This window comes from Carettochelys insculpta, chromosome 26, assembly GCF_033958435.1.
Source record: "Carettochelys insculpta isolate YL-2023 chromosome 26, ASM3395843v1, whole genome shotgun sequence".
NCBI classification, from domain to species: domain Eukaryota; kingdom Metazoa; phylum Chordata; order Testudines; family Carettochelyidae; genus Carettochelys; species Carettochelys insculpta.
Genome location: NC_134162.1, coordinates 4,900,393 through 4,969,716, shown reverse-complemented (window position 1 = coordinate 4,969,716; position 69,324 = coordinate 4,900,393). Strand labels below are relative to the sequence as shown.

Sequence of the window (69,324 nt, the reverse complement as noted above, 5' to 3'; positions counted from 1 at the left end):
GTCAGGCCAAAGGTCCAGCCAGCCCAGTATCCCGTCTGCCGACAGTGGCCAATGCCAGGTGCCCCAGAGAAGGAGAACAGAAGACAATGATCAAGTGATTTATCTCCTGCCATCCATCTCCTGCCCTTGTACTGAAGGCCAGGGCACCATACTTTATCCCTGGCTAATAGCCATTTATGGACCTAACCTGCAAAAATTTATCGAGCTCTTTTTTAAACCCTAATAGAGTCCTGGCCTTCACAGCCTCCTCCGGCAAGGAGTTCCACAGGTTGACTGTGCGCTGTGTGAAGAAAAATTTCCTTTTATTAGTTTTGAACCTACTACCCATCAATTTCATTTGGTGTCCCCTAGTTCTTGTATTATGGGAAAAGGTAAATAATTTTTCTATATTCACTTTCTCCACACCATTCATGATTTTATATACCTCTATCATATCGCCCCTCAATCGCCTCTTTTCCAGACTGAAAAGTCCCAGTCTCTCTAGCCTCTCCCCATATGGGACCCGTTCCAAACCCCTAATCATCTTAGTTGCCCTTTTCTGAACCTTTTCTAATGCCAATATATCTTTTTTGAGGTGAGGAGACCACATCTGCACGCAGTACTCAAGATGTGGGCGTACCATAGTTTTATATAGGGGAAGTATGATATCTTTTGTCTTATTATCTATCCCTTTTTTAATAATTCCTAACATCCTATTTGCTTTACTAACTGCCACTGGGGCATTCTATCCCATCCAGTCCCCAAACGAATTTGCCTCAGGTCTGGGTTCTGCTGGGTGCACCAAAGAGAGGAGCAGCTGTGCCCAGAAGGCACAAAAGCCAGCTATCCTATTAGCAGTTATATAGCTGTGTGCAAACAGTGATATGTTTCCAACCCCAATCATTCAAAAATGTCACGTCAGGCTGCAGCAAGTCAAGAGACTGGCTTAAAAATCATGGGGTTTTAAAAATGACAAGAAATACCAGAACAAACCAGCAGTCATGTAGCACTTTAAAGACTAACCAAATAGTTTATTAGATGATGAGCTTCTGTGGGACAGACCCACTTCAGGTCTCAGCTCATCACCTAATGAATTGTTTTGTTAGTCTTTAAAGTGCTACATGACTGCTGGTTTGTTTTGTTAGAATACAGACTAACACAGCTAACCCTCTGTTACTATGAGAAACACCAGGTATTTTTCTTCGCCTTTTATTTGTTGAGCCTTTAGAGTTTTCTTGGGTCACACGTTTCAATTTTTCTTCCCAAACACTTACTTTTCTTTAGTGAAAGTTGAGATTCTCATATAATCACTTATGTCTAGGGGCTCGTGCTATAAGCAAAATAGGAAATGCTCTAATAAAATCACTACCAGAAAAATGCTCACCTTGGAAAGCAAGGTTAAAACTTGTAGCCACTCACCATGCATTTTTTGAATTTGCTCAGGCAAAGCCAATTCAGCTGTTAAAAGTTTGAATATTTCTCAATGTTATGACATATTTTTCAGTGCAAACATATCTATCTACCAATCTGTCTTCAGTGTAGAATTTTATGCTGGTGCAGCCACATCTCTTGGGGTGGGAAAAATCTAGCCAGTGGTACAGGGAGTGCTAGATTGATAAAGGAATTCTTCCATGACCTAGTTACTGCCTCTCAGGGAAGGGGATTACCTATGGCGGGAGTGGGGAACCTATGGTCTGTGGGCCAAGTGTGGGCTGCAGCTTTCCCGGATCTAGTCTGCGAGGCTCAGGGCTTTCCTCTGCTCCATGGATCCTCTCACGCGGCTGGAGCACCAACACCAGCTCCTTACTGCTGGGAGGGAGACCGGCAGGTTCTGCCTAGTGTGGGGAGGAAGCAGCCCTGTGTCCTGTTGTTCCCCCTACACCCAGATGGCAGAACAGCAGCACAGGGAAGCAGCAGCTTGGAGGTTTTTCCCACATAATGCCGGCCAATGGGAGCAATGGAGGGCAACGACTGGGAGTTGGGGCAGTGGGGCACTGAGCCACATGTGCCCCCACAACAGGGATCTGCAACCAAAATAGCAAGACGAGCCATTTTTTTCAATCCAGCAAAAAACTCAAGAAAAAAATTCAAGAGCCGCAATGCATGTGAACACGAGACGGTCCTTAACAAATAATGTCAAACCAATTTTTGTAACCTGTATTTTAAGAGCAGCACACACGCAGTGCGATACGTTTACTGCAGGATATTCACAGACTTTTTACATATTCTATTTCCTCACACTTTACATGTGTGTTTGTACCACTGTCATCCTGATTTTCACTCCTGAACCTTCTCTCTCTCTCTCTCTCTGGAGGATAGTAGGGGGAGTTATTCAATGTTTTGGGATCGCATTGTTTGTTATTTTGAGATGAGTTGTTCACTTTTGAGCTTTTAGTTGTTCACTGTTTATCAAAAATAATCAGGAGGATTTTTTATTTTTTTTTATTTGCAATTATAGCATCGGGAACTACAAAGAAGTCCTTAAAGAGCCACATGTGGCTCTGGAGCTGCAGGCTGAAGACCCCTGGCCGAGGAGCTACGCCAGGTAGGTGCTGCCCCATCACCCTCATCCATCCATCCTCTCCCTCCCAGATTACCCCCTCCCCAGCCTGCTTCTGCACTCTTTCTCCTGCCCAGCCCCCTACTCCACCGGGCCAGCTCCTGCACGCACATCCCCAACTTGCTCCTGAGCCCTCCCTCCCAGACCCCACATTTCCAATCCCAGACCCCTCCTGCACCCTACCTCCTGCCCAGACCCCACATCTCCATCCCTATCCTGCTCCCCTCCTGCACACTAAACCCCTAATTTTAGCCCCACACCTAGAGGCTTTGGGCCTCCAGAGGGAGCCAACAAATTCTGCAAGCCCTGCACCCCCAGAAGAATTGATCTGGTCTGGGGGAAAACTGGAACCTTTGTCCTCCCTTCCTGCTACCTCCGTGGGGCTGGAGCATGAGGGGGAGTGAAGTGTCTCTGTTGGGGGCCACATCAATAAGGGCTGGGGGGGATTTGCTTCTCACTTTTATGTGACCCCCGTCTTTTATGTGTGCCCTCTCTCACCTTTGTAACTAGAACAAGTTAGGCAAGGATCAGTTAGGAAGTGCTGCTTCATTTATGAAGTTATGAAGTGCATCTGGCTTTGTGGGGAAGGAACAAGTTCTGAGCTATCTAGAAAAACTAGATGTACACAAATCCATGGGTCTGGATTTAATGCACCCGAGGGTACTGAGGGAATTGGCAGATGTCATTGCTGAACCTTTGGCTATTATCTTTGAAGACTCTTGGAGATCGGGGGAGATACCGGATGACTGGAAAAAGACAAACGTAGTGCCCTCTTTAAAAAAGGAAAGGAGAACAATCCAAGGAACTATAGACCCGTCAGCCTTACCTCAATCCCTGGGGAAATAATGGAGGGGATCCTCAAGGAATCAATTTTGGAGCACTTCTGTGATGAGGAAACAGGCTCTGTGGATGTGATATACCTTGACTTCAGCAAAGCTTTAGATACGGTCTCCCACAACATCCTTGTCCATAAATTAAGAAAATATGGATTGGATCCTTGGACTATAAGATGGCTAGAAAGCTGGCTTGACAGTCAGGCTCAACGGGTAGTGGTCAGTGGTTCAATATCTGGATGGTGGTCGGTTTCAAGTGGAGTGCCACAAGTCTCAGTTCTCTGGTGTTGTTCAACATCTTTATTAATGACCTGGTTGAGGGACTGGATTGCACCCTCAGCAAGTTTGCAGATGACACAAAACTAGGGCGAGAGGTAGATATGTTGGAGGGTAGAGAGAGAATCCAGAGGGACCTGGATAAATTAGAGGATTGGGCCAAAAGAAATCTGATGCGGTTCAACAAGGAGAAGTGTAGTGTCCTGCAGCTGGGGCGAAAGAATCCCAAGCATTGTTATTGGACACAATATTCCAGATGTGGCATATTGTGGGGACTGACTGGCTCAGCAGCAGTACGATGGAAAGGGACCTAGGGGTTACGGTGGATGAAAGGCTGGATATGAGTAAACAGTGCTCCCTTGTAGGCAAGAAGGCTAATGGCATACTAGGGTGCATTAGGAGGGGCATTTTGAGCAGACCTAGAGAAGTGGTTGTTCCCCTGTATTCGGCACTGGTGAGGCCACATCTGGAATATTGTGTCCAGTCTGGGAAAATGGGTGAGCCTTGTGGTTTGCCATCAAAGTTGCTCTCTCCAGGCTCGACACCTCAGGCTGCATGTGCATTATGAACCTTACAGTGTGTTTTTTCACACCCCTGACTGACAAAAATTATGCCCACAAAAGTGCTAGTGTAGATATAGACTGAGGGAGATTTACCAAAAGATGAGACTCGCTTGCAGTTAGGATACTAGCTTGGGAGGCAGGAAACCCTGTTTCAATTCCATATGTCAGCCTTCCTGAGCTCGCTTTTTCTGTGCCTCAGTTCCCCCTCTGTAAGAAGGGGAAGAGAGCTCTGCCCTACCTCCTGAGGGGGGAGCTGTGGCGGCTAAGATTCCTGGGTTCCTTTCCAATTTGTCCCCACCTGAACGTGACCCTGTGACTGTTTTCATCTGACTGGACACCCAGCATAGTGCTGCTTTCTTGGCAAATTTCCACTGCATTCCCCTGGATAGGATAGTATTTCCAGCAACCCGAGTCCCCAGCCCCCATAGATCCTGGCACTAGCAGAGTGTGAAGGAAGCAAGGTGTTGAGGCACTCCCTAGCTTGAATGGTTTCCACCGTATTGTTCAGGGTTTACAGTTCCAACAGCTCAGCATGCCCACAATACAAATTGTTCTAGCATCCCTGCCACTCCTTGCAGTTTGGTCATTCGCCTGCTTCAAAGCTTGGTGTAGCAGAGCAGTGGTTCTCAAACGGCGGTCCAGCTGCAAGCAGGGGGCCCAGGCAGAAACGCAGAGTCTTGTTGTTGAAGCCTGGGGCCAAAACCCCACCACCCAGGGCTGGGGCTGAAGCTGAAGCCTGAACAATGTAGGTTTTCAGGGGGACCCTGTGGTGCAGAACTCAGGCAATTGCCCTGCTTGGTACCCTCAACACTGACCCTGGCTTTTATATACAGAAAACTAGTTGCTGTGGCACCCATGGGCTGTGGAGTTTTTATAGCATGTTGACCGGGGGGAGCAGAAAGAAAAAGGTTGAGAACTCCTGTACCAGAAAAGAGATATAATAGAGGTCTGTCTGTTTAAGAAGGAAAATTAAAAGCAAAATTCAACAAAAATAATGGAACTAAAGACATTGCAAATCATCAAACTGCTCATTCTGCTTGTGTGCCTCCTCACAGCTCCTCATCTGCTTTGTCTTTTCCCATTGTAAGCCCCACTGGGAAAGGATCATGTCTGTCTTTGTCTTTGTCACTGATCCTGCAAATGCTTTTGCACATGCTTAACTTTGCTATCCTGAGTTGCCCCATGAGCATGATTTCTAATTATTATTATCCAGGTATTATAGCAGATCTTCTGGCACAGGGGAGTCCCAGTCTGGACAGGGGTCCCTAAATGCTATCCCAATTTAAATAACGACAACTGCTGCTGCTATGACTGCTGCCAATCATCATCATAATTAATAATTCATGACAATAAATGGAAAAGGCCCATTAGCTCAGCCAGCCTGTCTCGCTGCAGAGGAAGGATTGTCCCTTCTAGCGCCTATTCAAGTGTTTTGCCCAGTGTAGTTTTAACAGTACCAAACATTGGTAGTTCCACGACTGCCCTTGGGGATGCATAAAGAACAGGTTGAGACCCTGGGACAACACACTCACAAGGGCCTTCCCCCCAGTTTATTAAAATATTAATGTAACGTCATTTATTTACGTTTTAAAATCTATTTGTGTTTATTAATCATGATGCATAATAAAATGACACTTCAATTAATTTTAAAATAAGACAAACCAATAGTCATGTAGCACCTTAAAGCGTAACAAAATAATTTATCAGGTGATGTATTTTGTTAGTCTTTAAGGTTCTACGCTACTGCTTGTTTGTTTTGTTAGAATACAGACTGAGACGGCTACCTCTCTGTTACTATTTAAAATAAGAATGCCATGACACATTTGTTTTGTTCCATGAAAGTGAATTGTTTAAACAAAATGGAGTTATGGAGCCTGGGGGCCCTCACGTCCGGGGGCCCTGGGGCAACTTTTTGCCCTGATGTTAATCCACCACTGCTTTCCCTAAGAAGACTATTTGCCTCTTCTCTCTTTTTCATGTTAGTCCCTTCCTGCACTGGCCTCCCCCTTTTGCTGGGCCTCCATCCCTTTTCTTTGCCTTCTCTATTGTGTTCTGTGGCTCCCTATTTATTTCCTCACACCACCTGGCTCCGGGAGGAGGAGGCGCGCACAGGGGTGGAAAGGGATTGCAACACAAAACAAGTCGCTGGCATGGGAAAACTTGATTCGGTTGGCTGTACGCACAAGTTATTGTTGTTTAAGGGCCTCATCCTATTGGTCTTTTGAAACTTTGCAATTAATTTCAGTGGGAGGGAGAACAGACCCTAAACCAGAGGCGACTTTAGGGTATATTCCAAAGTCAATGGACACCCTCTTGTTGACTTCAGTGCACTTTAAAGAAGGCCATAGCATAGCAGAGTCCCAACTCTTTGCTTCCTAAGCTAATTATTGTCTGACTTGGAATGAGATTTTCTGGTCTACACTAGAAAAGGTTTGCCAGCACAGATATATTGATGTAACTCTAATGGCAAATCCTCTTAGTCTATGTCTACACTAGAGCCATCTGTTGACAGATGTTCCTGTCGGAAGATATCTTCTGTCAACAAACTGCAGCCACACATGAAACTGATGTAAACAGATAGAAAAAGTGATCCATTCTCTCTCGACAGAACGGCCAACCAGAAGCACAGTACACAGGGCTGCCCGGTGACTTGGAAGCCCTGTCTGTTGAGAGAAGGCCCCACGAAGCATCCAGACGGCTTTTTTGTTGACAGATTCTGCCGAGAAAGGCGTTCTGCCTTGTAGGGGAGAGGCAGACTGTCGAAAAAGTGCTGTGTTCTGGTCATTTACTGTCAACAACACATTTTAGAGTAGACGCGCCACGACTGACAAAACTCTCTAGTGTAGATGTACACTAGTGTAGATGTTGCTCCTTACACTGGCAGAAGAGTTCTTTTTCTGCTATAGTTTACATCAGTTTCCCCAACAAAACAAGCTATACTTATAAAAGGGATATACATGTATTTTGCTGGTGTAACTGTGTCTGCACTGAAGTTTTTGCTGGCATGCCTATGCTGTTTAGGAGAAGGTTTTTGTTTTGTTTTGTTTTTCCCCCACACTTCTAACTGACATAGCTATGTCCATGAAACTTTTAGGTATAGACTAGGCTGGACTTCCAACTCCAGATGAATTAATTTGTCTTCAGATGCCTAAATAGCTATGCTACTTTCTAGCTGTGTGTCCATGAGCAAGTCACTTAATTTCTGTGCATCTCAGTTTCCCAGTCTGTAACGGAGAACTAAGAATATTGCCTGCTGGTTGTGTCTGGTATTTGATCCATTTAAACTAATAACCTATCTTCTCACAGTGGTCAATGCCAGGTGCTTCAGGGGGATGAACAGGATAGGCCATCAGTGAATAATTGTCCACACCCAGCTTCTGCCATCAGGGACTAAAGACACACAGAGCCATGGTGTACTCCTCCAGGAACCTAACTAGTTCTTTTTGGAACTCTTTTTCTAGTTTTAGCCTTTACAACATCCTCTGGCAACAAGTTCCTGTGTCTGTGCATTGTGTGAAGTACTTCCTTGTGTTTGTTTTAAATGTGCTGTCTGTTAACTGAGTGGCTCCTGTTTCACATGTTAGGTGAAGGATTAAATAAAACTTCCTCATTCACTTTCACCACACCTCTATCATAGCCTTTAATCATCTTTTCTTCCAAGCTAAACAGTCCCTAATCCTAATTCTCTCCTGTTATGGAACAGAAGCTGTTCTATATCCCTAATAATTTGTACCTGTTCCAATGAAATGTATCTTTTCTGAGATGAAGTGATCAGAACTGGCACTGAAGGCTTAAAATTGTAGGTTTTGTTGCAAGTACTGGGCCACTCCAGTGCATGTGTGTGAGAGGGGCAGGACAATCAGGCCCCAAATATTGTTTAATGCTTGGACTGAGCCATCAATTGATGGATCTCATCTTCTGTGATGCCATCAGTGAGTTACTAGAGCTGATTACAGATGTCACATGAAAACCTGCCAAGTGCAGATATTTTATGTTTTATTTGTATCCTATGCTTTTCCTGTAGTGCCCAGATACACTGACTCTCAAAGCAGTTCAGAGCCTGGTTTGCCACCAGGACAATCTGTCCTGAACTACAGTTTCTACAACACTGGGAGGTATGCCGTGTGACTTCGCGTTGGCCTTTACGATGTCTTCATAGCACTTATAGGGACCACTGATAGAGTGCTTTCCATGAGCAAGCTGGCCACAGAAGACCATATTTGGTATCCGTGTATCATCCATCCTCATAACACGACCAATCCAGCGAAACTGTTTACTCATAAGCATTGCTTCCATGCCAATGACACCACACAGCTTAAGAACCTCCGTGTTAGGAATTCTGTCCCACCAATTCACACGGGTAATCTTCCTCAAACGGCACATACGGAACTGATCAAATTTCAAACTATGGCGGCGATATGTTGTTCATGACTCTGAGCCACCCAGGAGAATATTCAGGACAACTGCCTGATAAACTGCTACCTTGGTATAGAGTTTAATACCGTGGTCACTCCTTAGGTTTTTGGTCATTTGGCTTTGGCTAATCAAGCAGATATGTCATGATCCATGTTTATACTGGAGGATAATACACTTCCGAGGTAGCAGAACTCGTCAACAGCCTTAAAGACTGTACCAGCAGCAGTGATCACTGGAGTGATGGGCTCTTTCCAAAGAGGCCGAGGCATAAGTTCTGTCTTCTTGAAGCTGCAACCTAAAAGGACCTTTTGTGCCCCCTTTCCTCTCAGTTCTTAAGTGGAAAAATCTATCCAGGGAGACTGAGTAGTCAAGGCAATGCACTTTGGCCAAGACAGAATGCTTCAAGTGCTCATTCTATAGCTATGTTTCAATTTCGCTGAGCTGCCTGCAGTTGCTCAGACAAATATAACTCGTGTTCTTTTGATGAAGATGTCAGTAATTGCACTCAGTGAATGCCCATTAACTAAAGGAGATGATAGAAGTTCAAGGAAGAATTAGACCAGATATTTTGGACTTGACTTTTGCTAATGCTTATTAGTCTTTGAAGATGTAACTAGGCAGTTCTGCCTCCTTGGAGAAACAATTCAGTGTAACTTTAGGCTACCCTGGAAACTAAAGAGAGAAGTGGGCTTCTATTTTAGCAGCATTTTAAAACTAATTTTTAATTGGTGACAGGCTTTGTCTCTTAAATTAGCAACCCTTGCACCATCAGGTAGAACTCACGTAACGAAGACCAGGAATTCTAATTTGATTTGAAACATCCTGGCTTGAAGTAAATCGACCTGAGGACAATACTAAATTCAATTTGATTTTAATAGCAGCTCTTCGTAGAGACTGAATGACTGCGTGGGCTGGTTATACTGCATCTGCTTTTGTCATTAAGCCACTCTTTGAATCCAGCCAGGGTTGATTTTACTAGACATGTATGGTGCTTTGGTGACCTATGTGAAATACATTGGTGGTCTCCGTTCCCACTGAGCTGGTGTCTTTTTCTTCAAGATTTTGAGGGAATGGATCTCCCAACAGGACAAATACTTTTAAATTCAGAAAATAAGAATTGCTTCTCTAGAATAGACCAGTGACTCCTCGGGACACCTGATGAACATTGCACGCTGCAAGAAGACAGCACCAAAGCTGGGACATATAGCTCCATCTTGTTGGCCCTCTGTGCAGAGAGATCAAGGCCCCAACTCCCCTCTTCCCTCTCACTGTAGTTGGTACAAAGACCTTATCCAAAACTCACTGATGTCAATGAGGAACTTTACTTTCACATCAGTTAGGTGCCAGGTCAGGCATGGGACCCACTGGCAATAGGTACAGTAAGGTGCTGTGCCCATTTCTCGGGCGAACAGAGGATTTCAGTGTCGAATCCAATCAATTCAGCACGATTCACCAGCTTTAAAGATACCAGCGTAAGTAAGTAACTAAAAAGGAGCAGAACTTCAGCCAAGATTTGTGTATTAAGAAGAACTCTAGTCCTCTTCAATCCTAAACTACTTCTGGATGAGCAGTTGGGTTCTCTTTGTTCAATTCATTTAACATCTCTGGCCCTGATCTCGCTGTGAGGTGCACCCAGGCATAGACCTATCCAGAGACCATTAACTTGAGAGACACTCCAGGTGAGTCAAGGATTATGCACTAAGACCTCCAAGATTTTCAGCTGCCCCAGAGCCCTGCTTTAAGACAATGTTTAGCTCCCCTGATATGCCAAGCTGCCAGGGGCTGCTCAACCTCAGCCTCAGGGCTGCTCTGTATTATATCTGGCTCCTCATGGCACTATTCTGCATCTGGGGATCACCACAGCTCACCTCATCCCTTCTCCCCAACACATTTTGGCTACAGTTGGTGAACTGAGGCAGTGGAAGGGTGCATGTGTATAGCATCTTGCCATGGGAATCCCCAGCTGGCTGCTCAGGCCATCTTTTCTGTATCTTTTCCACACTAGAGTGGTGTCAATGAGCAGACACCATGATCCAATTCTGGCCTACAGTGTTAGGTAAAATCTCACAGAGACCCACATTTTTCTGGGAGCTGAACATATAAAGCCATGTTTTCTATCGTGGCCACTGATTTTGGGTGCCTCCGTTATTGGCTTGCCATTGTTGGGCTTCTTGGCCCTGATTTGCAGATGGGCTGAGCAGTAATAACGGCCAGTGTAGAAGAATGGTCCAGCAGGTAGGGAAGTACTTCTAGGGTGGGGCAGCGTGGTTCAGTCCTGCAGACCTCTTGTGGGACCCTAACCTCAGTAAGTCACGTCCTGTGCCTCAGTTTCCTGTATTTAAAAACAGGGCTATAATACTTCCTAGTTTCAAGGGGTGTTGTGAAGATAAATATGGCAAATTTTGAGAGGTGCTCAGACACTATGGTGCTTGGGGCCACATAAATCTCAAAGGAATATTTACTTCTCAGTACAGGCAGAACTGCCATCCTTTTTTATTTTTTTCCGTGGCTGTTCAGCTTCAGACAAAATTTAACCTGGGTACGGTTCCAGTGATATCTGCCAACATTCATACCACATTCTCTTCTTTAGTTTTCACCATTGGCTGGAAGACACATCATAATTTGGCCTCCTATATTATCTAATGCAGCATCAGTTTAATATCTAATATAGGCTTTGTCTGGGGAGTTAAAACATTCCTTGTGGTAGTACGAATTCAGTGATCTCTTAGGTCTTTTCCGTATCTACTTAGTTTATAGGATCCAAAATAAACAACTTGTGTTTCACTGAAAAAACCAGGCAAAATTCTTCTTATTGAACATTAAAGTCCAGTGACATCCTTCTTTACAAATATCTGAGATAAATTTTCCATGAATACCTGTCCCTTTTTAGCAGCTTTGTCATATTCATCAGCATATCCTTCTACATTAGTGTTAATCCTGATGCCTATTTCATAAATTTAGAGCACTACTGATCAGTTGAGGAGAATAGCAAAGTGATGAAACATTGACATAGTGTACGTCTTTACCTGAATCACCAAAGGGACAGCAGACTTTACCATCCAAGAGGTATTGTTTTTGGAAACACAAAGCCCACTGATTTCATCCATAGGAGAGGAAAGGTCTTAGTCACAGAAGGAACTGTACAGCTCATATCAATTGTATGTGTGGTTTCTGAGCAGGTATAAAAGAACTGGAAGTCAAGACACGACACACACACTGTCATTGCAAGCGGAACTTCACTAGAAGACTAGCTGTGAGACAGATCGGGGCTGATCAGGATTTGACTGTGCACTCTTTAAGAACAACAGTAAGTAAACCGTAAGTTCATGTTGTACTTTGTGTCTTATAAATGCTTCTCGTTGATTCACAGGTTCTTGTAGATCACTATATAAAGCTACAGCATGTTTATTATATGCAATCAGACCAGTTATATGTTGAAAAGTCCACAGTATCGTATGATAGATGAGATATGATACATACTTGAAAAAATCAGAATGGGTAGCCATTTTCTCTCCAATGTCTTTTTTCACAACTTTCATGGAGATCAGCCTAAAAAAGGTCATATATTTGTCAAGAGTGAGGTAAAATTTTACTGTCCCCCTATATGATATAGTTTCTTTAGGTGTAAGAAAAACAGAACACGCTTATGAACAAAATCTTTTGCATCTAAAAAAAAACCTACATAAACCTAATTTATATAGAAAAATTGTAATGTTTCTTATGTGTGAGTTTTTATGCTGCCTTTTTCATCTGTTTGGTTTGCCTTAATTAATATACACTAGGTTTTCCTTATAACAGTTAATCTGGAGAGCAGTTAGTAAGATAGTAAGATTGATCCATCTTTTAAGGCCATACATCATAAAGTGAACAACTCTGATATTGTGATGATAAAGTAGGTAGACAGATAGATAATCAGTGTAGATTTGATTATAACAATAATTTAAATTAAAAATAATAATTGGACATAAAGTTAAATTGAACTAATTCTTACTTTTCTAATTCACAAACCCAGTAAATGTCAGCAAAATCTACAACAGTTTCATCCTGCTTCTCCACAAAGACTTAATAGCAGAGTTGCACGGTCTTCTATTGTTGGCAAACACTGTGCACCAGGTTTGGATCTCAGTAACTGCAGTCGAGGCTGGATTTACAACAGTGCGTATGGCAGAAGAATCTGGCCCACAATATATTTACTGCTCTGAGATGGTCCATTAAGAAAAAAATAACAAGTCCCAGAGTTCTTTCTTTGTCTGCTACTCAGTTCTTAGGGTCCAATCCTGCTCCCACCAATACAGCAGTGTTTGCAGAAATTTAAATATGTCCCCTTTTGGGACATATTTAGCTGTCTTCCCCCTCTACCTGGCCCTTGGAGGAACTCAGTGTCCCTCACCAGCAGGAGCTTGCTGCTCCCATGACCCTTGCGGGAGCCCACTTTTTGCTGCCTCTGGGGCAGGAGAAGTTCTGTGCGCTCCATCAGTATGGGGACCCTGTGCCCCTCATTGCCTTCCTGCCACTGTGCATACTCCTGGACAGAAGCCAATGGGAAATATTAAGACAAGTCCTGAACTCTTTATTCCAGTCGCTCCTTACTAAGCAAACCCCTTGGTGGTTTAAATTAGTGTGATCTACTGTGCTTGTACGTGCACAAGAGCAGTTATTAATGTGCCTCCAGTGGCAAATGCACCGGGCGGAATGAAAGGTACAATTGAAAGAAAGAGTGGCTTGGTACAGTAAACTCTTTCATATCCGGCAGCCCCAGGACCAAGAGGTTGCCGGATACTCAGATATTCTGGATAATAGAGAAGAATGCCTAGCAATGCATAATACTAAAGAAAAACAAGATTAGATATTACGAAACAACCAAAACGTATGCAGAGAACTTCATTTACCAATAGCAGTATTGTACAGTGTAAACTTACTGTATTTGCTGTATTTATTTGTGTTTACTTTCACTATGCTGTAGTTATGGAAAACGTAATAACATTTACGTATGGCTAAAATGATGGTTATCTGAGAGTTCCAGATGATAGAATGCCAGATATGAGACAGTCTACTGTATCATTGTCACTCTTTTACTGTTTTGCAGAGCAGATACAAAGAAGTCAGAAGATGCCGCCATTCCAAAGATCTCTACAGATAGTTACATTCCTGGTCATCTTTTTTCTTGCTTCTTTGGCAACATCTGAAGACACTGAAAAGTAAGAAAAAAATCCTGTTTTTGGCTAATGCTGTCAGTAAGTTACTTGCATTTAATTTATTGGCCTGCATTTTCCATGACCTTTCATGCATTGTAGCCCTTTCCTCTTGTATAAAGATGATAACAACATGATTAAGTAGCATTTTACATCCACTTTGCACAGTAGATATATATTAATATCATGATTTGTATTTTGCTAATACCAGTTATAGTTATATTAGACAATTAATGTCTATTCCAAAGACATTCCAGATCTGCATCCTATTTCAATGCCAAATTCACAGCTTGAACCTGTTACTATCCTGGACCAAATCTAAACTTGCTGAAATCTGAGAGCATCTGCATGTGTAAAAATAAGATTTTCAGTCCTGCCATTCAGGAGTGGCTTCGATCAACAGTTTTGGTCAGGCTCATTGTAGGTTGATAATGATTGATTCTCAGGAGTCACTTAAACCACTGACTTTAACTGAATTATTTCTGGTTTACACCTGTGCAAGCAACATAAAATTCACGCTCATAAAGATGAGGTCTGGTTTGGGGAATTTGGGGTCTATGTAAGGACCAGTGAGAGAGCACAAGTTTGGGCATCTGGACAGCTGGGTTGTGTGTGTAGTTCTGCCCAACTCACTCTGTGACCTTGGGAGAGTTGCATCTCCTTGCCTTGTGCCTCAGTTTCTCCATTTCTAAAAGGCAGGGAATGAGACATACTTAGCCTTGAAAAGTGCTCGGGAATCTCGGGATGAAAACCAGCCCCGCTGGACATGTGAGCTCGGCCCTGAACATTTGCTGCTTCCTAACTACTTTCCTTTCACTTTGCAGTAAAAGAGCAGTATCTGAACACCAGTTCATGCATGATAAAGGAAGAGCTCTGCAAGGCCTGAAGCGGCTGATGTGGCTCCACAATGCCATAGGTGGTGTGCACACAGCCACTGCCAGAGACGCCTCCCAGCCCAATTCCTTGTGGGACTCACAGAAGAATCAAGACCTCCCTGACCTCTCTGACAGCACCAGCAGGGAGGAGGCGCCAAACCTGGTGAAGCAGCTGCTGCTGGGACTGGCAGAAAAGAGGCAAACTTTCCCTGTGCTAAAGAAAACAGATTTCAGGCAATATCTACAAAATCCAAAGGGTAGCTGGGGCCTGCAAGATCTGTCTGACCTATTTCAAGTCAAAGACCCTGGTAGCAAGAGAAATCCTACCACTCAGACAAAGAGCTCTTCCTTCTAGACTGACTCCATGAGACACGTGTGATATCTGGAGTGTAAGCTCTGGCTAAGCAAAAGGTGAATTACAAAAGAGAAAAATGTTTGTACCATTTACTACTCCTTGAATTTGCATGGACAGCCTCTTAAAGGGTCACAGCCTCTCCTCATCCCACAGGCTGAGTAGCAGGATTGTGTGCCAGGGAGGTCTGCAGGGGCCAGAATTTTCCCTTGCCAAAAATGCTACAGCTGCCTCCGAATTGTGGTAGTCCCTGCAGCTTTGGCACACACCCGCATCACCTTCCTCTTCACTGCCCTGTTCTGCATGGCCGTAGAACCACATGGTCCCATGATTCTGAAAGCTGCATTTGCAGGTTTGTAATGCAGTTAGGATGGGAACCTCTTGCTTAAGTTTGCCACATCCTAATCCCACTGTGCAGAAATCCTGCACCTGTTCCACTGTGTTCATGGCCTTTCACAACCCTTAGCCAGGCTGCAGGATTTATTTTTCTGGTTGTTTTTCTTTACATCAGAGATAGCAGCTCCACACCTCTCACTTTTTCCTGGACACTACTGGAAAATATTTGGCGGGCATGGTAGCAGGAGGTTTGAAGTTGATGAGCATTTGTCCCAGCCAAAGGGTTTGTGTACCTGGGGAAACTGATCAGCATCGCTAAGGCAGATTAATCATACTGAAGTAAGTATACCAGAATAAAGTCACTTTATTCAGGAATAGAGTTTTCATATGGCAAATTATACCAGCATAATTATCATGGTATAATTATTCTGCTATCACTATGCTGCTCAGTTTCCTGAGCTAGACACAGCATTACTACCCTGCACCTTTGGAAAAACAGATGAGATGCAGTTTAGCTTCCAAAGTCCATATTTGAGATCATGTTTCAGATCCACATAAAGCTTTCCAAAGTCTTCCAGGAAAAAAGTAGAGGATGTGAGCGAAATAAAGGTTTTCTTGGGGAAAAACAACTTTTTGAGAGCCTCTCCCCATCTCCAAAAGGAGCAGTAAAGGGCACAAACACTTTTTTATTTTGCCAGTCACCTTTAATGCCAAATTTGCCAGCTGCATCTAAACAAAGCAACATCCTGTTCAGTTGCAAAACCAATATTTCACATACTATATTTTGACATGTTTGTAATAATGTATCAACATATCCATCCACTGGGGATTCCACCTGATACCTGAATTCATTGAAAATCCACTGTTGGTGTACCTGCAGAAGTCAGGAATTTCTCATCTTACACAGTGACAGAATTTAGACAATAGTTCCCAGTGTCATTACAATTAAAAGGCTTTTAACATGTTATTGTCTTTAATTTACTGTAGAAATATAAATAAAATAAAGCAACATTATCTTTTGGTAACATTTCTACATATTTGTAATTAACATGGAACCACAGTTGCTCTTTTACTTATATGCCCTCAAATGGGTGGAGGATGAGATGGCTCAACTGGGATTGGAATAAGAAACTCTAAAGCCCCTGTTATAAGAACAATTCTGGCTGGCAACCATCAACAGCCACATTCAGCTACCTATCTGAAATGAATTGGTTGTCTCAGTCCAGTTCCATTCTATCAATGATATTCTTTTGCCATTTATTGTGCCTTCTGTCAGAGGATCTCAAGACACTTAACAAACATTAACAAAATACAGTCAACTTGCCAAAACAATCTATGGAGCAGAAGTCATTAAATCCATTTTACAGAAAGGAAAACCGAGACCCACACTGGTTAAGTTTCTTGAACAGGAGCATGCCATTGGCCCAGCAAAGCACATATGAGTCATGACACTTGTGCCCTGCCTCGCTTTTTTCTTTTGTAACAAAATCGCATGAATTTTAGGCCACTCTCGTGATTTGGGGGGGCTGGACTCAGGACTTTTGCAGGATTGGCATGACCAGTGCTGCCATCCTGCCCTGCCACACGTCACTGAGTAGATGCACTGGCAGTGCTGCAGGCTTTTCACGCAGACACCGACCATCTTCAGCCAACTGCAGCCAGCAGCTGGGGCTGCAGGAGTTGTGCAGGGCGGACCCAGAAACCTGGACAAGGAGCGCAAAGACATGACAGGCATGCGCATGCGCACCGCGCGATTACTCGCACCCCCATCCTCCGCCGGCGGCAAATGCACCTCGAGAAGGAGAAAGAACTCACGCATGCGCCTTTGCCGCCTCGCTCGGGAGCCGAGAGGGCGTTGGCGCATGCGCAACGTCTTCGAGGACTGTGAAGCGGGTGGGGGGGGGGTGACTTGTCCCGTCCGAGTAGCCGTCCGTTCCGTGAGTGGTTGTGCGCGGAGCGCTGGGGCTTGGGGTGGGGGAGGCGGCGTGAGGGCGACGCATCCTGATCCCCCCACCCCTCCCAGTGAGGAGCACGTCTCCGGCTCTGAGGAAGGGCTGGGACCCCGCCATCTCCTCCCCGCGCCCCGCAGGGGGCTCCGGTAAGTGCCGCTCTCGGACCCCCTCCCCTCAGGTTGTTGCCCCGGTGACGCCCCCGCTCAGGCAGCCGCACCCCGCGGCTTTGCCCCCGTTCCTCTGGGGGTGCTGCCTCCTGCAACCCCTCCCTCCCGGCCGTGCCCCCCGGGGGTCCCGTCGGTCGCCCCGCGCCCAGGCGGGCGGCACCTGGAGGCAGCGCTGGATGCCCCTGGCCCACGCGCCCGGTCCCGAGTCTGCAGCTGCCCCAGCAGCCGGCGGGGGGATATCACCTGGGGGGGCCCCAGCAGCGCTGCCGGCGGGGCTTCGGCGTGGGCAGCCGCGTAAGGTCGGGGCACAGCCCGCCGTGGCGAGGGGCAGGTATGGTGCTGCTTTCCTGGTGGGGGCGGCTCAAAACCGGGCTGGCCCCTTTTACTGACCCTACCTCGGGATCCTCTTGGCTCTTACTGCCACCATGGGCACAGACTGATCGTTTGCTTGGCACTGCCAGCATCGGAGCAAATGGGCCCGAGACTTCATTCTCCACTGGCTTCTCTAGGGGCTCCTTCCGGGTCCAGGTTGGCGGTGTCACTGTCCGGGTTACATAGGTGCATAAATAGAGGCATGAGCTTTTCTCCCTTTTATCAATCTTCACAAGAGCATAATTGCATTAGAGCCAGCGGCAACTGTCTGTCTTCCTCTCCTTTCCTTTATTTGCCACCCAACACTGGCTTGTCATTTAATAGTTTTCTGTTCTCTGGGAAATGGGAACTAGCGTAATCGATAAGTATCAGAGAGGTAGTCGTGCTAGTCTGTATCTTTGAGGACAGCAAGAAGTCCTGTGGCTCCTTATAGGTTAACAGATTTTTGGGAGCATAAGTTTTCAGGGGCAAAGACCTGCTTGATGAGTTCTTCGGGGGTCTGCCATTTTTTGTTACCTGAAGAGCAATACACATGGTAATGCCTAGCTTGTAAGTTAGTCACTTCATTTTTAAAAATTTAAAATTTGCGGAGCAGTCACTATAAATTTGGTAAAAGTCAGGATTTAGTGATTGCTCTGTGATTTATTTATATTAAAAATAACCTGATAAATGAAGGTGCACAGACCACTCATAGCAACACCCTTGCCTCTGATCCAGGAACTCTAATTCCAGCCTGATGATGAGAGGAGACCTGACAGGGTGCGGTGCAGTTAGGAGGAGCCTAGAGAGAGAACTTGCCCCCTTGTGCTTATCAGGGACACAAGCAGGAGTGGTTTCTGTGGCCGGTGGGACTGGGCTGGCTTGGCCTGGGCTCCACTCCCTGCTTCAGACGTTGTGACTTAGTGCATGGCCTTACATGCCACTTGCTCTGGTTTGGCCCAGCCTCACTTTCGTTGTGACTGGAGGAGAGATAGCAGGGCCTATTTGAGTAAGGAGTGCTGCAGCCCTTCCAGGCTCAGACTTACAGTATCTGCTGCTGTGGGATGAGTGTCCAGGGGGCTCCTTCTCCACCTCCTCCTCCTCCTCCTCCTGGTCCATCCTTATGCACAGCCCCATGATCCACCTCAAGCCTCATGTACAAACAGAGATCGCACTATGCATGCCTCTTTCTGTACTATGACAAACCAGCAGCTTCATAACTGAGAAATTATTCTTCTGTCCTTTATCTCTGACTTAAACCCTCAGTGAAAACACAGTCTTAAATTAGTCAAAGACCTTGTGCTTTTTACTTATTGTTTCTTGTAATAAATAAGCCTGGGGTTTGCCCTGAATTTGAGCTATAACACAATACACTTGCTATTGTGTCTTTAAGCTTTATTTTTAGAAACTAAGATGTAGGTGCAGTAAACTTTTTTTAAAAAAAAAGCCTATCTTTGAGGTTTTTTAAGTTCATACTTGTTTAGAGGTAATTGTGTATATGAATTTTGGCAGGCTGTTTTGTGGAAACTTCTACTAGAGTGGCAGAGCCCAATTGTAAAAGCACCTAAAATAGCAAATCATTATTCAAGGGCTCCATACATCCATTTATTAATATTTTGCCTCCTGGTAAGTTTGAGAAAAAATGGATCTGCATGTTACTGATGTAGATATACCCTCTTTCTCCAAGCATAAAAGAAAGAGGAACCTCTAACTGGGTGTCTTAAGGGTGGGTGCTTTCATCCTTCCAACTTTTATAAGTTGGCGAATGGATTGGGAGAAGTACAAAACATTTTAAATACTGCCTGAAACTGTGGTTTTTGAGGCATAATATTTGTCAAGTTTCCTTCCCTCTTTTTTGAATGCTGTTCAAAAACAGGAAGCCTGACTTGTACCTTTTATTTTGTAACCTTCTTCACTACTACACACACTCTAATTCACTGATGGCACCACATTTAGACAACTAGTCTATCACAATTTTTCTGTCGTAGAACTTAGATAGTAAAACTAAAAAAAAAAAAATTCACTTCAGTCTGGATTCTTAATTCCACTGTCTGAAGTAGTTGAGCATCACTTAATTGGTCAAAATTCTTGCTTCCATGCTGGGTTGTCATTAGTAATATCAAATGTATTTTTCCTCCTTTTTTTCTAGCAGCCATGGCAATGACAGGTCCAACACCCTGTTCATCCATGAGTAACCACACCAAGGAGCGAGTTACAATGACAAAAGTGACATTAGAAAACTTCTATAGCAATCTAATAGCACAACATGAAGAACGTGAAATGAGGTAATAATTCCAGCTGGGAAAGGAGAAGTGTTACCGTAGGCCTTGCCTGTAATAAATAGCTTATTTATCTGACTTTCTCAAATATGATACTGAAAAGAGTAAAAATGCTTTGCTAGACACAGAGGACACTATTATAAATTAAAGAAAATATTTTTCTGATTCAGAGTGTGTGATCTTAAATCCATTACTACATTTCTGAGCAATTAAAAATCATTTTGTTGAGCCTATTTTGAAATCAGTGAAACATTTAACTTTCAAACTTAAAAGTAGAGTCAAATAGACGCATTATCAAGATTTAATATAGCAAAGTGCAAGCCAATTTTATAGTTAGGTGAGTTTCATGCAACGAGTAAAGGGGCCATTCTGTACAAATATTTACTATTCTTCTGTTATTCCTTTGGATTTTTAGTCCTTTCTGACATTTCTGTACAGTTGAATAAATCAAGGCCAAGAGGCTAGACTTTTATGATTACTGGTGTGAAACTGGGTGAGGCAGGAACAGAATTCGGGAATCCAAATTCCTAGTTTTCTGGCTCTTAGTTCTAGACAACACTCCCTTTTGGTATTAAACATAATCTTTTTGTATGCTTATCTGAAGTATTAAATATTTCTATCATTGCTTTTTTCAGACAGAAGAAGCTAGAAAAAGTGATGGAAGAGGAAGGTTTGAAAGATGAAGAGGTAAAGTACACAAGATGAGGTTTTTGGTTAGATACATAAGCCATAGTCAGGATTAGTGACCTTTCTAATTGATTCATTATGATCCAGATGGGAATTTCACTGTGGAATCTCATAAACTGTTTTTTCTTTTTTAAAACAAACACTAGAAGAGAATCAGGAGGTCAGCACATGCCCGAAAGGAAACAGAATTTCTTCGCTTAAAGAGAACAAGACTTGGTTTGGAAGATTTTGAGTCCTTGAAAGTAATAGGCAGAGGAGCATTTGGAGAGGTAAGAACAGAACAACTGATTACTGAACAGAACTGTAGTAGTATTGCATTGACTGGAGTGCTTTGAAAAGACTATTGTTAAAAACCACAGCAGTACAATTTGAAGTCAAATGACATAATAATCACTGTTGAACACTTTTATTTAATGTTTGACATTCAAAGACACTGCCTTTATGTGTAATCAGTGCTCATTTGTATTAAAAGAAATTAAACAAAGCTCCACATCTTTAAAGGGCCAAAATGCTGGTGAAAGGGGGTTGGTTGGCAAACTGGGTATTAAAACCTTTCTGTCTGTAGAACTGCTATAACACCAGCAGTGTAGTATCCGCGTTACACTTCTGTGCTGGTGTGCCTCCATCACGATCTTGTAACACTGGTTTTTGGGATGCAGTGATAGCTGAAACTGCACATCAGAGGGCCCTTTTATGAGGGTTTTCATGACCATAGAGACTTGTCCACCAAACTGGCTTTGGACCATCCAATTCATTTAATGTCACAGATTGTCAGATGGTATCATCTTTTTTTGCGGTGATCTGGAGTTAGAGTTTAGCAGGCTCTGTATGCCATTACCATATCATAAGCTATTGAATGCTGCTTATCTTTATATTCTGATTCTGCTTTGCAAAATAGAACTGAAATGTTTGCTTTTAGGGTATGATATCCAGAATACTATAAAAGAAACCTGGAAAAGTTGGGTTGATAAGGATGTATTTCTGATTTCATATTTTTGCAAAATTTGAAGGTGCGGCTTGTCCAGAAGAAGGACACGGGGCATGTATATGCAATGAAAATACTACGCAAAGCTGACATGCTTGAAAAAGAGCAGGTGAGTAATAGTCATTTCAAATAGCAATTCTTGTAGCTCTGCTTCTTTGAAAACTTTTTTTTTCCTCTGTTGCAAATTCAGATTCCCGGGGGACAAAAGTGAGCCTAGATTAAAAAATAGACTAAAGAATAATCATTGCACTATATGGATTAGATTTTGCTAGCTCAAAGCTATTAGGGGTGTGTGTGGGTATGTTCTTTGAGACTTTCCTATCTGCTTTGGGTTTGAAAACTTGTCTTGTTATAACTATCTGAGACAGAGGGGAATCAAAATTTGTTTCCATTTGAACATAAGGAGAAGCAAAGTGTCTTCAAAACAGTAGTTTTCATCCTTTAAACAGAGTACAGGAGCACTTTTATATTACAGCTGATCATGTTCCTTATTCTGTATTTTACGTGAAGCTATGTTATCACTTGGCACCAAAGATACATATGTGAACTCTTCAGAGTGCTGGCTTATTGCAAATTTCATCCTGATTCCCTATGTCTGATGGATTTAATCTTAAATATCAGTTGCTGGACTGGCATGAATCCTTCAGGCTTACTTGCAGGACTTCCAAAGTAGTGGTGCTTTCCATATTCATGCCACTCTGTGACTCATTGGGGATAGTACTTCTGGGAGTATTTGTGTTGGAACCCAATCCAAGCTTGTTTGGAACTGGAGTTCATCTAAGAAACAATGGTTTTGTAGGTAGTAATTCCTGAATTCACTTTTGTCTTTTAAAGGTATTTAAAAATGGTATTGTACTCTTGAGTTCTTTATCTTTTTATATAGCAATTTTGAAAATCAGTGTGTTGGCTTGTTGGTGTGTTGGCTTGCCCTGATGTATTTTGAGACCTGGATTTGGGTCCCAATCTCACTTATGAAACTGGTAAACTTGGTAATGAAATACCTGTGTTTTATCTGTTAGATGTTAACTATTCTGACCTGTAGTTAGTGCCTTTTGTGCATGTTTTAGTTAGTGCTGTTAATAGAGTAGATATTTTAGTTCAAATAATAGGCGATTTATCTTGTATAATAAGTGCCTCAAAACCAAATTTGTGTTTTCATAATATCTATAATTCAATCCATGTTCTCTTTTCCTTGTGAAAGTTTAAGGAAGTAACAATATTAGACTTTGAAGTGCTCTGTTTTTTGCAGTCCAGGTATAATGCAGGTAGCTATAAAACACAAGCTTCTCCACACTACCCTAGTCACAGCTGCACTTCTGACTTGCAAGGGATCCATTTCTGTAGGTATAGTAGTGTATATAAATGGCAGTCAAGAATAAAATGGCACAATTTTCCTCCTTGAAATCTTACTGAATCTTACTGTGCAGTGGGTTGGGTTACACAGTATGTTAGACTGATCTGTTGCTCAAATGGATGAGGACAAAGACAACTTTAGGACCTGACTTTACAATCAGTCGCTACCAGACATGGTGCTCGCTTCTGTAAATAGTCCTGCTGAGTGCATTTAATTGAACTAATCCATGTAACAAGCACTACTTACCATGGTGTTCTAGGATCAAACTCTTCAGTTGCTGTTAAAACTAGGGTCATATTGTGAACCCTTTGCTTCCATTGATGAATAGTTACACAATTGGTTCTTTTGCAGTTACAGGTTTACTGATGTAACTGGATAATTTTTTCCAGAGAGTCTCAAGACAAAAATCCATCATAAATTTTACAGTTGAAACTTTTGACACAAAGGATATTCCAATCTCTGCACTGAGAGGTTAGATGGAGTCAGAATTCCAAGAAAATTATTCAGTAGGTACATTCAAACAAACATACGAAGAAATGGCAGTGATCTTTAGACAGGTTTTCTCTCTCTTCATTCTCATAAGAACATACGAATGGCCATACTGGGTCAGACCAAAGGTGAATACCGTCTGGTCATAAGCATATTTGTAATGCTGTTAGTCTTCAGAAGTTGTAATTGCCCAATAACCTATGGTATTCTTTAAATACGTGAAAATATTTGTGATGAAAGGATAGATACGTGATGGTATTCCCATTCCTAATGTAGAGACTTGACAGCCGCACATTCAGCCTTTGAATCCCCTAAAAACAGTGTTTGAATTATGTGTGAAGATAAATACATCTAATAAAACCTAATTAATAATATGCGTATATATGTATACACCCTAGGTTGGCCATATTCGTGCAGAGCGGGACATTCTAGTGGAGGCAGACAGTTTGTGGGTTGTGAAAATGTTCTACAGTTTTCAAGATAAGTTAAACCTCTACCTTATCATGGAGTTCCTGCCTGGAGGTAATTACTGGAGATCAAAAGGTCCTTTTCCTTTTGTTCTCGCTTTATAACAAATCTTTTATCTGTCTTCGTTTCTTGTAATTATACATGTGTAACTGCTGCACAGTGTCATGTTGGACCTGATCCTGCAAGGAACTGAACCGTTCTTGATGCCTGGTGACTTCATTGGGGAATGAGAGTGCTTGAGGCCTTGCAAAGTCAGGCCCATAGTTACCTGTCTGTACCATGGCCATGTTCTTTTGCAGTCTTGTTTTGGTACAGATGTTTGAAAACTTGACCTAGATGTTCTGTCAAGCCTTACCTTTGTTACCCGCACAAATTTATTTATCCCTTCCACAGTTCAGGAACACACGCGCCTTTATCCAATCCGTAGGGCTCAAGGCATGACCCTGTTAATTTCACCTCCCACCCTTACCCAGTTCCTAGGGTTCAAGGTATAATTCCATGTGGGTAAGTAGGATCTGTGCCACGGAAAAAGCCTTACACAATAATAGTCTTATTCTCTATTTATTTACAAGTACCCAGAAAGCAGAATAAATGCTAAGCACACAGTATCATGGTCACCAAACCTGATCAGGCAGACCGACTTCCCCTGTTGGAACAGACAAAGTCAGTCTGGATACTGGTTGCTGGACCTCAGGGTCTGGCAAGTGCTGATCTTGGGGGAGTGAGTCCTCCCAGGCTTTTTCCTTAAGGTCTTCCTTTTTCCCTTCCTGCTTTTTTCCTTCTTGGTCCCCATTTTAAGTAGTGAAACTTGAGTCCTGTTAGCTATACCATGGCCAATTATTTTAATATAATTTACTAACCAGACATAACCTACTGTAACAGAATTAGCTAACCAATCATAACCCACCACCTTAACTTATTTACACGTAGCACAATTAATTATACCAGACAGAGTTTATGCAGTAGAAAAGTGAAGACAATCATCATAGAATGGTGATTTCAACAACCTCAGCTATTGATAAGTCGTTGCTTGCCAGACAAAGTGCTGTTAACTAAGTTTTCTTTGCCCATCTTGAGATATGTTTCTTTATCTGGTGACAGTGGGTGGCATTAGGATGTTGTCTCCCTCTTAACAGCTTGATGTGACAGTATTGTACTAAAATTATAGATGGAATGTGAGTATGTGACCTGTAACTTCACAGTTAATGGCTGCTCCTCTATATTCTGACTGCAGAAGAGCTCTAGGCCTCTCAGTATGTCTATAGAGAAACCATACTGGTTATGCTGTTACAGTCTTCACACTCTGACAAGTATCCTCTTAGAACCATAGCCAGCATTCAGTTTTCTTACTTTTTTCCCTTGTAGTTGGCTTGTATCAGAAATAACCTTTAAAGCTCTTCCTTGTGGACAATAAAGAGGCTAGCTTAGAGTGCTTAAACTATTATGGCATACTAACAGCAAGAATATTATACTGAAAACCTATGATGTGACCATTGAAACCAAAAGAATTACTTCAGACCTGCTATTTTGTAATAATGCAGTCTGTTCTTGCTAAATGTGCTCCTGGCTGCAGAATTGTTATCTGTGGTCCAGATCTTGTGTGGTTGTCCATAACTAATTTTGGCTTGCGAGACATGTCTATGCAGACAATTTGTGTGTTTTGTGTTTTTTTTTGTTTTGTTTTTTTTTGCTAATTGGATACATTTATAACCAAGACAGGAACTCCCAAATAGACGCTGCTACATTTGATTGTGTTGCAGGCTTGCTAAATGGCACACAATAGTTTACGCTCTCTTCACTTCTGCATGATGTCTTAATTAACATAGTGTTGTAGTTACACTAATATGCATTACATTGATAAAATACCAGATGTCATGATCATTGATTCACTCTGAGCATTTTAGTTTAATTTTTATTAAAGTGTGTTTGGCATATCCTTTTAAATTTCATCTACTCATTAATTCACAGAATATAGTATTTCAGGGGTCTCCTGGTGATCAGTACAAACTAGTTGGGTCTACTAGATTTCTGCAAAATTGGATGTCTCAGTACCTGCCACCAGCTGATTCCTATATGTGGCTTTACATCACTAGACAACTTCAAGCTGTCATTCTGTGTTAGTAACAGTTGATGGCCTATGACCACTCTATTTTTGATGCTACCAAGATGCTACCTGGAATCTAGGTTACATTTAAGATATACGCCACCTTAGATGTTTAAATTTTATATATCTGTATTGGGCTAGTAACCTGAAGCCTCATTTAGAGTACAAATAACCAGGTAATAAGGGCTCCAGACCCAAAGAGCTTGCATTCTATTAAAGCTTTATTTTCATTCTAGTTGCTAAATACTTTTTCAGCTGAACAAACTCATGAGCGTCAACGGGTAGATGATTTTATCTGAGTGAAGAACTGATACACTTCTGTATGCATTTCTTGAGTGTATGTGAATCCAGAATTCATAAAAATCATCTAAATTCAGGGATATGTAAAATGAATGTCTTATTTAATAGTAGAAATGTAGCACTTTAAAGACTAACAATGATTTATTTGGTGATGAGCTTTTGTGGGACAGACCCACTGCTTCTCATCACCGAAGAAATCATTTTGTTAGTTTTTAAAGTGCTACATTTCTACTGCTTTGTTTTGTTGGGAGTATAGACTAACACGGCTACCTCTCTGTTGTTATTTAATAGTGTTGATGACATACATTACTAAGAAGTTAGAGCTTAATTATCAGTTTGTATTTACTTTTTGGTTTTGGTGGCTGACTTTTTCTAGGTGATATGATGACCCTATTGATGAAAAAAGACACTCTGTCAGAAGAAGAGACTCAGTTTTATATAGCGGAGACTGTGCTAGCTATTGATTCCATTCATCAGCTTGGCTTTATCCATCGCGATATCAAACCAGATAACCTCCTCTTGGATAGCAAGGTACAAATGTATTAACCACCATATTCAATGTTGTAGCTCTGTTGGTCTCAGGGTATGAGAGAGACCTAGTGTGTGAGGTTATAACTTTTATTGGACCAGTTCCTATTGGTGAGAGAGTTTGTCACCGACAGAAATTGGTCCAATAAAAGATATTACCTTATCCACTGGTTTACATTTTGAGTAGCAGCAAATGCACTGGGTAACTCTAAGAATTCAGAGCACTATGATAGATGGAACTATCGTTTTATTACACTGAACTATACTCTGGAAGGGTAAAAAATATTGAAAGTTATTTTTCATGGGGCTGATAGAAGTAAAGCTTCTATCAATCTAACTTTTGGGTGGTAGTATGTTATTCTCAGAGGGCTCCCTTGTGGCACTTACTTTGAGCTGTCTTTGGTGGTTTTCAGTGCTGTCTAAAACCATCTTTTGGTTTCACTTCTTCCTCCTTAGACTAAGATGTTTCCTTTGGGTCTGATATGTGCTTTGCATGTGCTCACCAAATATTGAGTATTGTGTTTACACCAACTATGAGGATTTAGCTGCTCTATTAGGCTTCCAGTCTTATTAGCACTTCTCAAAATCTTTCTCTGGACTGGTCAGGATACCAGTTCACTTGTATATATTTATAGTAGGTAGTACCTAGTAAGTTGGTGTGTTTCAATACTTTTCTATTGCTAAGCAAAATTTTATGTGTGCTCATTTTGTCAGAAATTTGCTGGCAAGAAAAATTTACTGATTCCTGTTAATTCCAAAATCCAATGAAATACTCTGGAGGAGACCTTTTGCAGAATCGTGCAAGTTTAGGATTTAATGTGCCATTTTTAGGCTTGAAAAGAACTTTACCTTGAAAGTCATTGATGCCTTGCATTGCACATAAGGCATTTTTTTCCTTTGGTGGAATACCTGGAAGTTATTTGTTCTTTCCTAGAATGGTCCTCATTGAGTGTCACGAAGGCAAGGGACTATGGGGCTAATCCTGCAAGGTGCTAAGTGCCTTCAGCTCCCATTGAAGTCAACAGGTATTGGGACTATTACTGGAAATTGAATCACATCCACTATGTGGCAGTACAGAATATTATCCCTAGGCTTGTTTAATACCTTGTTCCAGCTGTAGGCTAGAGCAAGTTAATAAATAGGCAGAACAGCAGCTATTCTGGGTCAGACTAAAGCTCCATGTAGCCCAGTATCCTGTCTTTCAACAGTAGCCAATGCCAGGTGTCCCAGAGGAACGAACAGAACAGTCTTCTGACAGTAGCCAATGTCAGATCCCCAGAGGGAGTGAACAGAACAGAACAATCATCAAGTGATCCGTCCCCTCTCACCTGTTCCCAGTTTCTGTCAGACAGAGGCTAGGGACACCATTCCTACCCATCCTGGCTAATACCCATTGATGAACCTAACTTCCATGAATGGATCTAGTTCTTCTTCTTTTTTTAAATCTGTTAAAGTCCTGGTCTTCACTACATTCTCTGGCAAGGAGTTTCACAGGGTGACTGTGTTGTGTGAAGAAATCCTTCCTTCTGTTTGTTTTAAACCTGCTTAGTGTTTGCCATGTGACATAAGTGTGTAAATGACTCTCTTCTTTTGATGGATAGCTTATATTGCTTCTGCATTTTGGGTCTCTGCACCTCTAGGGCCATGTGAAGCTATCAGATTTTGGTCTCTGCACTGGGCTAAAGAAGGCTCACAGAACGGAGTTCTACAGAAACTTGAACCACAGTCTTCCTAGTGATTTCAGTAAGTCCTTTGCCATGCGTACCAGAACTTCCATTCTCCCTTATGGGAACTACATTAGAAATGCCGAAGGAGACTGATTTCAAGACAATGGTGGAAAGCGGTTGTTTGGGATCTAATGAACCCTGTATGTATGGAGGGTTTGGAGGTGGAGTGAATGGTATATGTGGTACCCTGTTAAACTGTAGCTTGCCTCTTGCTCTTTTTGCATTGTGCGCTTCCGTTCTTTTGATTGCTACTTACCAAGATAATTTATGTAAGTATAAATATTTACCTTTCCAATAAGTTTTCTCATTCCTTCATGCCTTAAATGATCCTTTCCTTGCTGTACTACATGGTAGATTCATTGCATATACTTTAGCAAGGAACACTAGCCGCACACAAGACTAACATGGTAAACCCTGCCATAGTACATCTGGAGGCATGGAGACAGTTTAACTCTTGGGAGTGCACATTCTCAGAATCTAAATTGTTAGAACTGTTTGACTTCCCAAGAAGAGATGGAGCATGGTGCCAGAACATTAGAGAGTTGCACTCTCCTGAAGCTAGGTTTGGAGCAAGGAACAGAAAACTTCCTTCTCTCCAGTTTTGGTCTGCAGGGCCACTGCTGAAAATGCTTCTGCGCTAGATCGTGGTGTAACTTTGTAGTTGCTAGCTCCTCCTCCTAATGTATTACTTGAAAGAGAGGAGGCAGTCACTTTATCTTGGCTCTTCATCCATGGTGAGGATGTGTGCCTAGGTAAAGAAGCTTTTGAGGTATCCACACTAGTGCTTTTGAAGAAACAGTTCCTCTTGATCAGAGGAGTTGAGATTCCAAATAATTAACATTTATGAATTGTAGTCACTGTCTTGGCTATTTCAGAATAGTTTAATTCAAATGATTGACACTACTCTGAGTGTGGACTCAGCCCAGTTCCTGGTGTACAGGAGTACACAGTATTAACTGACCTTTTATTGGCAGTCTGACTTGGGCCTCTCTGAGCTGTAGGCTGACTGCTCCTCCATCCTCTCCAGAGAGATGGCCCTTTCAAACGGGGGTTGAAGCCAGATTGAAAAGCAGTGTTGGGAAGGAGGCGGTGCTGCTGCTTTTACTTTACCTGCTCTGTGGATACCGGGGATTTCAGTTTCCAGGGCTTTCCATTTTAGAACTTCTCAAGTGAACTCATGGGGATAGATGCAAAGAAAATGCTGACCTATATTATCCCTCCTGTTCCTGTGTTACACTGCAGCTTTAGTGCTTGTACTGTAAAATACCATAAATTTGACCATACCTAAAGTCTTACATCAGATATAAGGTTTTATTAAGCACTTAAGGCCCAGGAACCCAATCTAGATTTTTAACTAGTTGTGCTTATTCTGTGTGACTAAGAACTTCAAACATCAGTTTCCTTCTTTTACCATCCACAAACAAAAGCATACACCATGTATGAATACATTTGTGTGGAAATTTACAGAAGTGAGACAAGAGGCTGGACTGTAATCTTACATCATTTTAAGGCTAAACCAATGCCACTGGCTTCATAGGTGTAGATGAAATCAGATTCCAGTCCTTCTAATGACATAATCTTGAGGCGATTGTTCTGTTCCTGGAGGTCTAAACTATTGAAAACATGGCTGTCTAATGGAAGTGCTTGCAGAGTTTAATTGCCCTGCTCAGAATGCAGCAGTGTCTAGTGCTTGCAGACAGTCAAGTGGCTGAGTCTTGACGCTGCTGGAGAGCTAGGAGTACCTCTGCCCTGCTCTGTTTAACTTTAAATGAGGCTACTGTTTATCTTGAATGAAAGTGGGAAGGAAGAGAGAAATGAGCAACATTGATGCCTGTGTGTTCTGGTCCTCTGTAGCTTTCCAGAATATGAATTCCAAAAGGAAAGCAGAAACGTGGAAGAAAAATAGACGTCAGTTGGTAAGTGCAGTCCCTCTGTCTGCAGGTGCTCACAGATGAGCTCTGAAATGGAAGTGAATTGGCTGTTTGATATTAAAAATGACCACCGTTTATATCTTGGCACTCGAGAACACACTGAAGTATGTGAAAGATTGGTGCAGCTGGGATTTAAAGAGAGAGACTTCTAGTTTGTCCATTACAATATGCTGCTGATTTTTACGATTAAACTGACAAACCACCATGGCTTGATGATTCTTCTGGTGCCATTATGGCTAAACTAGCTAAGTTTTTTGCTACTTCCAATGTAACATTGCTCTGGGGAGACTGCTATCCCATCCCCAGACTGTGATGTCTCAACAGAAACAGAAAAAGCAAATTGAGGAATATGCAGGTTGAACCTCTCTCATCTGGCAACCTTGGGACCTGACCAGTGCCAGCTGAGCAAATTTGCCAGGCCAAGGGAGGTTGGTATTGTCTAGTACTTTGCCAACATTTCCACTGCTTACTGGGCTCTTAGAAGACATTTGGGGTAAAGTACAGCTAAACAACAGCACAGAACACTGAGAGCCAGGACAGATGGCTGTAAACAACTTTATGCGACTGGGAACTTGGCCACACCTGTGGTAAGTGGTTGCCTGGCTAACTGAAATCATGATGGATTACAGATGTTGCCAGATGTGTGCCAGATTAGAGAAATTCAACCTGTAGTTATGGTTTATGAAATCTTTGCAGTAAAATAACATCTGCCCAAGTCTAGCTGAATCTGGCAGAGAAACTCAGTGAGGTAGATTTGCATTCATCAAGTTACTTGACAGTGTTAATGCTATTGATGAACGCAAGCCAAGCTCTCCAGTTTAAACTAGGGCTGTCCTGCAATTTGTATTGCAGTTGTTGGTCACAGTCTAGCTGGTTTGTAGAGAGAAACAGCTTCCTACGACGACTTTTAAACAGTATAATCTGTCTCTTAGTTGCACTTAAAAGGTTTCAAAAAGTAAATCTTCTCTAAAAATAGAGACTAAGAAAAAAGCCAAAATATTTAAATAGGTTTTACTCTTTCCCCCTACAAAGTGTTTTAGTGCTGTCACTTTAATGGCACCCTGACAGCATGAGGAATCTAGTTTTTTTTTTTTTTTTAAATATAGTCCTCTGTTGGTTTGAATAAGTTGTCTGTTTGGGTTGTTCCAGCTCTCCGGTCCTTTGCAGATTTCAGTCATTCAGGAAAAAAGAATGAGGTCCAAAAGTTCTAACTTGGAAAAATTAACATTGACCTGTTTTTACACACTTTGAAGGAAAGGGCACAGGCAACTCTGCTTTGCAAGTTCCTTTATGGATTGTCTTTTTCAAGCATCTGCCGCACAGTCTTCCTTTAGTATAAATCTTCATTCTCCATAGAAGGAAGTGCTCTCAAAATGTGTAACTGCAGCCATTCAATTTCAGGCCTTTTCCACGGTGGGCACTCCAGATTACATTGCACCTGAAGTTTTCATGCAGACGGGTTACAACAAGCTTTGTGACTGGTGGTCACTTGGGGTCATCATGTACGAGATGTTAATTGGTAAGAAACAAGCAAAGCACAAATCTAGATGTTAAATTCACACAACATAATAGCGGAGTCAGAGTTTACTTTTTCATGGTTTCATTATCTTTGTTGACACACCTTAATGTTTAATGCCTGTATTCACTTTGTAATTTTCTTCAGTTTGCTGTTCACCTGCCTTGTAACCCAAATGGAGTTATTGCTGCCCGTCCCCCAGTTTAAGCTTTGTAGCCACTAATTACACTTTCCTTCATTACGGCAGTGCATTTTCTCTTTCAGGTTATCCCCCTTTCTGTTCTGAAACCCCTCAAGAAACGTATAAGAAAGTGATGAACTGGAAAGAGACTCTGACCTTCCCCCCAGAAGTTCCAATCTCTGAGAAAGCAAAGGATCTTATTTTAAGGTACTAGTGTTAATTGCTGCAGCGGACTAAACGTGTAGTGTGGTGCCACTTGTTATATGTCACCACTACATAAAAACCGCTTTTGTACCTTGCCCAACAAGAGCATTGGTACTTCATTGATTTAAGGTGATACATTAGTCACACTTACATATTGACTAGGAATGTGGTGAATCAAATGTCTTCTCATCAAATTGATGGTGGTTCACTGTCATTTAAATTGGGAGCCCTTAAACAGCTATATTAATGTGGGCTCTTGTAAAATGCTTATGTTTGGGAGCACCACATCTTGTAGCTTTTTTACCTCCTACATGTCTTTATCTCCTTATTTTCTGTGCCTCTGAATCCTGCATAACTTGAATCTCCCCTTGAAGGAAACATTGTATGAGAGTGTTGAGTTGTCTTGTCTGGCTGGATGTTCCTTTCTGTTTATGCAGGCAGAGGATGTTCTTGCAATAGGCTCATGTTTGAGGCAGCTGGTTGGAAGTGCTGGCTTTCCATCCCATGTATTTGAAATACTTCTTGTTGGTGGGAGGGTCCTAAATTCCCCTTCAGCCTTTATGCATTCCACAAGAAGCTATTACCAATTCAGAAACATTTCCTCTTTGTCTAAACCAAAGCAGCCATACACGAAAACTTAGACTCTGTTCAGGGAATAAATTCCCTACAACCCTCCATGGAAGCGGCTCAAACTTCTTTCCAGGCCCACCATCGTAAAAGAGGCAAGTGGGTCTGAAGCACTTATGTAGAGAGTTTGATTTATAAACACATTCGGTGCACACACTGAGCTGGGCTTCTGAAAGAGAGTGTATAATCATTTCACTCTTTAGTCTTAACTGTGTTGCTAATGCTTTTTTTTTTAATCTGGCACCAATACAAAAGTACCTATTTCCTAGTGAAACATACATGCTTTGTGTGTACCATTGCCCTCTGCTAGTCTTGGGTGACCTATTATCCTTAAATGTAAATTCCCTATATTCTATCACAGTCTTAACAGTCCTTAACACAGTTTTTTTTTTTGTTACTTTAAAATAAATGCTCTTATTATTACCCTTCTGGTAAAATTTCTTAAATGTAAATACTAGTTTCAGTTTAAAATGAGTCACCGTTTCTAAACAGAACACTATTTTCATACTTCCTTTGACAGATTTTGCTGTGAATGGGAGCACAGAATTGGTGCACCTGGTGTTGAAGAAATCAAGGGTAACCCTTTCTTTGAAGGGGTTGATTGGGAGCATATCAGGTAGGACATTGCTAGACACTTCAGCATCCTTCCAAGAAGCTAGTCCTCGTTTAATCTTCCAGTCTAGTGGTCTAATTTCATTTAGACTGTTAAGTTTGTCAGGAGTGCTGCTACAGTGAAACTTGCCTGGATGGTAAAATGAGGTTCAGGTCCTGACCCTGAAGTTCAAGCATATCAGGACCATTTTTGTTCTTAGTTCCTGTAGAAATGGAAAATATTTTATTGCCTGCCTTAAAACCTAATATTGAGAACGTTGCTCTTGGCAGAGAGAGACCTGCTGCAATAGCAATTGAAATTAAAAGCATTGATGACACCTCAAACTTTGACGAATTCCCAGAATCTGATATCCTTAAACCAACAGGTAAATATCTCTGCTTCATCTTGTCACTGTGATAACGTAGGCTTCCTGTTACTGTAACCTCTCCAAGTCTGTCTTGATGGTAACTTTGTGACCAAAGCCCTTAGTTGTCTAATAACAGATGCAGTGCATCTGACAATGAGGATCTTTGCCCAAGAAAGTTTATACTCCAAAAAATTTGTTAGTCTATAAACTGCCACAGGGCTTCTTGTTGTAATAAAGGGGGAATTCTGCATGGTAACTTTTACAAACTGTGGGCCCAGTCCTCCTAGTCCTTCATGTGCTTGACTTCCCAATGAGGCAAGGGCTTGTGGGAGCATCCTCTGTATTTGCTGTGCTATGTAGATAAAAGGTAGTGTGAGGGCTGTCATGACCCCCACTCCCCATCTTCTCACTCGACCAGGGCACTACGTTTTGTGGTATCATTACAGCCAAAAATTCCTCATAGATGTGCCATTGATAACTATAAATGTGTTAAACAGAAAATTATCATCTATTGTTGTACAAATAAGACCATGATGATTCCTCTGCAGTTATGCAGGGCTGCTATGGAGACAAGTTGGGAGGTGGCAATGCTTCTTAAAATCTCTGTTCCCTTTCATTTTTTTTCCATCTCTGGGGGGAATACATTTTATGATGTGCATCGAGGCATGTGCAGCGGCACAGAAAAAGATGCTGCTGCCAACTGTGCTAATCAGCTGGGTGGCACCTGGATCTCTCCTGGGTGGCTGCTTAAGTACTCGGCTTACAGGGAACCCTGCTTAATGTAATTCTGTAACATGCTGTATTTAGTGTCATGGCAAAAATGGGTCTGCTTTAATCAACAAATGGCTGTTCTACCATAAGTAGAGATTTATATCTGCTGAAACTAACTGGTATTGCTTTGTTTTCCAGTGGCCACAAGTAACCATCCAGAGACTGACTACAAGAACAAAGACTGGGTCTTCATCAATTACACCTACAAACGATTTGAGGGCCTGACAGCCCGAGGGGCAATACCATCCTATATGAAAGCAGGAAAGCAGTGAACTGTGACCTAGGACTGTTTGAGCCTTGGATCTTGTTTCTCTGTACTGGGTTTATGCCCTTAAAACAACTTACCTGAGGGCTAAGAACTCCTTAAAGTTTTTCAGGACACCATATATTATACACCATTGTTATTTACTTGGATTTGTTTCTTCAGCTCCACTGAAAACTTCCATGGAACTTTCCTGTCACCTCTGATGCAGGCAGGTATGTGTTGCTGCTTGAGGAGCGAATCTGTCTCTTTTCACATTAAATTCCTTGCCTGATTGTTCAGTCCATTAGAGGCAGAAAAGAGCCTTTACCTTCTAACATCACACAGCATATGGTAATTATGGAATATTTCACAGTCCTGTACTAAGTGATATACTCAGTCTGCCAGTTCTGCCAGCACTGTTTTCCTAATGGCGAAGAACTGTAGCATAGGGGAAATAAAGCAATAATTAAAGCTTGAGACAGACAAAACTGTCTAGCAAATTTTCTAGTAGAACAAAACTTGTATTGCCTTAACTGTAGTTTGTAGTGCTACTTTTTTATAACGCTACCCAAAAGCCTCGTGAATAGCATTTCTCAGCTCGATCAGTAGCCTCAAGTTTTGGTGCACTTTACTTTTGGTACTAAGCCCATAACCCTCAAGCCATTAAATACATTTCTAAATTAAAAACAAATTGCCTAATACTTTCCTTTTTCTGAGCAGTGACAGGAGAAACAGGCCACTTGCCCTGGTAGAACTTACTCTCCAGATGCAAGCAATAGTCAACTGTTGTACTGAGGAGCCTCCATTCAAATAAATGGCTACTGTAGGTGATTAATAAACTAGCCAGTAAAAGGAGCCAACATGGAAACGGAGTGGGGTGGTGGTCAGTGTTCCCTTTAATTTTTTTCCATTGATGAGCAGAATAACTTTGATCTGCAATGAGGCATATGCAGATGTTCAGCACCCCAGAAACATAGTGCCAGTTGTGGGCTCTCTGCTAATTAGCTGGGCAGCACCTGAATCATTCCTGGGTGGCTGCCCAAGCTTACAAGGAACACTGGTGGAGGGGGCAGTGATGGGAGCATATAAAGGTCCGGGAGGGAAATTCCCTGACTGATAATGTGCATGTGACTGGGGGGTTTCTATTCTTTCTGCTGCCATCTCTTGGTCATTTGTAAAAGAGGCCAGCCTTGATCAGGGCCAGAAATGATTGATGCTAACTTTCTAGGGGCACAGTGCAGCATCAAGCAGCAAGTTATAGCAAAGACATCAAATCTGCCTAGGGCTCCTCTACAAATCCTTACAGAGGCCACCTCATCCTCCGCCTAGTATTTCAAAGTTCCTCTCTGTACCATGGCTAAGACATTTGTATCTAGTCTTCCAAGGTGAGGAGGTCTGAAAATTCCTTGTAGCTGGGTCCTGCTGTGTTGAGTATTTTATGAAAACATATTCCGGTATGATTAGGATGCTCTCCATGAGAGCCCCAAAGTGCCTTTCCTTGCCTAAACACCTTTCAGAGCTGTCTAACTGGATTAAACCAATTTGGAGGATTCTTGATCAGCTGAACCCTTTAATTATTTTCCATGTGCTGGAACACCACTTAAATAAGTCTGTCAGTGCATTCCTAGTAGCAAGTGAAGTGAATAGAGCCACCCCCTTTAGTTTTTAAACAGATTTTTTTAACAAGTGCACAAGTGTTGGTGCTGAACACTAGAAGTGCCTAGCCTATGAAAACTTCTAACTATTAAAAGCTAGCTCCGTGTCTTAAGATGACTCTAGTGGTGAGCAGTTGTATTTAGCCCTATCTTTCTAGGCATCAAAGGAAAGAACCTGGGATTGTAATGTAATTTTTTTAATGGCTACATCAGGGGGCTATTCCACTGAATGTGTTTTGGATTAAAGTATCAAAGAAGTGATTAATTTGAGTGCAAGTACTATACATAACCAGCTGATTAAGATCGTGGGTGACAGTTCTGCCCATCCTAAATTGAAGAGTAGTTTAACCTTAACAGTGATCCTTGAACACATGGGCTTATTCATAGTCCAACCCTATGCTGCGCAACATGGGGTTAAGGGATTATTTTGGGTTTAGCAAACTAAATTATCAGGGTCTTTATTTGCTAGTCAGCAAAACATCCTTTGTACTATTTTTTTTTTTTTTTTAAATTAAGGGCTGCTTATCAATTTCAGCTGTGCTAGAATTGCTCTGTTGCTCATATTTGAAAGTGTTGCCTTACAAGCTGTTGGAAAAATAGGGCTTTGCATTTTTAGCTATTGAAAATTGTTTTTCAATTCCTAGCCACTCATTTGCTTTTATAAAATGTGAAAATCAAAACCTTTTTGAAGCTCTTACAGTTTTGGAATAAAAGGTTTTGAGACAGCAGCTACATGATTAGCTCTTTACTAGAAGGGATTTTTTTTTTTTTTTTTTTTTTTTTTTTTACAGATACCAAAGAACAAGGGAGATAGCTACACAATTATAGCTTGTAGTGATTCACTCTGAAAGTCTAGTTACAATACTGTGGAAGTCTCTAGTGCACATTTGATTTCTGAATCTACACTCAGATTGTCCAGTTGGGTGTCGTATAGTATCGTCCTTGAGTTAAAAGGTGGAGATCTTCAAAGGCACAACAATCTTTTAAACTGCTCTGCTGCCACTTGGCTGCACTGCATCTTTCTCGCTTGGGGTGTGAAAACACAGATGTGAGCCCTCAGTGCAGCAAGTTAGAGCTGTAAAGTGGCAGTGTAAAGGGGCTCTCGGAGCCCCTCGTTCAGATGGTTTACATAGAGTGCTGGTGCTGTGGCTGTATTTTCACATCGCTTTAATGTTTTAAGTGTAGACAGGAATTAGGTGCCTAAAGCTAAGCCACCTTGCACTGTGAATTTGAACATCTCCCCCTAAATGTGAAATCTGTCAGTCTCTATTAAATGGCAAATTTTCCTTTTTAACATTCATCATCAACCTACCTTTTATTTTATCAACACTAGAAAAACTGTACTGTAGATAATTTCCAGGATCTAAACTTCCCTGCTCTCAGAATAAAATTTTTGTACTTTTTCCTAGTTATGTAAGCCAAACATTTTTGTTAAGTTAACTTGCTACCAGCTTGTGCCTATTCTCACTAGCTGATTAAATGGAGGTAGTTAGGATTTTTTTTTTTTTTAAATTTTTGAAGTTGTAGAAGGTCTGATTCTTTTCCAACTAGACCTGCAGGAGAAACTAATTCTAATCTTAAATTTCCTAATGGATGTGACGGTAAGATATGCTGCCAGTTACTCTTTCAACATTATGCCTAAACACAAAGCAGCCCTTAGCTGTCACTTACCACTGTGCCCTGACTCTGCCTTAAGCTGCCAGTTGATAAAAGCATTCTGTAAATACATGAAACTATTACAAAATCACATTGTAAAATTTGGCAAAATTGTTCTGCATGATTCTGTGTACACAAGAGGAAATGCAACTTACTTTTGTAGAATGATCTTTACGTTCTGCTGAGCTGTGTAAATAAATAAATCAATCCTCTTCAGTCAATGTACTTTTGCTGCCATGTTGTGTTATTTGTCTCTGGCTGATATTTACACTTCTATGTGAAAAATAGCAGTGATTTAAAAAGTCTTTGACCTGAGCACATTGACTCAGATATTCTATCACTTTAACCCCTTAGCCCACCACAACTGTATGGATTTGACAATGGTTATTTTATTTTATTTTTTTTAAATTGGACTGATGAGTCTTTTCTTATGCATTCTACTTTTGGCCAAATTAATAAGGTGTTTTTGGTGAAAGAAATGTGGTCTCTTCTCATAGTCAAGTGTTCTTAAATAGAACATCTGTGTCTTTAAAGAGTGCTGCAGATCTGAATTGCCCTGGATAGAAAAAAAGGCAGTGTCTGCTGTAAATTGCTGAAGGCTGCAATTGTGCGCTATGTCACCAAGCTTAGCCCATTTCCACACTACCATGGATGATCAAGTAATGGAATGGAATTCAGGTCACCTGCCTCCCAGCCCAGTGTCTCTTCTATTGGACTGGTGGGATGGTACCTGCCTGTCAATGCTGAGCACTCCACATGCTTTGAGAGCCTCCGCTAGGGGGCGCGATTGGAACAGAGATTGTCCAGGTACCCTGTGGATGAACACCATTTCGTCCCCTGCAGTGCAAAATTAAAAAGGAAATTCGATGAGTTGGCTGCACAGGCCATATTTATCAAGCTCAAGTGCATCCTAGCAGGCTGAGGCCTTTCCTTGACTGGCACCACAAGTTGCTCCTTACAATCATCCCTGGCCAGGACAACGGTTGTTACATTAGGCCCTGAGGGTAGAGCAGAGGTCTCTTCAGGGCTGTATAACGGGTGACTGAGTTCCTGAGGAGCGAATTGTCAGTGGAAAGTGTATGTCAGAAATCAGGAAGGACTCAGGCTTGACAGACAGCTCTGCCATTCAAGCTTCCTTTCTGGCTTCAGAGAGAGCAGTGAGGCTGTATATCAATTTTAACCCTTTATTATTGCAAAGAAACTTTACAATGCAGGATCCTGTAAACACCACAAGTAACACAGAACCACATATAAAACATAAGAGATGAGTTGATATCGTACCTGAACAGGAGGTAACAGTATGTGTCACCCTTGAGTTTAAACGTTAAAGCAAATTCTACTGGAACATGGTTTTAATTAGTCTCAAACCCCAATAAGATAAACCACACAATTTGGGGTGAACAAGGTGATCTATATAGGACATTTTGTAACTGGATATATTTCAGCCCCCCACATGCTAAGCCCCACTCAAAGTGTTGATTCTCAATACCCACTGATGTGTAAAAAGGGCTGATCCTGTGGAAGGGGCCCAAGTGCTCAGCACCTGATGGTCCAATGCAGACAAGGGGCGTGGAGGGCATTGTGCTCAGTGCCCTAAAACATAAACTCAAATTCCAGACCAGCAATTCAATATTTTGTATCATTTACTCAATATCAAAGCTGGTGCAGCAATAACTATGCAACATACAACCTATAAGGCCAACCTGCAAGCTGTGGAATCCCACTGGCAAGCACGCCCAACTGGATCATCTCAGGAGACCCCCTCCCGACCAAATCAAGTGACAGGCTCAATCGGGCCATCCGCCTGGGAGAATTTTTTTTTAAAACATGCCTCAAAGTCCAGTATTTAAAAGAAAGAAATAAAAACCAACATCAATGGAAAGCGATTGGATAAAATGCCTCTTGATCTGCCGGCAAATGGTTAAGGGCACTTCCCTGTCCTGCCTTGGAGGCACGTTTCAAAAGTCCTTTCAACTGTCATTAGGCAGTTTTGAATATCTTCCTCCCTAAGCACTTGAAAGGAGAGGAAATGTTTGAGGCCAAGAAAACCACCGTAAATAAGGGGACCTGGTCTTGGAGACAGTCAAACACAAATATGAACGGAAATGAGCTACCCATCAGCTAGCATCTCATATTCATAAGCCAATTTGTACTTAATAGAATCAAATAAAATAGGAAGAGAAAAATGCACAGATGTTAAGCAGTCAGAAACTCTGTTACAGTCTGCAGACAAACAGAGGGAAAAGAATAAAAATATGCTTGAGAAAATGCTTTGCTTTCACCAAACAGGGGCTTGGGAAGAGGGAGGGAGAAGAGGAAGGAAAAAATGCTGAAAGCAGATGTTCATTAGGGGCTGATTTGAAGAAACAGGGCTCTATTTTTCGTAGGCGTGCAGAGGTGTAAATGGTATGAGTTTCAACTGCAACTAACTGGTTGCAGCTACTGCGAAGGGCAGAAATCAGGCTCTCTCTGTCTGGAATCAGGACTAGGCAAGCAGCAGAGATTTTTGAACATGGCCAAGGCTAGCATGTTGTGTGAACTGGGCCATTAGCCTACACACCACTTCCCAAAACAAGTCAGGAGAAGCAGGAAATATCTTCTTTCTGCTGTACATGTACTCCGTACAAAGCTGTCCTAACTGTGTACACAGAAAATACCACTAAAGTTCTTTCCCTCTTATCTCTATTGTCTGTCTGACTCAATAAAATTACCCAGATAGATTGCAAATTGAAATGAAGTCATTTGCCTTGAAATCTGCACAGCAGCCCGAATTCGGCAAGCAGATGTGAGTTGGGGGAAGCCAATGGGAATTTTGAACAAACAGCTGCAGCGATCATAAACAAGGCAGACAAAACTAACTGCAGGTTGTGCCAATGTAAATTCAGTTTGCACGACTGTGCTAAGAGGCTCTGGCTTAGCATGAGTGTGCAGGAGGAAATTGTGTCTCTTCAACTACACAACCATCACTAAGGGAGTTTCACCCCTGTAACAGACTACTTAGTTGCATTTATTTGGTAAAATATCACCATTGCTACGCTAGGTAAGCTCAACAGCACCTCCTTGCCCTTAATATAAAGAAGTCATCCTGTCTTGCACAGATCTGTCCATGAGCATTTGCTTGTGAATATTCAAATGCTACTTTTTCAGTTAGCATCACCCTTGTAGAGCATAGTAGTGTACATGCTAGGTACAAAGCTATTGGTAGTGCAAACAGATTCCTCTACACATGATGTTTTACCAACACAACTGTGCCACATCTGTGCTTGTATGGAAGAGTGGAATCTGGCTTGTTGTCCTGGCTGGTCCCTTTGCAAGTGAGGGGTTATCATTAAAACAAAGTGTGTAGCCTCAAAAGAGAACTGCATTGTAATATTCACGGAATTCCCCTTCTCACGTCAATTTTTTTTTTAAACGCTTTTGTTCATTTGTAGGTTTAAGTCAATTTCACCCATCACCAATCCAGGTGGTCACAGACACCTGGGGAAATCACAAAGCCTTCAGCAGCGAACAGCTGCTATCGCTTCCTTCTCAAGGAGACTTTGCTTGCAACTGCACCTTTGATTTTAGGGACCGTAGCTCATTATTAACATGCTTACAATCTTACACTATAATAAGAGCAACTACCAGGATAAAGCACCTTGCAAGTGAGTGCATCCCGTGTCCGGGGATGAAACCATGCTGAGAAAATTCCCAACACGGGAGTGCAACTGGGAGGCTGCACGCCACTTACTCTAATCCGGCAGGTCGTTCGGAGCCATTTGTGAGAATGGTGCATTGAGCCTATCAAGTTCGTCTACCTGGGGTGGATGATGCATCAGAAGTTCTGGGTCGTCTGAAACATCCTCGCCTACCGCCATCAGGTTCGTTAGCGATTTGCTTCTAACACACTGGAAGTCAACGTGGCGGCTCTTTCCTTCTTCCTTTTCCCAAGACATCTGGATGAACGGCCGTTGCACATAGTTGTATATAACTTCTGAGCGTCCGCCAGGTCTCCGCTTGACCTTCTCTTTACACGTGGGATAACCTGAAAGCAGTCAGCCCATGAGTCGCCCGTCAGCCCTGCCTGAGGAACAGCATTATTCAAATCAAAAGAACCCCCGAGAACAAGTTAGGGCCCTGCAGAGCTGTTGGAGGCAGCTGGGACAAGACCTCTAGCATGAGGACAATGAGTGCTCTCCTTCCACGTTTACACACTGTAAAAATGATCTAGGTCAGAGGTGGCCACCCAGTGTGAGATGAAGAGCCGGAATGGCTGTGGGTAGAGTGCAAAAAGCCACGTATTAGATAGAGGGAGAAAAATAAATATGCAATACGTGGCTCAATGCCCTCGCCCAGAGCCAGGCACCCCAGCTGCCTCCCTCCCACTCTAACCCAATGCCTGGGACTCGCCATTGCCATACGCAGCTCTGAGCAGGAGCCACATTTCATTGCTTGCACGCGGCTATCCCTGATCTAGCTCTCTAGCACAGAGCCTCAGACTCTGCTAGCTCCCACAGAGTGTGTGCATTTAAACTGGCAGCAGCGGGGTTGATGCCCAAGGCAACTGCTCTCCCGGTTTGTTTAAGGTGTCTAGTGTTGTTTAGGAAATAAAATTTACCTTCAATGCCGATTCGGATGTTTTTCAGCCCGCGCTCCTTTAAGACGGCTTTTGCAACATCTCTGTTCTCAATGTACTTGAAGAATCTGTAGAGCTTGGAACTGTAAAGAACTTGAGAAGCAAAGTGAGTCATTAGTCACAAGACATGTGTCTCCAGCTAGTGTTCGGCACTGTTGCTGTCAGCTGGGACAGCCGTCAGCATTCTGTGCTGGAAAAGGCAGCCTGGGGAGCTCATACCTGTCATCTGGCAAGAGAAAGCCCCAAAGTCCTCAGTGATGTGGCTAGTGACACGTTACAGAAAACGTTCCCTTTAATGTTTAACTTTCAGATGTGGAGTAATTTTTTATGTGCACCGAGGCATGTGCCAATGTGCACCACCAGTAGAATGAATAACCTCACTGTGAATGCTCTGCTGATCAGCTGGGCAGTGTGTGCCTCTCTCCTGAGTAGCTAGATAACTGCACAGCTTGCAGGAAGCACTGGTTACAGGATGGGTGAACATGGATCTAGAAACAGCTAAGGGGGAGAATCAAGTAACTTGCGTCTATCTACCATTTGGCGGCTGGATAAAAAAAATACAAATTCCCTCTTTGGTGGGGAGGGGGACAAGAGGTTGCCACAAGGAACGCAAATTAAGAAAAGGGTACAAAAGTTAATGCACATGACAAAAGTGGTTTTTACCCATGACAGCTTATGCCCAAATAAACCTGCTAGTCTTTGAGGCAGGGGTGGGGAACCATCTTCAGATTGGGGGCCACTGACTCTCAGACAACTCAGGGGCCACACAAGTGAGGAGCTTAAAACCTCCAAAACTGCTCAGTGATGTGGTCCATGACTGGAGGGGGGCCAGGGCTCTGGGGGGGAAGGAGGGTGCAGGAGCAGGCTGGGGATGGGTTAGCTGTGCCAGAGAGGACTGCAAGGGCTGGGGATGAGGGGTCTGGGTGGGGAGAGGTGAAGGAAAGGACTGGGAGTCTGGAACAGAGGGGTCAGGGTGGGAATGAGGGGTCTGAGGGGAAGAGGTTCAAGAAGACAAGCTAGTAAGAGAGGAAGCTTCTTATTCCGCAAATATTTGAGAGCAATGCTGCAGTCAAAGCTCCCATGAATATCAGTGCAAATCATGAGTGAAAAAGGGACACATGACTGGATCCACCCACAAAAGCAGAGGAAAATAGCCTATTTTGTAAAAACGTTCTCATTTTCCAAGGTTTGCTCCAATATGGAAGTCTCTGTCTGAAGCCAGTAATCTCATGGCAGATCCAAACAACTGATCTTCACTGGAGTATTCTGCTTACGGTATGTTCACAGAACTTGTACAAGCATTCAAAGCACGAGGATGGAATCAAGATTTGCCATATGGCTCTCACAGACACACTCTACCTGACCCTGTAGTCACTAAACACTCTTGCCAACAGCACTGGATATGAATGAAAAAATTGTGCTTTAAAATAAGCATGTTTTTACCAGTTTTTGATGCGCTCTCTCATGCCATGGTAACCTGTTCCCGCACGGCTAATGAAATCACAACAACATAATTTGGATGACTCAAACATTCTGGAATAACATCTACAGTCTGCTCTACCCAAGGACTGATCACCACACAACTCCACTCAGGAGCTCTAGAAATCAAGCCATTGTTGTCTTTTCATTACCAGACTCAACCAGCACTCCTGTCCCCTCATTCAACAAATGGTTTTGATACCCATTTCGCTATTCTTACTTTGTGAGTACTCCTCTCCCATTGGAGGAGGATGGTCTTCATCCCAGTCCACTGTGTCTTCATCTGTTAATACTACAATGTGGCATTCACGTTCTCCTTTCTTGGCACTGCCCACCATTATGGGCAGAATGAGCTCTTCAAGGTACTTATCAAATTGCTTGTGAGCGCCGTCATTAGAGAGCTCATGCAACAATGCACCTACAAGGAGACAAATCAAGTACAAATAAGTGTTACTAATCTGCCACTGTGTTTTATATCAAACTGACATCAGGCTGAACTAGGACACATATTTCTGGGGGAATGACTCCTTAAGACGGGTTTAAAGCCAGCATTTGTCTTTCTGTAGCACTCCATCTGATGATCTCAAAAAGATCTTTATAAACATTAATGAACAGAGACCTCATTCTCCCTGTAAGGAAAGTGTTATTTCCATTTTGCAGATAGGAGATGGAAGGTACAAAAGTATCAAGGCCAAATGTTTCAAAAAACAAGGCTCCCGCTATAAATTAATATTGAGACCCCTAAATAAAGGTGGCCTGATCTTCAGAGACACTGACCCTTCACACATCTCTAATGTCACTGGTGGCTTTGCCTTCTCAGCCACTTATTTATGTGCCTGTAGATAGATTTAGACACTCAAGTGTAAAAAGTGCAGACTCAGTGGCTTGTCTTCACACACAGCGCAAGTCACTGGAAGAGCCAAGAAGAGAGGCCCAATTCCCAGTCTCTTTAACCATGGCACCATCTCACTGTTTCACTATTTAACATAACATACATTCCAAGCCTAGGCTGTATTTCTATTAATATTATACCCACACCAAACGAGCACCCACCCAAGGTCCTGGGCATCTTTGACAAGCCCCTTAAAACCATACACCAGATACATGTTTTTACACCTCCCAGGTCCCAGTGCTGAAAATTGCAAAAAGAGAATACAAATTTGATTTAATTTTACATTTAAATTTTAGGACAATGACCAGGAATGACTGAAAAACCAAGCCCAGATCCAATCTATACAGTAAAATCATAATGAAGAATGAATAATAGCTTATTAGGCAGTCTTATGAATTTAATTTATGCATGTGTCACAGATCCACAGGATAACTGCTAGTCACCCTAGGGTTGCCACTGTTTCTAGGATGAACCCCTTTAGTGTGCCAGTCCCCAGTGGTTCTCACTCTTCCAGTACACAGCAGATCATGCTATCTCACCCATCTCCAAAACTGAACCTCTGGGGCATCAGCATGCCCATTTCAGAGTATGAGCCTTGTTCAGTGTGTCCCTCAGAGACAGACACCTGGCAGAGACTTGTACGCTCTTCATGGATTAATTCAGCCACCAAGTATTTGCAATGACACCACAGTAGTCATTAGTTTAATTAACACAGTACAGGAATACCTTTGGTTACCACCGGTGTTCCCTGTAAGCTGAGTGCTTGGGTGGCCAACCAAGAGAGAGTCAGCTGCTCCTCAGCTGATTAGCAGAGCGCCAAGAGCCGCCCACAGCTGGCAATGTACTTCCACTGGTGGTGCACATCCACACATGCTTTGGTGCAAATAAAATTTATTCCACCCGATGGAAAAAATTAGAGGGAACACTGGTTACCACAGGAAGCTGAAGGTCAAAGTATTGGCCATTCTGGTTAGCTGAGACCTCAGTTGAGATTGGTCTTGCCTTCAACAGAGGGTTGGACTTGATGACCTCCTGAGGTCCCTTCTAACCCCATGATTCTATGAGCCTAGCTGTAGTGAGCCCCTTTGTTTGAGTGCTGGGGCTCTCTCAGGCCTGGTCTACATTAAAAAGTTAGGTTGATCCAGCCCCAGGAGTGAGGGGTGTGAAAAATCCACAGGCACAGCCCGGTCAAGCAGAACTCACTCTTGGTGTAGACAGCGTTAGGTTAATAAAGGAACCCTCCAGTCAGCTCAACTACTGCCTCCTGGGGCAACGGCTTGCCTATGGCGATAGGAAAACCCCTCCCATTGGCATAGGTAGTGCCTACATGGGAAGAGTGCCACTGTAGCAGCTCAGGTCAGGACAAGCCCTGGGTCTGAGCTCCTTTGTCCCATCTCCCGCGAGAGCCCAGACTCCTTCCAGTGGATTCCAGGCAGACTTTCAGCTTCTCTGCTGAGAGGTGGGGAAATCCAGCTGCCTCAGGACTCTTGGCTGCTAGAGCCCTGGCTCCACTACCACAAATGCCAGCAAGGAGGCGAGACCCCTTCCTTCCCCCAGAGCAACACGTTTCATTGGCAGAAATGGTAGCGGGCACAGCGCTAAGTTGGCCGCTCGCTGACGGAACAGCTCTGTCCTGTCAACTTTGAGGGGCCCCGGGAGTAACCTTACAGTGGCGCAGCCGTAAACTCCCGAATGCATTTCTCCAGGAATCAGAAGAGAGTCACCACTGACATAGGGTCAGCCTCAGCTAGTCCTTTTGAATGACTCATCCGGGCCCAGGCAGCCAGGCCTCATTCATACCAACCTCTCAGCTCGCTCTAAGAGCACAGAGCCCTCCTCCCATTTTCCAATGCAGCAGGGAATGTGGGGCCCACATAGCGCCCCCAAAAATATTAATATTCCACAGCTTCATTTCCAGCAACAGACTTCTAGGATTTAAACGCTTGCACTTGTCTGCAATCACAAACAGAGGGAAGAGGAAGAGCGTGGATCTTGCACAACACCAAGCACTCTGGCCAGCAAAGTCCTTCAGCACATGCGTAATTTTAAGTATAATGGAATCCCGATGATCTGGGGTCAGATCATCGGAAATGTTGGATAACGGGGAGGGCCGGCTGCTAGCTGCCTGGGGCTGGCTTCCATGGAGCAGGCTACCAGCTACCACGGGGCTGACTGCTGCAGGGATGGCTGCTAGCTGCCTGGGGCTAGCTTCCATGGAGCAGGCTACCAGCTACCACGGGGCTGACTGCTGCAGGGATGGCTGCTAGCTGCCTGGGGCCAGCTGCTGTTGAGCTGCAGGAGCAGAGCAGTGTCAGATAAACAGAATGGTGAATAGCTAGGGATCAGATAATCAGGGCTGTGTTGTACAAGTGCTGCTGGAGTCAATAGGACTAAACTACTTACAGCTCAATTAAATGTTTTGCTAGACTAGGGTTGAAGTGCTCGGCACCTTGTAGGATCCAGCCCTAACTTCCAGGTAATTCCCCTTCTCTTATCCCCCTCCCCCCACTTACTTAGGTCTTGACATTTGATTGTATTGAAGTCAAAGTTGATACAGAGGTAATCACATGTGTCTCTGAGATCAGGGATAGAAATTCCATCGGGACAGTTAATGATTCCAGTTTTGTAGTAATCCTGTAAATAAATTAAGAAGGAAGATGGTGTTTTTTTCAAAACAAACAAAACCTCAGGCTAAACTTGTTGTTAATTAGCTTTTTGCTCTGCTGCCAGAGATTCATGAGCAACTTTGATAGCTAGTGAAAAAGAAAAAGACAGACAAAGCAGCCTTTGCCATGCAACAGAGGAAGTATTCATGTAATGAACGTATGCAGAAATGTGGTGAGGACAGAGTTCAGAAATCAAAATGGTCTAAAGCGAGGGGAAAGAAGTGGCAACACAAGAGAGGTGGCAGACTGAGTCACGTCAAAAGAGGAGATTAAGATTTACAATCCAAATGTAGAGTAATTCTCGAATGTACACGTGAAAGAGCACACGGATTGCTTGGAAGGAAGTGCAGCTTTGCAGCCATGATGAACTACTGTTTTCATAGCTAAAAACATGCCCTCACCAGCACTGTGCGAAATACAGTGGAGCTAATTCCTTCTGCAATTTCATATTCTCCCTTCTCATTTGGCCGAGTGAAATTATATTCTCTGCCTGCTCCAAACATTCTGGAAAATAAACATACACAAATATATTTCATACATTTCTAGTGTGGACTAGAGGGTGCACAGACATTAAAAAAGGCCACCAAAATAATTCTGTTACGGTTGAAGGCCCGAAATTCAAATCTCAAAGTCACAATGAAACAAAGCATTGGTCTCAAACAGGCCCTACTGTAGTGGACTTCTGTGTTCATAACGGATCCATTTCATTGTATGGAAGTGGTAGCACTCACTGCTCAGTGAAGGCTGGCATTCGACATGGCCAGAGAAATGCTTCTTGGCTCTAGAATCCCCGACACGGAGGTCCAGCTTGAGTGGGAAAAGGATGCTCAAGTGACAATGAATACTTTGGCTAGTAGCAATCAAGCTAGTGGGTTTATGATCTGTTCAGTTATCTGCATATTATTTGGAAGGTCTCGCCAGGAAGCTCCTGGGACAGCCATGTATTACTCACAGCAGGACTGGGTTGAAATCAAAAGGAGCAATGGACGTGACGAAAGGCAGAAAAAACAGGGGTGGAAGGGAGCCAGCTCAGTACTTCCCTGAGTCAGCTGCCCAGTACATCCTACTGCCACAGTGACTCAGAAGGGAGCATCACCTACTGAATCATTAACTTTGCTCTAGCTGGTTCTAATCGAAAAGGTCACCCAGCCATGCGCTGGACCATGCCGATCCTGCTTAGTTTGCGAGATCTGAGATCTCGCGCCCTCATCCCTTTCAGACAGTGTCTGTCCCATTTCACCCACATTTAATGTTACTGAAATCACTTACCTTCCCAGCATGGTGTCAGGATGAGCGGTGAAAATTTGTGGATTCACAACAAATCGAGTACCATCTACAACAAGAGTCACTTTCTCTGGTGCCTGGGTTAGCGAGCTGCTGGTGGAAGCCAGACTGCTGCTTCCATTTCGTTCCGGAGCAGTCAAATGTTCTAGGTGTCTTTTACTCCCAACCTTGGAACTATTGCCCGGGGCATCTTCAGGAGTGGGGAGCGTGTTACTGACCTGGGGAGTTGCTGGCTGAGAAGTGAATCTGAATTCTGTATCTAAACCCAACGAAAACAAACACCATGAGAACTACGAGGCTATTTCCTCGATCTGCTCATTTAATATTAAAACCCAACAATTACACAGAAAGATTTGGATCTTGCGGAAAGGAACAGCAGCTGACCTACATCAACCCTCTGGGTTGAAAAGGCAGCTCTAGATATGGAATAGTATTTTGCAGGACATTATAATATATCACATTACACAAGTTGCACCTTCTAAAACTGGCACTCTCACAGTCTGGCACTATTTGTGGTCTGGCAGGACCATGGATGCTCCTGGACCAGAGAGCTGGGAGGAGGGCCAGCTAGAGCCAGGGGCCACAGACTTGGTAGTCTGGCTGGGGGCAGCACGGGACTGAGGCAGGAGCCCTGTGGAAGCTCTGAGGAGTGTGGGGCTGGAGTTGGAGCCAGAGTCCCCAGGCAGCGCTGCAGGGGCAGGGCTGAGGCAGACCCTTTCACAGCCCTGCTGCAATGTGAGGCTGGGGCTGGAGCTGTGTGGAAGTCCCAAGGCAGCACAGGGCCAGAGCTGGAGCCCTATGGCAGTCCCAGGGCTGGAGCTCTGCAGCAGAAGCCAGAATCAGGCCACCCCTGCAGCACCTGGGTGAGCAGCCCAGGGAAGGGATAGGGGGTGTGGGGGCGAGGCCGGACATCTGCTGCAGGCTCAGGGTCGGTGGCGAGGACCTCCTCTGGTCTGGTAAAATTATTTTGTTTGAGGCCTATCAGGTCCCGACTCTGCTGGACCAGGGAGGTGCTACCTGTTCTACATCTTCATGCTACAGAGGGGCCTTTATTCTGATCTCGACTCAGCTCCAAACTTCCTGAAAAGTTCTAGGGAACTCTCTTGAACACAGAGGGCTAAGTGGACGAAATGGGAGCACGAAAATTAAAAGACGGCTGACAGAAAATGCACTGATATGAATCTTAAACCACCATTCACAGGACTGAAGATGGAGCACAATGAGGCTCTTATTTCTGCACCTTTGAGGACACTGTGGAGATGTCACTTGAGGTAGGGTGCAAAATAACAAGGACAGCCTCTTGTACGGGTTTCATTTGGTTACCTTCCCACGTGGTATGTGTGGTCAGGCCTGCAGACTTGGGGGGGGGGCGCTAAAAGGGGACAAGGAGCAACTGCTCTAGACCCTGGTGAGTCAAAGGGGCCCAGGGCTCTGCCCACTGCTGCTAATACTGTGGCAGTGGCAGCAGCCAGAGCTCCTGGCCCTTTAAATTGCTGCTGGAGCTATGCATGGCATTCTGCAGAGTCCCGGGCAGTGAACTCCAGATGTTGCCAGCTGTTCTGACCCCGCCCCTCCTGCCAGAGGCCCCGCCTCTTCACGGAGCATAGAGCCGCTCCGCACCTTGCCCTGAGGCCCATGAATCTGTCGGCTCCTGTGTATGGTAAAGGTCCAGCTTATTAAAGAAGGCCAGCTGTTGTGCAGTTACAGGGGCCCTCTCAATGGATGTGGGGTTTAAAGTAGATATCAATTTTAATAATTGTGTGGCATGTGAAAAGGCCACTTTATCATTAATCCCAAGGTAACCTGACTTGACTTTGGACCAGCCCCAAAAGGGCAGGTTTTAAATAAATGCAGCTTCTTTAAGAACTGCATAGAATAGGTCTGGCTAATTACTGGTTTTAATTGAGAGCCGATTCTAAACTGAGATAATAAATACATAGATGCTCCTTCCATTCTGAGACACATCTGTCATTTAAAGAAAGAAATCATTAGCTCTGAGAAAGGTGGTATAACCATATAGGGCCTGAAAAACATGTATGAGCAGAGAAACAGCTTTTCATGTGAATGGTACATGACCAGGAATAGGCTGACAGGCCGGGACCTGATTCAGTGGAATCCAGTAGATCGCCTCCCAGCTACTTGGGAAAGACACATGATCATTGTTCCAACACTGTCCCAGACCCCATCGTGGACGTGCATCTTTCACACTGGCACCATTAACACACCCCCACTGCAGGTACAAAAGAACTAAGTAAGGTCAGTATGTATGTACGTATGCAATTCGTACACTCACAAGGGGAGACCGCTTAGAGACCCAGCTGAAACGGTGTCCTTCAGTATCCCGAGTTGCCTTCCAGATCCCAGGAAACACTTCTCCAGGAATCAAAAGAAACCAGGTCTCCCTTAGTTGTGCATTGTTATAAAGTAAACGTGTCCATCATCCTTACCTTCATTCCTGTGCACTGCAGAAACATTAGAGGGTTGGCTGCCCAGGGCCAGGTTCTCTCCTTTTGGATCCTGGATTGGAGGAGTTATATTTTCCGCAGAGTAATTGGACTCCTGATTTCTTGACTGTTCAGTCCCACTGCCACAGTTAATGCTCATGCTGGGCCTCTGTAATGCAAGCTGGCTGCCTGTCCTGAGAGAGGTTCTACAGGAGAGAATCACAAACTAGTAGGGTTAGTAGAGACCTCACAGCTCTTTCGAGTTCAACTCCCTTTACCTAGGGTTGGATCTAAAGCGCACTGAAGTCAATGGGTGTCTTTCCAATGACTTCAGTGGTCTTCGGATCAGGTTTGTATCACATACTCTAGTCAGTGGAGAGTCTAATCTCATTTTGAGCAGCTCACTGAAGTCTCGGTGACTTTCTCTGGCAGACATTCTGTGGTAGAACTACACCTACCATAAGGAAGCTTGTCCACCATATTCTAAACTAAACATACCATTTCTATATGAATCTTTTTAACTCTCAGCCACGCTTCCAGCTCCCACCATGCTCCTGCTCCCTCTCACCTGTGCAGTCCTTTTCTACCCCCTCCCAGCAAAGCACCAGAAAGAACCACCCTTCCAGCAGGCAGAGAAATTTCTGCTTCCTGCGAACCTGACCCCAGCCTCCACGGAGGACAATGGAGTTCCAAGGAGAGAAAAGGGGAACCACTGGGGATTCACTGATGGCAAGTCTCAAACAAACTCTCCCTCCTCTGAACACTGTCCCGCCCATGAGGTTCCTTCAATAGCTACTCTCTTAGGAGTTAGTGCCATTAGATTTCGATCAGCGTTGAACAGGTTCTCCCTGACTTTCACATGCATTTGTGCTTCACCATCTTGTCTCCGCTTTCCTCTTGAACCTTCTTGCACACGAAGCCTTCCAGCCTTCGAATGCAAAACCCAAATGCTGTCATTTTGTCATCTAAAACATCTTAACAACACAGCCTTTCTTTGCCATCCTTCCTACTAAAACCTTGCCACACTGTTACGCAGCTACATGGGTCCTGGTGCCTTTGTCACTACCTTTAAAGCTCTATTCAGATATCTGTAGTTGTGTAGCATTTTAAAGACTGACAATGATTTATTAGGCAATGAGCTTTCGTGGGACAGACCCACTTCTTCAGATCTGTCCCATGAAAAGCTCATCACCTAACAAATCATTTTGTTAGTCTTTAAAGTGCTACAGGACTGCTGTTTTGTTTTGTTTGAAAACAAACAAACAAACATGGCTACCTCTCTGCTTCTATTCAGATATCTGTGTTCATTTCATCCAGTCTCACTGTAGCCTCTCTCCTAACAGCTCCCCTTTGCTTATTCCTCCCATTCTCAACCTGACACTTTCTTTCATCCTACATCCTATATGAAACATCATCCCTCCATGAGTCTTGAGGCCCTCCCTTTGCTCCTTCAAATCCCTCCTCTTTAAAGAAAAAAAAAAAACCCACTTTTTCCTACACTGATTTCACTAGTGAAATTTCTACAACGTTCTGAGCCTGAGCATCAGCAATGATTTTGTGTATCACATTTGTCTCAATTAGAGTCTAAAGAGTTCAAGTGTGTTCTGTAAAACAGGACACATCATATCCAATGCTACAGGATTAGGGCATAAAATATATTAAACAACGAAGCAATGAGCTACTAAATAAATAATAGGGAGGTAGCACCAAGGGAGACGGTCTTAATGGAGCTGAAATAAGGGTTTCAAGACCACCATTAGTGGCGCTCAAGGGGAAGTGTTCTATTCCTAATTAGAAATTAACAAAAGAGGCAACTGATTATTTTTCCCAAATGTAAACGCTAATTTGGCAACATATTTACTACCACATATTTTTAGAAAAGTGGCTGCTTGAGCTTCCTGTAATATTAATGAGAAATAGTTCTTTGGCAACTGTAACATCTTCTTCTGAACAGCAACTCTATTTTAAAGAGGTACCACTGGCATGTACAGTAAGGTCAGAGACCCAGTAAGGTCATTTCAGTTTGAGGAAATGCAACAGACCACAGTGAATCCTCGTACATAACTCCTCGCCCCAGTTACTAGAATTTGGCTAGACTCCGATGACAGCATGATAAAATCAATCTCCAAGTAATGACCACATCCGGGCACCACTCTGTTTCTAGCAACTTTATATACATTGATGCATGGAGGAAGACTGAATGCGTAGAGGAAGTACATCCTCGAAGTATGGCAAAGCACACAATAAACCTTCAAAGCCATTGCAAGAATTGACTTTAAACTACATAACATTTCACAGATATTCTTTTAGCTCACTTTGTTACGAACCTATAGCATATATTAAGATCACAAAGCTTTCTCTGACATTTTTAAGGGCTGATCCACAAATGGTCTGAGGTGAAGAGAATGAAATTTAATAAGGACAAATGCAAAGTACTCCACTTAAAAGGAACAGTCAGTTTCACACATACAGGTTGGGAAGCAACTGTCCAGGAAGGAGTACTGTAGAAAGGGCTCTGGGGGTCATAATGGACCACAATATGAGTCAACAGTGTGATGCTGTTGCAAAAAAGCCAACGTGATCCTGGGATGCATTAACAGGAGTGTTGCGGATGCTCTGCTAATCAGCTGGGCGGTATTTGAATCTCTCCTGGGTGGCTGCGCAAGTGCTCAGCTTACACGGAACACGGCACAGGGACCTTCTTCACTGAAGTAAAACGGATGAGAAAAGCAGCTGTCTGGAGCAGACAAATTCACTCCGTTATTCGTGGAAGCTGTACACAGGAGTGGGGCCCTGGATTCTTTGATCAAATCCCAGAAATGCTCAAGAGTCCTGAGGAAACTGAGGCAGGGAAGGGCCTAGAGGTCTGTTATTGTTTTGTCTAGAACAGTGCATCTTGTGCCATCCAAAGCAAACAGTAATGATGTTAGCAACCTTTACAACGCCCATGTCCATCTGGTGTTACTGAAGAAGTAAACTATACCAGGATGTCCACTCGATTGGAGCGCTGGGAGAGAGCGTGCTTGAACTATGGAGGTTTCTTCATGGAGAGGGACAGAACAGGTCACCACTGGTCCTAGGGCCTAACCCCAGAGAAAGAGACAGTGCTGGAGCCTACTCAGACCAAGAGAAGTTTAAGAGCCCATGTGTTCTGTGTAATACAATCCAAACATAGACGCCTACAGAGTGTCCAGCTGGAAGAGATGCACAAGGCTGACACATTTGACTTGGAATAGCTGCCCATTTATTGGGGAAGGTAATCTCCATGTTAAAATAACTTAGCAAAATTAAAATACTTCTCAGTGGTTGAGAGAGAAGAGAAAAAAAACTGCTGATAACAAAACTGGACAGTACAAGATAGCCAGCGTGATTCACCAAGGAACACGGCTGTAAGAAGTTACCAAGGTGGTCTGGCAGGGAATAAGACAGTACAGTTTGTACACCACTTTAAAGTGAAAACTGACAGTCATTTGGTACCATATCCTTCAGCCAGCCTGCAAAGCACTTTGCAAAGTTAAACAACAAGGCAGAAGCCTCCATGTAGACCTTCCCTGCTGCGCACTGAAAGATCAGGGAATGGTTAGCCGCCTCTACCTCCCGCTTTCTGTGATAGTAAGGATCATCCCCCATGGCACACAGTCCCCTGAAAGAGATATTAGAGGGGTTGGCTGGCCCACCTACTACAGAGCTAAATAAAAAAGTACTCATAAGCAAATAATGTGTTGAAGAAACACAATGAAAGTATGTTCACAATAATAGCCAGACAGCAAAGGGAGTCCCTCTATATTTAGAGCTCTGCAAGTCTGCAGATGACTACTTTACATCCCTGGATAGCTGCATCGGCACATATCCACCAACACAGTCTGCAGATCAGATGCAGACAGAAATTTTGTATCTATGCAAAAATCGAGCTACATTAAAAAACATTTTATTAAAGATAATAAAGACCCAGCATAGACCTGCTGATTCCTGCCAGCTCTCATTTTCACAGCAATGCTGTCCTTCTTCCTACCCCAGTAAGATTTTGACCATTTAATTGTTTGTTTTGAAAGATATGTTATCAGGTAGTTTACGTCAGGAGGTTTTGTAACACTTAATATTATGGGGAATTTTTCATGAATTAAATTGAATATTGTTTATAATTAAGTATTTCCCTTGTTTTTTTTTGGCAAACTCCTCTCCCAGGCGTTGAAGCCTTATGGTTTTTGTACGACAAGAAAAAAAAAGAGAGAGAGATTAGAAACAGTGAAAGTGACCAGTTTAATTCCACATTCAAGATGACAGAGGCAACAGAGAAATAATCAGCATAAAGTGGTACGCAGTACATCAGATATTTAAAATTCTTCCATCCATAATAATCTAAAGAACAGCCACAAGGAATAAACCAAAACCTTACTTTTAAGAGGACAGTATCCCTTTAAATCCACACAGAAGTTTCCATATGGAACTAGGCTGAGAAACCTGGGTTATGCAGGAAATACATACTTAGAATGGGTGTGCCTGGTCTAATTCTATACTACACAAGAATTTAGAACTGGAATGTATGCCTCCCCTAATTGCAAGCCTTTGTCAACTTTTAGCCTTGCTGTAATTTCCTAAGGCACATCCTGAGAACATGCCAAAATGAAAGAAAGATTACATTCTTTTAAGCCTTTACAATCCTGACTCTGCAGAGTAAAAGGGCGATCACAAAAGAGGTTAAGATGATGAGAAAAAAATACAGAAGGAACAGCATGTTGCGAGAATGAATGCTGGGACTACTTTTGTGTATCGATATCAAGGGAGGAAGCAGTAAACATAGGGGGACTGGTTTCTGATGTGACATAGAGAGATGAGGGTAACAAGAAGATATTCTATAAATATATTAGAAGCAAGAGGAAGACCAAGGACAGGGTAGGCTCAGTGCTCAGTGAGGAGGGAGAAACAACACCAGAAAACTTGGAAACGGCAGAAGTGCTTAATGATTTCTTTGTTTTGGTCTTTGTTTGATAGGATAACAAATCTTGTGGATAAGGGAGAAGTGGTGGTTGTGGTACACCTAGACTGAAGAAGGCATTTGATAAAGACTCGCATGATCTTATCCATAAACTAGAAAAGTACAACTTAGATGGGGCTACTATAATGTGGGTGCATAATTGGCTGGACACCCATTCTCAGGAGAGTAGTTATTAATGCTTCACAGTCACGCTGGAAGGGCATAACAAGTGGTGTTCCACAGGGGTCTGTTTTGGGACCAGTTTTATTCAATATCTTCATCAACGATTTAGATATTGGCATAGAGAATACACTTACAGAATTTGCAGATGATACCAAGCTGGGAGGGAAAGCAACTGCTTTGGAGGAAAGGGTCATACTTAAAAACAACATGGACAAACTGAAGAAATGGGCTGTGGTAAATACGGACAAATGTAAAGTACTCCACTTAGGACAGAACAATCTGCTTTATACATACAAAAAGGGAAGCAACTGTCTAGGAAGGAGTACTGCAGAAAGGGGTCTCAGGCCACAATGGACCACAAGTCAAATATGAGTCAACAGTGCTGTTGCAAAAAAAAAAAAAAAAAAAAGGGGGCAAACGCGATCCTGGGGTGCATTAAGAAGAGTGTTGTGAGCAAGACACAAGAAGTCATTCTTCCACTCTACTCCACACACTGATTAGGCTTCAATTGGAGTATTGTGTCCAGTTCTGGGCACCACATTTCAAGAGAAATGTGGAGAAATTGGAGAAGGTCCAGAGAGGAGCAACAAGATTGATTAAAAATCTAGAGAACATGAGTTATGAGGAAAAGAGGAAAGACTGAAAGAATTGGGCTTGTTTAGTTTAGAAAAGAAGGCTCAGAGGGGACATGATAGAGGTTTACAAATACCTAAATGAGGGTTACAAGGAGGAGGGAGAAAAATTGTTCTCCTTAGCCTCTGAGAACAGGACAAGGAGCAATGGGCTTAAACTGCAGCAAAGGAGTTTTAGGTTGGACATTAGGAAAAACTTTCTGTCAGGGTGGTTAAACACTGGAATAAATTGCCTAGGGAGGTTGTGGAATCTCCATCACTGGAGATATTTAAGAGAAAGTTAGACAGACATCTATCAGGGATGGTTTAGTTGGTGCTTGGTCCTGCCACGAGGGCAGGGGACTGGACTCAATGACCTCTTGAGGCCTCTTCCAGTTCTCGTGTTCTATGATTCTAAGGAGAAAGAACACATGACCCTTGGCCTCTGCTCAGAACCAGGCACGACCACATCTGTGAATGTGCCTCTGGGACACAAAAGATGAGAAAGGTGGGCGCATCCCCTACAAGCACTAGGTAGCACAGCAGGCAGAGCACACAAGTGGGTGGAGCTTAGGCATACAGTGGACTAATGTTCCTACTATGTGTTAGAAAACTATGGTACGGAATTCCTCTTTGAAGTGTCTCTGGGCCAATGTGGCTTCAGCCTGAGGCTATGCTGTTCACTGTTGGGACCAAAAGAAAGAGAGCGATAACACTTAATATCACTTAAGACTCATGGGATGAGGCAGATAAATGGATTTCTCGTAACTCATCGGAGAGAAAGGCAAAAGAACAAGAAGGAATATATCTTCGAGCTATAAAACAACAATCCCAAGCAGGATCTGGAGGGAAAGGAGAGGAAAAAAGGGAAAGATGTAAAGAAATGGGAGCTGGTCCAGAGAAGAACCATTAACAGGATTAAAAATCTAGAAAATATGACCGGTGAGAGAAGATTAAAAGAATTAAGAGAAGACTGAGAGGGGACAGCTTTCAAGTACTTCAAAAGGGTGTTACAAGGAGGAGGGAGAAAAATTATTCTCCTAAGCCTCTGATGATAGGACAAGAAGCAATGGGCTTACACTGCAGCAAGGGAGCTTTGTGTTGGACATTAGTAAAAATCCCTGTCGGGGTGGTTAAGTACTGAAATGAATTGCCTAGGGTAGTTGTAAAATCTCCAGCACTGGAGATATTTAAGATCAGGCTGGATAAACATTTAACAGTGAAGATATAGATGGTGCCTGGTCCTACCATGAGGGCAGGGGACTGGACTTGATGACCTCTTGTGGTCCCTTCCAGTTCTAGCATTCTATGATCAAAAGGAACTCCAAACCCAGTGTCTGACAGCAGGACAAAGTAGACCATTCCAGCGTGTACCAGAACCAAATGAAAGGTTGGGAGCCTCAGTGAGGAACAGGGAAGTTTATGAATCAAAGAGGGCCAAGGACTGGGAAGCAAGCACCACTGGCAGATTGCAAATGCCCTAGTTCTGATTTCCGAGGTTATTAAGAGGTGTGATGGAGTCAGGCATTACACACTGCTCACCCATGTGACAGTAACAAATAAGTTGTCACCCACATCAGCCCTGCTCCCAGTTGTGCTGATCTGTGCTTCAATAAACTTCTAGCCCAAAAGCCTCTTTCAGACATGAATTATTTGGCTGTACTGCAAAAACAAGATTTCTTTTTCCCCTGGGGAACGCTGGGATTCAAAAGTGTGATGAAAAAAACAACTGGGGTGAAACTGAACCAGATACAGACCTAAAATTTGCTATTTAAAAGGCTACTCTGGCAACTTGTCAGCAGCCCAACTATGCACTCACTATCACAAAACCATTAGTTGGTTAGTCGAGTTTCAGTGGCCTTGGGAGCATTGCTGCTGTATTGTTTGTATACAAATAGCTGGATTGTTTCCATGCCTCACCTTTTTTGAATTTCCCTCTTTCTGGTCTGCTTTGCTCCTTTCCGGGCTCCACAATGGAGGGCCTTTCTAAAAAAAATAAAGGCATGATACACGTGAAAACATCATCAGCAAAACAATTCAAATGTAGTTAACTGTATTAAACTACTAAAGAAGGGGGAAAGGTGCCTCTTCTATTTGCCACATGGAAAAGCTAGTCAGAATAAACATGAACCTATCATTCCGTGTCCACTGAATCATAAAAGTGAGTCCATGGTTTCATGTTTAGAGCCACTAATATATAGGAGGGAGGTTTTTGTCTTGCAGTGATACCATATTATACAGTTTATAAATCACACTGATTCTCTCTGCCTGAAGTTGATAAGTGGAGCTATTATTAAACAAAGAAAACTAATTGCCTTTCAAATACAGTAAACACTTTTAACCGATATTCAATCTACCGGCACTTTCAAATGTCTGGAACCAGGTGCTATGCCAGCACCTAGGCCTCTTCCTCTGGGGGCAGCGTTGCTCACAGCCATGTCCCTGTCTCACTCCATTCCTACCCAGTGGTCACACAGGGAGCAGGGGAGTGGCATGTGCCTGGCAGCCCTCGGCAATGGGACACCCCTGAGCTGGCTGCCCGGGAAAAGGCAGCCCTGCCAAGGAGAAGCACTGCATTATCTGGGTGGGGAAGGCTGCTCTGGCTGGTGCAGAGCCCTGGAGGTCCCCCAAGACACTCCTGAGTGCATGGCAGCACTGAAGATGGAGGGGGCTGGAGTGCAGCACGCTGACCTCAGGAGAAGGGAAGCCACATAATGCAGGGCAGGCGTGATGGGAGCAGGAGTGGTACAGGGAGGCCATGACGCAGCTGCCCGGGAGAAGGAGGTACTGGGGAAGGAGAAGTGCAGTCCAGCAGTGCAGCTGGCAGCGAGAGGAGCTGCCCCACTGGCTGCGTTGTGAGCAGGTGGAGCTGCCGCCTGCCACAAGGAGGAGTGAAAGCAGCTGAGCAAGACCACCATGCTGCAGCAGGAGCACAATGAGAGGCCCCTGCAGGCAGGCACAGAGCCACATCAGGGACTGGGGAAAGACCCCACTCCACTATCCAGCAGCCTCCCAGTCCCGGGGGTGCACGATATGAGAGTTCACTGTCCTGGGAGAGAAAAACTGACTTGCTGCAAACCTGAAGCTACTGTTCCTAAAACTTTTGCACACACAACACTGATGTCTGATCTCTTATATCTTCAGTCCCACATTTTTATTCCCAAGGGTTATTCCAAATATTTGGTATAGAATTGATGACAAATATTCACTATTTAAAAACAACTGCTTGTGTAACTACTACATAATCTTTTGTCTTCCACAGGCCTGCCCTGCAGTGCTGCCCCTTTCCATTTTTAGCCCTGTTCTGAACATTACACACTCCCAAGTTGCACAACGCCTTCTCTAGGATGCTTCATAATTCTGAACCACAAGCACGGGGCTCTGCAGTTCTGACTTACGAGAGCTCTGTGAAGGAATTTTATTTTGCTTTGTGACCTGCAATGCCTTTGACTTCCACTTTCAAACTGTGTTATTTGTTTTCAGGTAAGTTCCACAGTCAGAGCAGTTTCTCACTTCCTCAAGTTTTATTGTCACTAAACAATAGTTATGGGTTTTTAAATCCTTAGGAGATTCTTAGACAAAAACAAAACAACCAACAACAACTTTGTTAATACACAATGCTTTAACAGGACAACAAGGCAAAACTAAAATCAACCAAAAGAGACAATGGATGTATTTGGGACATGTGTTAAGAATAAGGCCAGAGCACATGCATGTGTACCATTGGGCAGCTGGAGGAACACGTAAAAGGGGACAGTTGAAACAACAACAACAAAAACACTCTCTGCTAAATGCTATAGGGAGAGGGAAAAAACTTAAATGACTCAACAGAGCAGCCAAGATACACAGTGATTGCAGAGCCCTGTTTGTGCTGTAAGGAGTATCTGACGGCTCAGGAAAGACGCAGATTCAGGCATGCTGCCAGGCACCGTTGGGGCTGGTGGATTTCTCTCTTTAAAGAGAGGATTTTTCACATTTTTGTGGAATGCGGCAATGGCGCGGCACTTCCCCGTTACAAAAAAGCAGTCCTTTAGCCCCTTAAAGAATAAGCTATTTTATTATTAGGCAATGACCTTTCACAGGTAAGACATCTCCATCAGGTTCTACACATTAACACAGCTACCCCTGAGACTACTCCCCATTAAGTGACTCCATTAAGCGCAGCTCTACACGCAAGCAGAAGAGCAGTAGCACAACCTTCACTTTTCGACTAACAAGAGAAGCTGCTCCTGCTGCCCTGTAGACAGCCTTAGACCACAACGTATAAGTCCACGCAGACCCCTTTATGATGACCGGAGCACATTTTTATGGACAGAACACAGCATGCCCTCCTCTTCTCCCATACTTCATGCAACCTGATCCAAAGCAAACAACAGAGATACATCTCAAACATATCTTGCTACCACAACAGCCCTTTTTTCTATTGTTTCTGATATGTGCTAGGGCTACATCTACACTTGAGCAAAACTCTGAAATGGTCATGCTAATGGCCAAATCAGAGAATACCAGTGAAGTCCTGAAATGAATATTCAGCGCCTCATTAGCATGCTGCCAGCCACAGCAATTTCGCTTGCGCGTGGCTCATCTACACGGGGGTCCTTTTCAGCTGATAGGAATAAGGAGATTTTGATGTTTGCAGGGTCCTTTCGAAAAGGAGCCCGTGTAGACGAGCCACACGTGAGCAAAACGCAGCACGTTTGAAGTGCCGTGGCCGGCAGCACGCTAATGAGGCACTAAATATTCATTTCAGCACTTCATTAGTATTCTCCGATTTGTCCATTAGCATGGCCATTTCGGAGTTTTGCCCAAGTGCAGACGTGGCCCAGATGGCTCATTTCAATGTCTTCTGTTACAGTCAAAATCACACCCAGGTAATAAATGGGCACTTTTAGAGTCGGAAGCAGCATGCGCACACATTACAAAATTACTTTCTTCTTCGTGACAGTGCTCTCTCGTTGCACAGTGGGTTCGTTTTTGCCTACGGCATTAGAATTCCAGGAGAGAACCTCTACTAAGATACAAGCAGTTCAGTAAATCCCCACAATGCTGGCAACAAACTTTACAGTTGAGTCTGATGAAATGTCTGATTGTTTCCCTCTAATCTGCGTATAGAACTCTATGGCTAGCAACGTTTATTGCATTTCTCATTGGTTTGAATTTCATAAGAATTCACTGTTTCTACAAACGCAATCCGAAACCATGCTCTGGAATATGATTTTAGAAGAAGTTTAACACAGCAACACCACTCTACGAGTTAAGGTCCAGGCTTTGCCATTTTGACACCGATATATCCAATCATCAGTGCGGGAACAGGATGATTTACATGCAAAATAATTATTATCATTGATGGAAACTATATATCAATTCTCTACAGAAACACAGAACGCACATGGTCAGAGGGAGGACTTCGTGCACAATGAAAATTAAGTGAGACCTATCTAATTGTAGAGAACTAATTATGCTTTCAGGGGTCTTTGAAATAAGCGTGACCAAAAAGTAGTGGGAGATGAGAAGATGATAGTGAGCCTGGCACGCCACAAAGCAAGGAGGACTGCAAACAGTGGGCAGGAGGGGAGGTTACACATTAACAAGCAGCTATTCTTCCACTCTACTCAGCACTGATTAGACCTCAGTTGGGTATTGCATCCAGTTCTGGGCACCACCTTTCAAGAGTGGGGTGGAGAAATTGGAGAAGATCCAGAGAGGAGCAGTGAGAATGACTGAAGATCTAGAGAACAAGAGCTGCGAGGGAAGAAGGAAAGAACTGGGCTTCTTTAGTTTTGAAAAGAGAAGACTGAGAGGGGCCATGGCAGCGGTTTACAAGTATCTAAAAGAGGGTTACAAAGAGGTGGGAGAAAAAAAATATTCTCCTTGGCCTCTGAGGATAGGACAAGAAGCAATGGGCTTAAACTGCAGCAAGGGATGTTTACGTTGGACATTAGGAAAAGCTTCCTGCCTGTCAGGGTCGTTAAGCACTGGAATAAATTGTCGAGGGAGATTGTGAAATCTCCATCCCCGGAGATATATTAAGAGCAGGTTAGACAGACATCTATTACGGATGGTCTAGATGGTGCTTGATCCTCCTGTGAGGGCCGGGGACTGGACTCAACAACCTCCTGAGGTCCCTTCCAGTTCTCGTGTTCGATGATTCTAGAGGGAAGGTTGATACCCACAGTGTCCAATACCTGTGGTGACTGGACAGTGTGGCAAGGCGAAGTGTCTCGTTAGAGCTGCACACGTAGAACACCCTCCGTGCATGCGCCCCACCACTTGGTGGGGCAATGCGTGGCGCCAGCAGCAGTGGAAGTGGCTCCTCCTACAGCTCACTCATGGCTGCAGGACGGCTGGGGCAGTGTGGATTGGGTGGCTCGCACGGCACGGCTCCGGTGAGTCACTGGCAGTTTGCATGCGGGGTGGGGGGTGGTTTGTCATGACTGCGAAATTTCTTTTGGACACCAGTTGTCTATAGAGGGGAAGGAAAAGGAGGGGGGCAGTAGGAAAGAAGAGGCCCTGGGAACTCTCAGTGGGGTGGGCTGGGAGAGTGGGAAACTGAGGTTCCAGGTCATGTGGGAGTGGGGAACAGTGGGGACACTGGGAGGGAAAGGGTTGGAGAGTGCAGGCAGAGTCTGAAGGGAGGAGGAAGGGGTGGCTTTAGGAAGGCAGAAGAGATTTGGCCAAGACTGTTTTTGCCAAAGTCTCTAGTGATCTCTCCCTAACCAGAGTTCAGGACTGTAATCCATCCTCTTCCTCCTTGATGCCACTGGCCAGGGACATCCCTATCCAAGCCGGTGCCCTATGCAGCCCAGCACCGGGGAGTGTGGGGGCAGGAGGTTGCCAACTCACCAAAAGACATCTTGTATGGTGAGCTAGCCTCTGGCAAAAGACCTCCAGGATGCCCCCAGTTGCGCTACAAAGATGTCTGCAAGAGAGACCTCAGAGAGGTAGATATCGAGCTGGACAACTGGGAAGAACTAGCAGACGACCGCAGCAGATGGAGGCAGGCGTTACACAAGGGCCTTCAGAAGGGCGAGATGAGGATCAGACAGCTAGCAGAGGAGAAGCGAGTGCACAGAAAGCACACTAAGGACTTGCCAGACACCCACCACATCTGCAAGAGATGCAGCAAGGACTGTCACTCTCGTGTGGGTCTTCATAGTCCCAGTAGACGCTGTAAATGAAGTCCTCAACTGAAACTATAAAGGGCACGATCCATAGTCTATGCAGACTGAAGGATGCCTACTAGGACTGGACACCATTTGCTGCAATGGCTCTGGTCTGGGAGAGTTGGGAACCCTGGAGCAGGGCAGGGCAGGGCAGACTCACCTGCAGCCTCGAGGCAGCAGGCAGGAAGTGCAGGAGGCGATGGGTGGTATGAGCATGGGCCAGAGGAGCAGAGGGCAGTTGCATGATGGGTGAAGAGAAATGGTGCTTTGAAGGAGAAACTGCTCCATCTCTCCAGCTGCTGGCTGCGCGGTTGCTCCCTGCATCTCCAGAGTCCTCTGGCCTCACAGTTTCCTGGTGAGCAGGGTTGGGGTACAGCCGTGGTACAGGGGGAGGTTGCCAGAATCTCAACGCTCAGCCTCAGGGGAAGGGCGCACCAAGAAATGGGTGCTACCAGAGCCAGTACTGCCTGTGGCTGCTTAACATCCTGTCCCTAGGCAAACGCGACACAGGGCACCACTGAATTTGGGGCACCAGAGTGACACCACTGACTGTGTTGTTCCTGAAATCTTGTCTTCCCTTGTCCTCTCCAACTTTCCATGGGGTTCCATAGGGCTGTGTCCTTGGCCCCCTTATCTCTGGGTAATGTCATCCATAGCCAAAACACAACTACCTCGCTACGTTGGTGACTCCCAGCTCTCTCTCTATTCCAGATGTTTTTCCTACTGACCAAACTAAGGACTCAGCCTGTCTCTGACATTTTCCTCCTGGATGTCCCGCCATTGACTCAAGCTCAGCAGCTCAAACGGCTAAAACTGAGCTCATATTTTCCCCAAGCCATTCACCCTACCTCCTTTCTTCAGCTCTGTGGGCAGCACCGCACTCCTGGCTGTTTCCAGTGCATGGTCCTGAACACTGACCTCTCCTTCCTAGATTCTCACCTCCAGGCTCTGATTACATCTTGCATTTTCTTTCTGTATAATCTCTCTAAAACACAGCCCTTCCTAGCCATCTATGCAGCTAAATTCTCTTGTCTCAGTTACTGCAACCTCGTTTTCCCTGTCCTTGGCAAATACAATGCCCTGTTCATTATTAATTCAGAACGTTGCTGAAGCAGGAAAACCACCACAAAACTACCTCATCATCTTCAGACATGACCTATGAGGAAATGAAAGAAAGTGGCACGTTTACACTGGAGAAAAGAAGACTGAAGATAGGGGATGATAACAGTCTTCAAACATGTTCAGAGTTGCTAGAAAGAGGTCACTGATCAATTGTTCTTCATAGTCACTGAAGATGGCACAGGAGTAGCGGCTTAATCTGCAGCAAGGGAGATACAGGTTAGATATTAGGAAAAATTTGCTAACTATGAACAAGTTTATGATGGTGCAGGGGAGTAACACCAAACGGAGGATGTTCCATTGTTTAAATTATCTGGTGATTAATTATTTGAGAAATGTTTGCATTTAAAGTCTAACTATTGTAAGAGCAGCTATGGACCATAAGAATGGAAGTTTCATAAATGCTTGTAATTATCACCATTCAAAAAGGGTACCATAACGATGACTAGATCGGAGATAGGACCAGTGTCCCCTTTAATTTTTTCCAATCCATGGGTGGGACAAATTTTGTTAGGTGCACCCAGGCATATGCCGATGTGCACCACCAATAGAAATACACGCTGTCCTCTGTGCGTGCTCTGCTAATCAGCTGACGGCACCTGAATCTCTTCTGAGCAGCCACCCCAGTGCTCAGCTTACAGGGACCACCGAAAATTGGAGTGTTCCAAATATCAGAGTTTCGTCCACTTTTTGAGACAAGAAAACAAATTTTGCTTTCATATGCACAGTCAGAGGTGTAAGTGAGAACAAAATTACAATGAGGACTTTAATTAGCAATTGTGTGCCTTTATATGTACTGGAGAAACTTAAAAACCTCACCTAAAAGCTTTTCGCTGAAGGATCACGAGAGGATCAATAACATGGTGTTTCAGCCTGTGTTGTGTGAGCCATCTATTCCATAACAGGCCTATTTACAAGGCCTAGTTAAACGCTCAAGTTGCATTCAACAAAGCATAAAGCAGGATTTTGTAAAATTGTATTTTCTCTTCTAAATTCTCTTTCTTAGTAACCATCTGCACCTAACTCGTTTCAGTTCAGAAAAACGCCTTGGTCTATAGATTGAGACTTAAAAACTTCAGGAAACCCCATCTTTCCAGGGGCTCTATGAAAAACTCCAGAACAGAAGCAGCCTTTTTCTGAAAAGTCTTGTACACCAGACCCTGTCTAACCACAGGATTTAAAGCTGTACATCAATAGAATCATCCGTATTTCCAATTCCAACCTCATACACTCATAACAGCCACATGGAACACAACCAGTTACTTACCGTCAGCTCGTATGTTCCTAGTAGCTCTATGCAGTCTGAAATCCACCTTTAATAAAAGGGAAAAGCTAAGTCATAAAGAAGCTCCAGAGTTTAAACTGTTTATGCTGCAGCACAAAAGCTCCTCCCCTAAAGCCCAGATGTCTGATTCACATTAATATTTCAAATTAAAAGTCCTTGTCCGGCATACACAGGAGAGGAGAGAGATGCACTGAGAGAGACAATGTTTTCATGCTAAGAATACGTGCGTTTAGTTTACAATGGCCAGATAGCTCAGAAGTAATGTTCTTCCAAGCCCAACTTTTTAAAACATTCTTTTGGACTGCTGTTTTGCGTTGGTTTTTCACTAGCAGCCTGGTACAAAGATCCAGTTCCTGATCTCCTATGATTAGGTTTTCAATTTCACTTTAAAGCACACTCACTTTCCCACTACAGACCCTATATCCAGCTATTGAGGAATTAAGGATCACATTCTGAAGAAGGCAGAATCATGCAGTTGCACACACAAATACACATGCAATGATACGTCCTCTGTGCCCTTCTATGGACTCCACTGGATTTGGATCATGGCTCCAATCTGCACGCACAATTATTGGGGATAGACAACTGCATGTGCAAAGAATGATTCAGACACCCAGTGGAAAGTGACAGATACCTGATTCAAACACACAATAGTAGCACCTGAACACAAAATTGCTAAGGCATTGCTGAAGGTGGTTCTGAAATTCTGCCTTTTTTTAAATGATCAGGACCTAAATCAAAATCTTCTGTTGTTCCTAGATACTTACACATAAGACACATTACTGGATTTCTCAGAAAGAACCAAATGCAAATAATGTACAAGAACTACAGAGCTGTTTTTTTACTGATAAGCCTAATGGTAAAACATTTGCATTTCAATAAGCTATTATAAGATGTGGAGAAGTTAAAATCTTTGTTCTGACATGTCAGCAGTAAAGCACAATGGCTATTTTGTCAGGTAGATGTTATGTTACTATTAAACATACACTAGATACATGATTTAAAGAAAGAATAAAAATGCCTGACAAAATTTAACTGACTCTCATTGACTTACTAAATATATTTTTGAGATGTGCTTTGAATAAATACAGTGCAATGTAAATATTACGTAGCATTTTTGTTTTGGGAACAAATCATGCACTCCCTATAACAGACTAATCAACAGGGACAAGTTTTTAAAATGTGAAAGGTGCAAGTCAAGGGGGATAATTTTACTGAAGGCAATTCAGGTTTTATTATGTTTATAATCACAATCACCTTGAAGAAGCAAGGACAATAATTATGACTACTTGACAGATATAAATGTACAGATGCTGTAAAAGTTTTTACATGTATTTATTTGGTTAAAATGTACAATGCACACATTTTTGCACATTAAAGACTACCAAAATTATTTATTCCATGATGAGCTTTCGTGGGACAGACCCACTTCACCAGATCAATTTCATTTCAATTTCGTTTCCAATTTCCTGTATTGGAAATTAAATTGACCTCATGAAGTGGGTCTGTCCCACAAAATCATTTTGTTAGTCTTTAACGTGCTGTATTTCTGCTGCTTTGTTTTGTTGGAGTACAGACTAACACGGCTACCTCTCTGTTACTATTCAATGTTTTTGCATAGTACAGCTAAAAGAGGACTTCTGTCACACTGGGGACAATCAGAGAGAACTCTGCTGAAGTCAACGAGTTACATCTATGTGAAACAGCGTAAACTGACGCAGATCAGGACCAACCTATTAAAAGTTTGCAGCATGTTGAAATATTTTACATTAAAAAGTATTTGAATGCATCTGTTAGATGAGGAAAAAAATTCTAAAGACAATCTGGAAAATTTCCTCATTTCTGCTCATAATTTATTGAGATTTTTGGTTTCCTAGGAAGTATATTTTGATAGTTCCCACACAGTTTCTGCATACAATAGTTACTCCCCTAGACTCTTCTGAAAAAAAGGTTGTGATCAGTTTAAATCTCCAACCTTCTCTCCTTGGAAGGAATCCCAATAAGTAACTGTAAACCCACTGGCATCTCGTTTGCTCCTCTCTAACAACTGCTGACTTTTAACCAGCTACCCCAGAAAAACAAAAATAAAAA

General features: G+C 43.3%; 2 protein-coding genes across 6 annotated transcripts; one reads left to right on the top strand and one right to left on the bottom strand.

Annotated features, from left to right (window-relative positions):
- Positions 1-17,320: 17,320 nt before the first annotated feature.
- On the top strand, positions 17,321-37,647 carry STK38 (serine/threonine kinase 38). Of its 2 annotated transcripts, none has more exons than XM_074977592.1 (14): positions 17,321-17,480; positions 20,005-20,137; positions 20,767-20,818; positions 20,965-21,087; positions 21,829-21,912; positions 24,045-24,168; positions 26,895-27,049; positions 28,687-28,789; positions 30,628-30,689; positions 32,106-32,223; positions 32,485-32,608; positions 33,753-33,848; positions 34,115-34,209; positions 35,101-37,647. In XM_074977592.1, the coding sequence occupies exons 2-14, from the start codon at positions 20,007-20,009 to the stop codon at positions 35,232-35,234; spliced, it is 1,401 nt and encodes a 466-aa protein (XP_074833693.1). In that variant the 5' UTR covers positions 17,321-17,480; positions 20,005-20,006; the 3' UTR covers positions 35,235-37,647. The 2 variants fall into 2 exon arrangements, with proteins under 2 accessions (XP_074833693.1, XP_074833692.1); XM_074977591.1 differs by having other exon boundaries at positions 20,002-20,137.
- A 2,040-nt stretch (positions 37,648-39,687) lies between these two features.
- KCTD20 (potassium channel tetramerization domain containing 20) lies at positions 39,688-67,362 on the bottom strand. 4 transcript variants are annotated; one of them, XM_074977520.1, is made up of 10 exons: positions 67,216-67,362; positions 66,019-66,147; positions 59,587-59,652; positions 51,901-52,103; positions 49,439-49,712; positions 48,571-48,673; positions 48,017-48,137; positions 44,832-45,029; positions 43,115-43,225; positions 39,688-42,541 (listed from the first exon to the last, which is right to left on the bottom strand). In XM_074977520.1, exons 2-10 carry the CDS (start codon positions 66,066-66,068, stop codon positions 42,249-42,251), a joined length of 1,419 nt encoding a protein of 472 aa, XP_074833621.1. In that variant the 5' UTR covers positions 66,069-66,147; positions 67,216-67,362; the 3' UTR covers positions 39,688-42,248. The 4 variants fall into 4 exon arrangements, with proteins under 4 accessions (XP_074833621.1, XP_074833622.1, XP_074833623.1 ...); XM_074977521.1 differs by having other exon boundaries at positions 65,965-66,147; positions 67,216-67,246; XM_074977522.1 differs by lacking the exon at positions 66,019-66,147 and having other exon boundaries at positions 67,216-67,305.
- Between the last annotated feature and the right edge of the window lie 1,962 nt (positions 67,363-69,324).

What these genes read in the sequence shown, in the direction of transcription:
- KCTD20 (XM_074977519.1), bottom strand. Translation starts at nt 65,153, where the DNA reads ATGCAGGGAGCAACCGCGCAGCCAGCAGCTGGAGAGATGGAGCAGTTT. An exon ending in AAGAGGGAAATTCAAAAAAG is followed by an intron (nt 52,104 to 59,586) that starts GTGAGGCATGGA and finishes TCTCTCCTGTAG; the next exon opens with AACCTCTCTCAGGACAGGCA. An exon ending in GGGAGAGGAGTACTCACAAA is followed by an intron (nt 43,226 to 44,831) that starts GTAAGAATAGCG and finishes TTGCTTCTCAAG; the next exon opens with TTCTTTACAGTTCCAAGCTC.
- STK38 (XM_074977592.1), top strand. Translation starts at nt 20,007, where the DNA reads ATGGCAATGACAGGTCCAACACCCTGTTCATCCATGAGTAACCACACC. An exon ending in CATGAAGAACGTGAAATGAG is followed by an intron (nt 20,138 to 20,766) that starts GTAATAATTCCA and finishes TGCTTTTTTCAG; the next exon opens with ACAGAAGAAGCTAGAAAAAG. An exon ending in GTTGATTGGGAGCATATCAG is followed by an intron (nt 33,849 to 34,114) that starts GTAGGACATTGC and finishes TGCTCTTGGCAG; the next exon opens with AGAGAGACCTGCTGCAATAG.